At 40.5% G+C, this 60,948-nt stretch overlaps 1 protein-coding gene and 1 non-coding gene across 5 annotated transcripts; one reads left to right on the forward strand and one right to left on the reverse strand.

Annotated features, from left to right (window-relative positions):
* The first annotated feature begins 21,522 nt into the window (after positions 1 to 21,522).
* On the forward strand, positions 21,523 to 21,628 carry LOC146397765 (U6 spliceosomal RNA). The gene has a single exon (XR_014825343.1). It is a non-coding gene; the product is annotated as a U6 spliceosomal RNA (small nuclear RNA).
* Positions 21,629 to 29,943: 8,315 nt separating this feature from the next.
* NFKBIZ (NFKB inhibitor zeta) lies at positions 29,944 to 41,199 on the reverse strand. 4 transcript variants are annotated; one of them, XM_084986834.1, is made up of 12 exons: positions 40,517 to 41,199; positions 38,492 to 38,631; positions 37,944 to 37,974; positions 37,718 to 37,821; positions 36,833 to 37,620; positions 35,755 to 35,860; positions 35,177 to 35,323; positions 34,921 to 34,984; positions 34,461 to 34,630; positions 33,470 to 33,580; positions 33,173 to 33,340; positions 29,944 to 31,350 (listed from the first exon to the last, which is right to left on the reverse strand). In XM_084986834.1, the coding sequence occupies exons 2-12, from the start codon at positions 38,618 to 38,620 to the stop codon at positions 31,297 to 31,299; spliced, it is 1,872 nt and encodes a 623-aa protein (XP_084842960.1). In that variant the 5' UTR covers positions 38,621 to 38,631; positions 40,517 to 41,199; the 3' UTR covers positions 29,944 to 31,296.
* Positions 41,200 to 60,948: the final 19,749 nt, after the last annotated feature.

Consider the following 60,948-nt stretch of genomic DNA (forward strand, 5'->3'; position numbering starts at 1 on the left):
ATATGTAGATAGTTTTTTATGTTCTTGCTCATTAATAAGGCCTTAACACAGAGTAGGCTAAGGACATGTACAGGTAAATAAGACTTTTCTTAAACATGCAGCTTTGGGCTGGTCGCTAAGACACTAAAACGTACAGCAAAGCCCTGAACTTCTGTATCTACAGCACTTAGCAGATATCTTGGGACTGGAAGATGTTTAGGAGAGAAGCTAGCAACCAACGATACATGCCACTTATGAACTTGAATGTGGCTCATGGGGAGTCATTAATTTGGAGCAGAATTAAATCTTCTAGGTTCCAGTAGGTGTTGTTGATCCCAAAACACATACCACCACCCTAGCACCTCTGAAACAGGACTGCACTTATCTCTTCAATAGAGCTGTGTAGCTCTCCCTCCCAGGAACACATTCTAAAGCTGGCATACTTGACACTGAGCTGTTCATCCTGATAAAAATCAACCATTCAGTATCGGTCCATGTTGTCAGCACAGAGAATAATGGATATCCTCCCTTTTGCCATGTCAAGAGACATAGCATCTGGCTTGTCTAAAAAAAATCTTTAGTTCTCATTATTGTTCAGTGGGTTGAAAACCCAACATAGTGTCTGCAAGGATGCAGGTTCAATCCCTGGTCTCACTCAGTGGTTTAAGGATCTGGCATTGCCACAAGCTATGGCATAGTTTACAGATACAGCTCAGATCTGACATTGCTATGGCTGTGGTGCAGGCTGGCATTTTCAGCTCCAATATGACTCCTAACCCAGAAAGTTCTCCATGCTTCTGGTACAGCCCTAAAAAGGAAAAAAAAAAATCTGACCCAAATTATCATAAATTAAAATTAAAAATTGGGCACAGCCATATTAAATGCTACCTAAACTTCGAGTTTACCTCAAGGAGCCCATTATGTTTCACCACAGGAACTATGACAGTGTCACTGGAGGAAAATGAAAAGCCTTGGACTTAAATAAACCCTGCAATGTGTCTCTAGATACACATCGCAAAAATCTTTAAATGTTCTTGATCTCAGAGAAAAAAAAAGCTGATTAAATAATGAACCCAGGACTTGACATCTCTCCAAAGAAGACATACAAGTGGCCAATGAGCACATGAAGAAATACTCGACACTACTAACCATCAGGGAAATGCAAATTAAACCCAAAATGAGCCACCACCTCACACTCACTAGATAGGCTTCTATCAAAGTAAATAAATAAAATAACAAATGCTTGTGTGGATGTAGAGAAATTGAAATCTTTGTGCATTATTGCTGGGAATGTAAAATGGCACAGTCTCTATGAAACATAGTATGATGGGTCCTCAAAAAATTAGAAGTGAAGTTATTACATGATCCAGCAATTCTACTTCTGGGTATGTACTCAAAAGAAATGAAAATAGAGACTCAGACAGATACTTGTAAACACACGTACATAACAGCCTTATTTATAATAGCCAAAAAATATAAGAAGGCAAGTGTCCAACAATGGGTTTGAACAAATATAGTATATACAGACAATGAAATTTATTCAGCCTTAAAAAAGAGGGGAATTCAGATACATGCTATATAACATGGATGAACCTTGAGGACATTATGCTCAATGAAATACGCCAGTCACAAAAGACAAGTATAGTCGATTCCACTGATAGGAGGTACCTAGAGTCATATTTTATAGAGACAGAAAGAAGAATGGCAGTTGTCAGGGCTGGGGGCAGGCTTGATTTTCTGCTGTACAACAAAGTGGCTCAGTCATACATATATATCCATTAGAATTTCACTGTTGCAAGGTGAGAAAGTTCTGGAGATTGTTGTATATTCATTGTTGTGAAACCAAACACTAATGAAGTGGCACACTTAAAATGGTTAAGATCGTAAATTTTACGTCAGGTGTGTTTTACCACAATTTAAGAATTCTTTTAATTTTTTTTGGTTTTTTTTTTTCTTTTTAGGGCCGCACCCACAGCATATGTAAAGTTCCAGATCAGAGTTGCAGCTGCCAGCGTATGCCACAACCACAGCAATATCAAATCTGAGCTCCATCTGCAGCCTATTCCTCAGCCTGTGGCAACACCAGATCCTCAATCCACTGAGCAAGGCCAGGGATTGAACCCTCATCCTCAATGATACTAGTTCAATTCTTTACCTGCTGAACCATAATGGGAACTCCTCTTTTAATGTTCTTAATGCATGTTCTTAATCAATTTCTCCATTAAGTGAATCATTATGCCAAAAACCATAGATGAATCCAAAATTCTGATTCAAGTAGGATATTAAACCAAGTGAACCAGACCTGTGGTTTCATAAAGAAAGCTGATACCAAGTTGTCCTCTGGAAGCTGTTGCATGTTATATTTCGAGCCCATCATTCAGGGCCTTCACCACCTCTTTCTCAGGCTTAAGCTTTGAGAAGTGAAGACAGAAACAATAAGATGAAGATGAGACATCACTGGCCCAAAAACCTGGCTCCTCATAATGGCTTTGTTTCTGCTTGCCATTTAATTTGAGTCTCTGTTCTTAAGAAGGCAGTGTTTCATGCCTTCCAACACATTGCATTGACTGGCTAGCCTCATGGAAAGGCAAGAACTAGTGATGTTGATAAGGTATTAGATTTTTAGCATTCACACAGAAAGACAAAAGGAGACTTAACCAAAGCAGCAGTGGTGGCTAACTCAAGACAGATATTCTGACCCAGTGGAAGAAAAGAAGGAACAGTGAAGAGACAGAATGGTTCTATAGGAGACAGGGTCAGTGGTGATGTGGAGGTAAGGGAGACATGGAGAGGGCCACACAGAGAGGACAAAGCGTCCCCACCACACTTACCCCAACTCAGCTCACTCCAGACACAGTGCACACACACATCTATATGACAGGAGAGAGTGAGGAAGCATGAAATGAGATGTGCTTGACACTGGCTGTCACGCAATCTCAATAGGCCAGAGGCCTCCCAGGGGAATGGCTAACTGAGAAGCCCTGCCCCAACCTCACCTCCACATCACAGACATGAGAGGCTATCAGGTAAACATCTCACATCCCCACCAGTGCCTGAGCCTAAGCATTTATCTGCATGCACACCAGCAACTTCATCCCCCCCATCATTACAATGACAGAAGAGTCTTTATTCTCTTTCTATCCAAGGCTGAACACTTTGACCCATGCTCTGGATCCCATCCCTCCTGTATTCTTAGGAACCATGGTTCATCCATTATTCCCTCTCTCCCCTATGTCTCCATCATTCCCCTGACTTTAGTACATACATCTACTCAGGGATCTAGCCCATTCTTTACCAAAATTTCTTAAAAATTCAAAATATGTTGTGTGTGCATGTGTATATGCTTAAACATACACACACACACATATATATAGTATATATGGAATATTAGCCATAAAGTATATATATGGTATATGTATGTGTATATATACATGGGTGTGTGCCATAGAATATTAGCCATAGAAAAGAAGGAAATCCTGCCATTTGCTGCAACACTGACAGACCTTGAGGACATTATACTAAATGAAAAAAGTCAGAAAGGCATATAATATATGATCTCACGTATATACGAGGTGTTTAAAAAAAGCCCAAACTCATAGAAACAGAGAACAGATTGGTGGCTGCCAAAGGTGGAGAGTGGGAGCTGGGGAAAATGAGTGAAGGCAGTCAAAAAGGTACAAACTTCTAGGTTTAAGATAAATAAGTTCTAGGGATACACCATACAGGATGGGGACTACAGTTAACAGTACTGTATTGTATATTTGAAAGTAGCTAAAAGAGAAGCTCTCAAAAGTGCTCTTCTTAGGAATAATATTAACTATGTGAGGTGTCACAGGTTAAAACTTATTGTGGTGATCACTTCACAGTTCATGCACATATCAAATCATTATATTATATACCTCAAAGTATAATGTCATAGGTCAATTATATCTCAATAAAACTCAAACCAATTCCTAGACCCTGTATTTCCGTTTAAGACTCTGTCAGTTCCTAACCAGAATTCTTAATGCTTCGGTCCATGTTTATGCTCATTTCCTTACCTCCTCAGCCAACTCAAATCTCAGTGCAACTGACCTCACTAAAGTCACCAACAATCTACCTGTCATCCAGTATTAAGAGACGTCTCAAATTATCATATTAGGAACGGCTCTGCTGACTCTATTGATGAGGCTGAACTTGAAACATCCTCCTTTACCCTCCCAGTCACTCTTCTCTCCTGGTTCTCCTCCTTCCTCAGACTGAGCTCTCCTCACACTGTGATAGCTCTTGTCTGTTTCTCTCACCTCGGGCCCATGTCACCTCATTATCTCTAGTCCCAGAATGCAGCACAATGTTAACATTGAGTAAACATTGACAAACTCCGGTTAGTAGGTTGCAGTGGCTCTCAAGCCTGGTCGCTCCTTAAATCCATCAGAAACTTTCACAGTGCTATCAATACCCCAACTAGTCATATTTCTGATGTAAGTGGCTTAGGTGATCACCAAGAAACAGCATTTTCTAAAAGCTTCCCAATCGAGTTTTAGTGCTGATTAGTAACTTTGTTATCCCATGCTAGGGCTGTAAGGAGAGAAAATTTGCAAAATGCCTGATTATCATTTTAGAACTTAAACCTCTAGTCAAATTGTAAGTGGTGCTTTAGAATTCTGAGGGAGTAAATCACAAGTTTGCATTAGAAAGTTGTTTGAAATTGGCTCATCCACCATTATGCCAGATTTGCAGTCCCAGGAGACCTCTCTCCCTTTCATTCAACCAGGAGCCCAAGGGACCAACCAGGTCACAGATTTTGTCAAATGAACAAGTGGCCACGAACATGCAAAATTTTTCTTCCTCTCTTCTGAATCTGCCAGATTCTTGAGAGTGCCTTTGACCCACCCTCCCCCTAGTTTCCAAGAACCAGCAGGTCCAGACCCTTCCAGAAGCTCTGGCTGTCCCTCTCCCTGCTGCCTTGAGGGTGCAGAGTCTGCTGAGTACCTGGCTCAGTTAAGAAACTCTTTCTATTACTGTTGATGAGGGAGGCATCTCCCATAGGGATGGCGTGACTAGAGAAGATATTCACATAGAGGCGGTTTTATTTGTTTTGTGCATTTAATTATTTGACTGTAGTTGTGGGTTTTGGGGTTTAGGTGAAGAGGCGGGGAAGCAGTTGGTCAAAAGGGGACTAGAAGGGTAGAGGCAAAACAACTATCAAAAGCTATGAGACCCAGCCACACTGAGAAACAATTCCATCCACCCAGCCCACTGCTTCCTCCATAATTTGTTATACACACATCCACCCACCCACCCACTTATTCGAGAGAAGGAGGAAGAGAGGTCATAGAGAGAGGTAATACTTCAAACCTCATCCTGAATTGTGACCAAGCTGTTATTTTAGGATAATTTCAAGTCACCTTAGTAGCAAGAGGCCTAAGTCTGATCCAGTGATTGTGGAAGATTCTGGTAATTTCACGTTGCCAGTATATTCAAGGGGTCTGGAGGTTCCCTCTCCACCAGATTCCTCTCAGCAAAACTACAGAGTTTCACCTTAAAAAGGGGGGAAAAATTTTGCCAAAGTTCATTTCATGGAAACTCAAGCCTTAATTGAGAACTCAGGATAGGACAGTGTGCGGTGCTCCATGTTGGGAATGGCTTAAGGTCCAAGAATTTAGCTGCTGTTGGTAAAGATCAGATTCTTCACATGTTACATACCCAAAGAGCAGACTAAAGGAAAGGGAAAGAGGGACAAAGGGAGGGAGACAGAACAAACTATTTGCAAAGGGCAGCAAATTCAGTCAAGGAGTGATTATTGTGAAACACATGGTCTTAGTGTTGCCGAGAGACAAAAGTTGCTGAGCTTATGATTTTAGCTGTGTTTGTCCCCTTTGGCCTGAGAAGGTATTGAGATCCCCCTGCTCTGCATATTCACAGGCAGGGTAACTGCCACTCAGCTGTAGCAGGAACCAAGATAGTTAGGGCTATTGGATTTTTTTTTTTTTTTGGTGGTTGCTCCAACAGCATACAGAAGTTCCCAGGCCAGGGATTGAACCCAAGCCACAGCAGTGAGTGACTCAAGCCACAGCAATTACAACACTGGGTCCTCAACTGCTACGCCACCAGAGAACTCTGAGCCACTGGGTCTCTAGGATGCCTTTGGACCAGAGAATCAGTGATGGCAGCACTGTAGATTATTGATATTGTCTTTCTACCTCCAGTAATCAACAAATCTACTACATCTAAATCTTTCTTCCTCATGCCAACTTAACATTTAAAACAATTTAAGTTCGTTGGCAAATTTTAAGGCTCTCTTAGGGACTCCACACAGTAAGAGTTTTGCTGAAGAAGAGGGAAAATTTATTAGGCTGAAGAACTAGATTGGAGAGAGAGCAAAAGACTGAAGCCATCTAAGTAGGGGTGAAAATAGTAAAAACACATAGAAAAATTAAAAAATCTAGAACTTCTAGAAATCTTCATTTCTCCCTAATAATGACTACAGGGCCTCCTTCTTTGTAAAGAACAAGACTGCTCCCACATTCGGCCTGGGTGCTCCCCTTGTTTGACTCATTTTTACCCAAGGGTAGGGAGGGCAAAATTAGAGTGAGGTGTTCGTTGGATTTCAGCCATGCTTACAGAGCTCACATTCTGTGTGGGTTTATAGCCAGCTGCTTCTCCTCGGTGATTAATGGAGCGCCACTTGAAACCTCCTGTTCCCTGCTCCTCCTCCCACCTGGGGCAAGAACCAATGATTCTTAGGCAAGGGCAATAGGATGAAGATTTATACATGATGAAAGATGACAGGGCAATAAAGACCTGACCCTTGCTTACAGTGGGACCCCTGAGTTCAGTTCTCCTGGACCCAAGAACAACATAATGCAAATGCCCTTAACAGATCTCACCCTCCTGGGGGTTGCTGCATGCCACAACCCATCCTCCACACAGCCTTCAGATCTTTCTAAATCACAACCCGATCCTGGTTCTTCTTTGACTAAGCTATTTCTAGGGTCCCTCTCCTCTCCATCCCAACATCTACGAATAGAATTAATTCAAGGTTCTCCAAGATCCAGCTCTCACCTCATTCTCCAAAATCTTATTCCCTACCATTCCAAGTCTCAAAACTCTTGCAAAGAGGTGGACACAAAATTCTGTGCCATATCTCTGCCTTTTGTGTTTATCTTCCTCTCTTTGCAATGTCTGACCACCTGATGAACTTACACTATCTCTAGGTGGTTAGCCATGGGTTTTTCCTAACTTAGAACAATGCCAATTCCCTGGGGCATTAAGTTAGAACAATGCCAATTCCCTAGGGCATTATGTAAGTGTAGTCAGGAGGAACTGGCAGGTTGGTATTTACTTTGATGTTGTCATATACAAACGATCCACATAGGCTCCTCCAGATCTCCCTTTTTGTGGGGAAATAGCAAAGCAACACCTCTCTCCAAGCCAAGTTGGTTGGCTCTCTTTTGTGTGGAAGGGAAATGATGGAGACTCAAGGCAGTGTTTTTCTTTAGTGTCCCTGAGGGGAAAGAAAAGGCCACTGTCTTCTCAGAAAATTCTAGGGAGCAAAGTCTCACACTCTATGGAAGACACTTAGAGGGCATGTGGGGCATAGAGCCATGAGACTCCTACACTGAAATGACCCACTTCCTCTCAGCCTTTATCCCCCACTTCTCTTCGTCTCACCACTTCCATTTCTACCATTTCATGGTCACTGGACCTGAATTAAAGACTTAGAAGAAAATATGGAGGATAATGTGAGAAAAAGAATGTGTGTGTGTGTGTGTGAGTGAGTGAGTGAGAGAGAGAGAGACTTGGTCACTTTGATGTACAGTAGAAAATTGACAGAACACTGTAAACCAATTATAATGGAAAAAATAAAAAATCATTTTAGGAGTTCCAGTCATGGCGCAGTGGTTAACAAATCCGACTAGGAACCATGAGGTTGCGGGTTCGGTCCCTGCCCTTGCTCAGTGGGTTAACGATCCGGCATTGCCGTGAGCTGTGGTGTAGGTTGCAGACGCGGCTCGGATCCCGCGTTGCTGTGGCTCTGGCATAGGCCGGTGGCTACAGCTCCGATTCAACCGCTTGCCTGGGAAACCTCCATATGCCACGGAAGCGGCCCAAGAAATAGCAGCAGCAGCAGCAGCAGCAGCAACAACAACAACAACAACAACAACAACAACAACAACAACAACAAATCATTTTAAAAATTTTAAAAAGATAAAGTAGAAAAAAAGATTTAGCAGAAAATAATCAAATTATTTAAATTTTAATTTCTTTAAATATTTCCATTTAAGTCATTTTTTTAAAAACACTGATATATCTTCTAGGAAATATGTAAAATGTTTTATATTAACCCTCCCATCACCACTTATTTGGTAATTCTTCATCTTTCTAGGGTCTATCATATTTGATTCTTGAGCATATATGATTACACTTGACCCTTGCATCTGTCCAAAATCATAGTCTATTTTGTCCCCTAAATAGCTCTTACACCTAACCCATCCCTACCTTTCCCTTCTGCCTCTGCCTTAGTTCAGGCTTTCATCGATCCTCACCTGAACTTTTGCATTAGCATCCTAACCAAAAAAGTAAATGGCCTGCCTCCTATTTTTCTTTTTCCTCCCTCTCCACCACCCTCCTCCCAAGTTCATTCTCCACTACCCCAGGACCTTTCTAAATTACAACACAATCCTGTTACCTCTGTGATTCAATTACTTTGACGGTTCCCATCCAACTACACAAAGTTCCAATCTCCTTTGCATACTACACAAGGCTCTCCAAAACCTGATCCTCTTCCCTCTCTAATCTCATTTCTTCCCCTCCAAATCTCAAATTTTTGCAGTTGACTGAAGACATGTGTTCTTATATAGTGATGCCTTTATATATTTTTCCCTTTCTGGAATGCTGTTTGCTTTGTCTACAAGGTGACACTTGTTTGTCCTTTGAGAAATAGACCTAGTGTCTTCTATTCCATGGAACCATCCCCCACACTCAAAGGCAGACTTGATTACACTGTCCTCTGGGCCACAACTTAACTCTGAACTTATTTCTGCAGTAGCACTTATTGCATTGTTTTGCAATAACTTCATTATATCACTGGCTCCCCTAGTAAGCTCTAAACTCCACTTAAAAAAGAAAATAATCCTATTGATTTTTATAAGCTCACTGCTTAACACAGTGCATTGTTATTGATCTAGAAATCTTTTTTTTTTTAAGGCCATAGCCAGAGCATATGGAAATTCCCAGGCCAGGGATTGAATCGGAGCAGCAGCTGCAGCAAAGCTGTATCTTTTTAAACCACTGCACTGGGCCAGAGATTGAACCCATGCCTCTGCAGAGACTTGAGCTGCTGCTGTAGGATTCTTAACCCACTATGCCATGACAGGAACTCCTAAATCATTTTTAAATAAGCAAATGAATTGCAGGGGGTAAGGAAAAAGAACGAACATAGGTCTGTAATTGTTATTCCCATCTCATAGAAGAAACTGAGCTAGATGCTAGTCTTAAAAACTGAAGGCACTTAAACAAAAAGCTTTGAATCTAATAGCTATACTACATAATAGAAGGCCATGTGGAATACTAGGGAAGCTCAGAGAGATAATTTCCAATTGGGAAGATATTGCAACTGTAATTATATAGATCCTTAAAAGATGAGTAGAATTCAGCAGGAATAAAGAGGGCCACATTAAGACTTTTCTGGAATGAAGGGTAATAAATATAAATCAGTAAGAGTAAGTAACAACATGGGCCAAAGCACAGTCAGTAAGGATTGTGGGCAGGTCATAGTTCACATAACCAGAATTTGTAGCAGTATCATGGCAAGTAAGTCTGTAAAGTTAGATCAAGTAAATCTGGCAGAACCTTGACATTTTGGCTCTGCAAAAGGCAGCCACTTTTTGTTACAAAACTCTTTTTATAAAACAAGCATCAAGAAACTACCAGTAGAAACTCCTCAGGCAGGATTGCTCATATTCTTGGCTCATGTCTTACCACAATATATGTTACTCAGCCCAGTCACTTACCTCACTTAGCTTCAAAGAACTCTCAGCCTTACCAAAAATCAACCCCATTCTTGGGAGCAAAACTTAAAACACCCTTGATATTACTTCTTTTTTTTAAAAAAAAAGCCCCCCCAAAAGTGAATTGTCTAGAAAAAGTGAAAATCTTGAAAATGTCAATCAAGTAGAAATAGGCTACCATTTTGAAGGAGATGGGCCACATTCAGATATATAAATTCAGGTGTGTTTGCCAAAAAGTCTTATTACTTTAGCATCAATGATGGTTATATATGAAGTATGTATAAAACTGTGCAGAAAGGCATATATATGTCAGATAGAAATACAGCAATAAAAGAGTAGAAAAATCAAGACACTGATTGCTAGATCTTTCATAGCTCTTGGTTGACAATCATAGCCTCTTACTCCTCAGATAAACGTGTCTATCTTTCAATCACTAACGAAAACCAAGGTAACAGTTTAACCTGCAAAATAATCCAGCACAACAGGACCTGCCTTTTCCCTTGATACCTCCCATTTATATTAATATAAAGAATGATTTTCAATTGTAATGAATACTATAGGGAAGGAAAAATTTATAAAATTATGAATTTATAAAAATAGCATAGTTTCATTTTAATTATCATTATTGTTGTTGTTATTGTAATTATCTGGGCCTCTTCTGTGACAAAAAGAGAAAAATATTTACCAATCTTTCAGGAATGTTATAGAATTTCAATAATTGATGTGGCTAAAGCTACAGCTCCCTAAGTTTCACAAGATCACTGTACAGTGATCTTTTTTTTAATTAAGTAAAATCAGCTGCCTAAAAGTATGAGTAGAGCTCATACTTTAAATAGCATTTTATTACATAAATTTATCTCAAAACCACAACAGGGAACTGGCAGAATAGCCTTTGTTTTTTGGTTTCCCCCCCCCCCCAACAAATTTTTTTCCGCTAGCTGTGCAGTAAGGTTACAGAACAGCCTTCAGGGAATCTCACTAGCAAGATTATAGACTCTTGTGGATTGTAGACTCATAATTATTCAAATCATTTTTTGTTTTAGTAACACCAGTGTTCTCTTTTTTGCATTAATAATATATTTCCTTCTCCATTTTTTTGATACTCAGCAGTTTCTTTCTACTAAGACAGTTTCCCTTTTCTGACCATCCTAACATAGACATACATGTAACAAGAGACTCCATAAGGTACTGTCCTAATTAAAACAATGCCTAAAATCAAGACTATGAGAATGCAGATGGCCAGTAAGTACAAGTTTTTTTCCTCTGGGAAGGAAGCAATAGGGTACAATGGATAAAGCAGAGGATTAGTAAAAGAGCAGATGAACCATGTCATGATCTGATATTTTCTCTGTCATCTCTCCTGACTTCAATTTCTTCATTCTCAGATTGAGATAACCTTCTACACAGGCTTATTAGGTAAACCAAACCTTGCCTATGAAGTTGGCTGGTAAAGAAGTTTATATAAATGTTACTGTTATTATTATGATAAGAAGTTACCGGAGTTCCCGTCGTGGCGCAGTGGTTAACAAATCCGACTAGGAACCATGAGGTTGCGGGTTCGGTCCCTGCCCTTGCTCAGCGGGTTAACGATCCGGCGTTGCCGTGAGCTGTGGTGTAGGTCGCAGACGCGGCTCGGATCCGCGTTGCTGTGCCTCTGGCGTGGGCCGGTGGCTACAGCTCCGATTCAACCCCTAGCCTGGGAACCTCCATATGCCGCGGGAGCGGCCCAAGAAATAGCAACAACAACAACAACAAAAAGACAAAAAGACAAAAGGACAAAAGACAAAAAAAAAAAAAAAAGAAAAAAAGTTACCAAGTCTGCATACCCTTCCCATGAAATGATCAGCGGGTGGGAGGTTGGGAGTTGGAGAGAGCAAGGGAGATACTGGCCAAACTGTGGAAAGGATTGGGACCAGAGAAGGAAGGGTGAATTCAGTTTGGTGGGGGGAGGGGTTGGGGTGATAGGAAGACAGTAATATTGGCCCACCAAAGAGAGGTGTGAAAGAAACAAAGCGAGTAAAATGTGCTTACTAAAAACTAATTTACACACAAAAAAGATTTGTGTTTCCATGTTTTAAATGAACTTATCCTTTTGAGAACGTTTGCCAGAGATGTAAGCGTTACCATTGGAGCTTCGCCTTGTTAGGACAATGTCAAATAAGGTAATTATTTGCCCACACGTACGTTTGCCAAAGTACAGAAAGACAGGATGCTATCTATGAAGAAAGATGCCTCAGCTTGTTTGCTTTTAAAAGACTTTTACCTACTCTGCCAAATCAGATTTGCTTTTCCTTCTTAGCGTCCTCTGTTAAATCTAGTCTCCTGTCTGCCCTACTTTGGAAGAGTGCAATCAGTAATGGAAAGTAAGTTTAACGTCATCATTTAAAAAAAAAGTTACTTGCTCAAGCAAAAGTGAATAATATATTGTCTCCTTGTACACCATCTTTTTACACTTGTATTATCATTCAATCCATGCAAGTGATAGGTGACAACATTTTATAGGGAGAACACAAAGTCTTGACAGATTGAGTGACAAACTCAAAGAGCCAGGAAATTCACACTCTCCTGGGAATGGATCCAATGTCAAAGCTGTTTGGCAGACAAGAGAGACTGTGCAGGACTTTCTGTTCTACTCAAGTGATTCTTTGGCCAAAAACTTGAGTAAACTTTCTGAGCTTGGTGATTATCAAGTATTGGTGTATTGCACCCTAGAGAGACAGAGGCAGCTCAGAGGTCCTCACCCACCTCCTTGACATTCAGTGACTTCTTAGGGAACATAGCACTTCATATTTTTACTAAGACAGTTTCCCTTTTCTGACCACCCTAACATAGACATACATGTAACAAGAGACTCCATAAGGTACTGTCCTAATTAAAACAATGCCTAAAATCAAGACTATGAGAATGCAGATGGCCAGTAAGTACAAGTTTTTTTCCTCTGGGAAGGAAGCAATAGGGTACAATGGATAAAGCAGAGGATGAAGCCAGACAGCCACTTGAAAGAGAGGCATAAAGTTGACTCTATGGTGTTGAACTCACCACTAAGATTCCTTCCTTCTTATCAGGGGTCCATGATTTTAGCACCCTTTTCTAATTTTTCAAACTTAAAGGTAATCATGTCTCATTATTTTAAGAACAGTACAATTTCTACTATTTCCTTCAGTCCAGAAAAAAAGAAATGGGTAGAGCAAAATTTGTTTATCAGTTGCACTCTTTTCTTCAAAAGGAAACCATGGCAAAGCCCTGCCCTTATAGCAAGTAACATCCAGGTTCTTGAGACATGCTGAAGCATTTCTACAGTCTGTCATAAGGCTTGGGTGTGCTGTCCCCATGCCCTGAACCTCCCAAGGTCAAAATAACACCATAAAGCAAGTGCTCAAAAGGTCTCTGTGAAAATTTCATGCTTATCAAGCATATTACTTAAGTTACTTACTATTCAGTGAAAATCTACAGATACCACCACTCCTCACCTCTCCACCAGAACACCTGTAATTCCAGAGCTTTTACAGCAGAAAGATGCCATACATGGCCTACCTTTCAGAGCCCCAGGCCAAACCTAGAGAACTCAACCTTTTGGAATTCAACACACAACAGAAAGCAGGTTAAGAGACAGCATGTCCACATCTGTTCCCTTCTCCAGGCAGACATGCATCTTTTATCTCTGCTCTGCCCCAATTCTGTTTGTGCGACCGCCACGTCAAACACGTCCAAACCTCAGGTTGGGCACTACCCACTTATAACCATGATGTAAGTTATAGCAGTAAAGTGCTGTGATGCACACTTAGTTCACCCCACAGCGCATCAGTGGTGCTCCACAAACTGTTCTAACGATGCTCATCCCAGCAGAATTTAAGTGGAGGTTTTCCAGTTCGCTTCTGATGCCTCTCCTCAGCCTCAATCCTTCTCAGGTGCCACTTTTGCCTTCTGCTCATGGGTCTTTTACACAAGATCAAATGGACTTCCAGACACTAGATGAGGTCTGGGACAGAAAGTCCCAGTTTTGGGGATCTGTTGTAATAAAAGTCTACCAACAAACTCGAAATGCTGAGGACTCCTTTGAGAAGGATCACGTTGTCCTATCCAGCTCCAACCATCCAAGAAAAGAAAGAGCTTTTCTTCATGCCTCGGAATCACCCAGAAAGATTATTTAAAATATAACTTATTTGGGTCTACCCCCAGCCTACTCAACCAGCATCTCCAGGGTTAGAAACCTGAGATATCTAACAAACTGCCTAGTTGATCTTAGTGAAAATGCAAATTTGAGAAATACTGTTGTGGCCTAAATGGGTAATATGAAAACATGAAACCATGATGCTAAACACCTTCTTTACAACTTGAATTTTTCATATAATATGCAACTGCCATAAGAGATAACAATTTCCTTTCTAGAGAGCTCCAAGCTCACACTTGCAGACATGCAAATGAGAAGAGGGAGATTCCCACCTAGACCCTAACCCTGGTCATAATCATTTGAAGATATAGAATGTTCCTTCTCTTATCTGCTCTCACTTCTGGCCAAGAACTACCTGGTCACACAGGTGGGTGCTTTATTAATAAGAAATATAGCTTACGTCAGTGTTTGTTTTTTCACAATGAAATGACAGGATTTGGTTGGACAGAATATGTTTAGAGGATTTAATGTCACTTGCACAAGAAAAAACTAAATCTCTACTTCCATGGCCAATATATTGAACCCAGACACCTTGGGACCAAGATCCCTGAAGTGGAAGTTTATAAATACATTGAATACAACAGATGAAGAGCTGCACAACAGTGCGACCTATAGCCAGTCCAGACCTGAGCTCAGCGATGGCTTGAATTTACTCTGAGCCTCAGTGGAGAGGAAGTTCAAAGCCAGTTAGCCACTAATGGGAAATTCATGTTCACTTTCGACATCCCCTGTTTTTCCCTTTTTTACTGCCACAGTTGTAAGCTGAGTTTCTATACGCAAGCAGACAGCCATGGGTAAGCCCAGTTGAAATAATGCCAACTGACCAGGTCACACGGAGATAGATGCATGGTGACTGAATGAAGGCTGGAGAGAACTTCAGATGGCCATGCAAATAGGATCAGTAGCTCCTCATGAAATGGGAGAGGACTTGAGCAAAAATATTCCAAAGCATCAAAAACTAGATAAGTTTAAAATAAATGTATGAACATTATTAAAGTGCAAGGTAATAATACAGTAAAAAATTGTATTCCTTGATGTGTTCAGCAAATGTTGGTTGAGCCCTGAATATGCTAGGCACCGAGGATTCAAAAGGGACTAAGACACAGACTTGACCTGAAAGAGCTCTGTTTCTAGAAGTGGGAGACAAATACGTGATCATAAGGATGCAATAAGGAACCTTGGGTGTTACGACAAGTGGGTGGACAGGTAACTGTGGGGATAAAAGAGGGAACAATTATGTGCTCTTTGAGAAGAAGCAGGAAAGAGCCTAGATGAGGGGATGTTCATTGAGCAAAGAAAGCAAGGAAAGGCTTTCAGGGCAGCGTGAACAAAAGCATAAAGACATAAAACCTATGGCACATTTGGACAATGTCGAATCATTTGGCACAGCTGGAACATCACAGAATGCAAGGAATAAGACCCATTGAGGATGATTCTGCAGAAGTAAGCAGAGGACCCCGTATGCAGCAGTGAATGACATGCTATGGTGCTGAGGCTCAGTGCCAAAAGTGGGTTTTAAGTCTTGGTATCAGAAAGTTCGCTCTGGGGAAATGTAGAGATTAAATATAAGCAAAACATTAAAGGTGTGGAAACCAGTACAGAGACCATTGCAATGATCTGGATAAGATCACCAAACCTGAATTAATGCAGGAGCAGCAAAATGGAGATGCACACAGATGTTGGAGCTGTTAAGAGAACAGAAATAGGCCACTAACAAAAACTCTATCAGCCTAGTGTCCCTCTTCTTACTCTCCTTAGTCAGGTTATTTGCTAAAATGATTTCATGTGAGGTGTAGTAAGGCAACTGTCTAGATGAAATGTCATTTCTCTGATAAAGTATCTAGGAGTGCTAAGGCACAGTAAGATAGTTGCAATTATACAAGGCAGGATGGAAAAGAAAAGAAGAGCCAGGATAACATAAAATAAAAAATTCTCAGTGGTTAAGAGCTGGGGGTGGGGTTTGACTACAAAAGGTTATTAAGAGGGAGTTTTTTGTGGGGAGGGGGATGAAATTGTTCTATACCTTGACTGTTGGAGAAGTTACATGACTCTTTTTCTTTTTTTTCAAAATTAAGGTGGAGTTGATTTAAAATGTTGTGTTAGGGGTTCCCACCGTGGCTCAGCGGAAACAAAACTGACTAGCATCCATGAGGAGGGAGGTTCTATCCCAGGCCTGGTTCAGTGGGTTAAGGATCTGGCATTGCTGTGGCTGTGGGACAGGCCAGTGGCTACAGCTCTAATTTGACCCCTAGCCTGGAAACCTCGGTATGCCACCAGTGCAGCCCTAAAAAACAAGTAAAATAAAATGTTGTGTTAATTTCTGGTATACAGCAAAGTAATTGAGTTTTTATTTTCCATATTCTTTTCCATCATAGCTTATTGTAGAATATTAAATATAGTTCCCTGTGCTCTACAGTAGGACCTTGTTGATTATCTGTTTGTATCTCTTAATCCCAAACTCCTACTTTTATCCTTCCCCACCCCCTTTCCCCTTTGGAAACTATAAATTTGTTTCGTAAGTAAGTTCATTTGTGTCATAGTTTAGATTCGACATGTAAGTGATATCATTCAGTATTTGTCTTTATCATACTAAATGAAGTCAGAAAGATAATCTCTAGGTCCGTCCATATTCCTGCAAATGGCATTACTTCATCTTTTTATCACTGAACAGTATTCCATTGTGTGTGTGTGTGTAACATCTTCATCCATTCATCTGTTTATAGACATTTTTTTTCGTCTCTCTCTCTCTCTCTTTTTTTTTTTTTAGCTATTTCTTGGGCCACTCCCGGGGCATATGGAGGTTCCCAGGCTAGGGGTCGAATCGGAGCCATTGCCACCGGCCTACGCCAGAGCCACAGCAACGCGGGATCCAAGCCACGTCTGCAACCTACACCACAGCTCACGGCAACGCCAGATTGTTAACCCACTGAGCAAGGGCAGGGACCGAACCCGCAACCTCATTGTTCCTAGTCGGATTTGTTAACCACTGCGCCACGACGGGAACTCCTGTTTATAGACATTTAGGTTGTTGCCATGTCTTGGTTATTGTAAACAATGCTGCTATGAACACTGGGGTGTGTGTATTTTTTGTTGTTGTGGTTGGGTTTTGGGTTTTTTGTTTTGTTTTTTTTTTTTTTTTGGTCTTTTGTCCTTCTAGATCCACACCCGTGGCATATGGAGTTTCCCAGGCTAGGAATTGAATGTGAGCAGTAGCTGCCGGCCTACACCACAGCCACAGTGACACAGGATCCAATCCACGTCTGTGACCTACACCACAGCTCACGGCAACACCAGACCCTTAATCCACTGAGCAAGGCCAGGGATCGAACCCATGTCCTCATGGATACTAGCCAGGTTCATTAACCACTGAGCCACAACAGGAACTCTATATTTTTTCAAATTATAGAGTTTTCTCCAGATATATGCCCAGGAGTGGGATTGCTGGCTCATATGGTAGTTCTATTTTTATTTTCTTAAGGAACTTCCACACTGTTCTCCATAATGGCTGCACCAATTTACACTCCCACCAACAGTGTAGGAGTGTTCCCTTTTCTCTACACCTTCTCCAGTATTTTTATTAGAAGACCCTCACAAACTCAGCTACGCACTTACACATTAGTATGTTTTCTATTTCTAAGATCCTTTATGCTGGGTAGCAATTCTATAATGGAAACTGACAAAAGCTTTCTACAGACTTCCTCTATCTTCCACTTACCAGATGTGTCACCCAAAAAAAAACTTTTTGTTTTTAAATTTTATTTATATAAGCCACATATCATAAAATTCACCACTTTAAAGTGTTTGATTCACTGGTTTTCAGCATATTCATAAAGTTGTATAACCATCAACATTAATTCTCCAACATCTTCATCCCTCCAAAAAGAAGCTCTGTACTCATTACTCATCAGTTCCCATTCCTTCCCTCCTCCACCCTCTGGCATTCACTTACCAACTTTCTCTTCAAGAAAGCTTTTTAACCTATTTGTGTCTCAATTTTCTCATCTCTAAAGAGGATATTAATGAATAATAATATTCAGGTACTAATTAGTAATTAGTGCTTGAAGACTGGGTTACCATAAAGAATAAATTCCTTAATGAAAAAAGTCCTCAGAAAAACACCTAGGGGAGTTCCCGTCGTGACGCAGTGGTTAACGAATCCGACTAGGAACCATGAGGTTGCGGGTTCGGTCCCTGCCCTTGCTCAGTGGGTTAAAGATCCGGCGTTGCCGTGAGCTGTGGTGTAGGTTGCAGACGCAGCTCGGATCCCGCGTTGCTGTGGCTCTGGCATAGGCCGGTGGCTACAGCTCCGTCCCGATTCAACCCCTAGCCTGGGAACCTCCATATGCCGCGGGAGCGGCCCAAGAAATAGCAACAACAACAACAACAAAAGACAAAAAGACAAAAGACAAAAAAAAAAAAAAAAAAGAAAGAAAGAAAAGAAGAAAAAAAGAAAAACACCTAGGATATTAGGTACTCAGTAATAGGTTATTATTATAACTTCTACTATACAATTATTTTTAGAGATCCTCCTATTTCTTAGAAGAGATGGCTCTTAGACTCAATTTTTGGAAACAACGCAGAAATAGAGAAACTACCCTCTACCCCACTATACTAACTTCCTAAAACTAGGGCCAGTGTCTTGAGCCATAGAATGGGATTCCTAAGTATTAAAAATGCTTTTTCCGTCCAAAAAGAAACTTTGGGGCCCCTTCTTGCTAAATTCATTCCTCTTTATCAAATTTAATCCTAAGAGTACATATTGTAAACTTTCACCTTCAGATGTTGAGCAGTGGGTATTGGACTAGCCCTTCTGCCACAAACAATAAAATTGGAGATAGTATATGAAGCAATTGTTTTTAAACACTGGACAGCAGGAAACTCAACACTGTAATCCCTGAGAGAAAAGAAATTCATCAACCCCATGATTCCCCTGGATCTTCACACCATATTATCCAACCATGACTGAGCAAAATAGAATCCAAGCAGAGCACAAGGGTCCTAATGGAGAGGCAGAAGTCAAAGAGTTCAGGGAAGGAGTTCCCGTCATAGCTCAGTGGTTAATGAATCCCAATAGGAACCATGAGGTTGCAGGTTTGATCCCTGGCCTAGCTCAGAGGGTTAAGGATCTGGCATTGCCATGAGCTGTGGTGTAGTTCACAGACGCAGCTCGGATCTGGCATTGCTGTGACTCTGGTGTAGGCTGGTGACTACAGATCCGATTGGACCCCTAGCTTGGGAACCTCCACATGTCGTGGGTTTGGCCCTAGAAAAGACAGAAAGACAAAAAAAAAAAAAGTTCAGCGAAGCTGAAGCAATCCAAATCTGTAGGGCAAGGCACCAGAAAGTAAAGGGGGTATGTTGGGGCTAGAGAGAAGGGAGAGACCCTGAAGTTGCACTGAAGTTTCTCTATGAATCCTTGGCTCAAAGCTAAGACGTACATGCCCATAGCAAGACTACCTAAGGCTTGTGTAACTATACAGAACAGTTGCCATAGAGGTAAGAGCAGAATGGAAATACTAGATATCAAACAGTGCTAGTAGACATGGAAGTTCTGGCCAAGCCAGAGTGGTAAGACCTTGTTATCAATTTATCAACACACAAGGCACCTACCTGAGATACCAGAAAAGATTAGAAACATGCTTTAGGGTAAGGTCCCTTCCAAGACACCTCACAAAGTCTAATACCAAGCCTTTAAAAAAACTACAGTGAAAACTGAATTTAAAATTTGAGGTCTGCCAAGAGAAGCTTGGGAAACATTGAGTTTTTCAACTGGCATTCCCTAGCAAAGCATAAAGACAAGCCTGCAGACTTGCAAGATCATCAAACAGCAAATGAGCTGCCTAGTAGAAAAAAAGTTTACACATTTTTTTCTTTTTTTCTCAGCCACACCTGCAGCATATGGAATCTCCTGGGCCAGGGGTTGAATCAGAGATGCAGCTGAGGCTTATGCCACAGGCAGCACACCTGATCCCAGCTGCATCTGCAATCTATGCAGCAGCCTGCGGCAACACAGGATCCTTAACCTACTGAGGCCAGGAATCAAACCCGCATCTTCACAGAGACAACATTGGGTCCCTAACCAGTTGAGCCACAACAGGAACTCCAGCAGTTCTTGAAGGAAGATAAAATAAAGTTCAGAGCCTATACATTGCACCACCAACAATGTCCACTACACAATAAAAAATATATATATTAGACATGTAAAAGCCAAAAAAAAAAAAAAAAAGGCAAAGTGACATAAGGGAAAAGCACCAGTTCCAACATTACAGAGATGATGTATTTAGAAGATGAGGGCTTTAAAAAAAACAGCTGCTACAAATATGTTCAAAGAATCAAGAACGTTTGGACACTGAGTTAAAAGATAGCAACTCTCAGTAGAGAAATGTAAACTATAAAAAAGAGCTAAATGGAAATTTTAGAACTGAAAAATTATAGTGACAAAAAAAAATCATAGTAGATCACAGATGAGAGAAAAAAAAAAGTCACTGGTGAACTTGAATATAAAAAGGCAGCTACTTCCTGGAGCGGTAAATGGAAGGAGAGACTGACTGCAAAGGGTAATTATGAGGCTGATTTCTGATGTGAAAAAACATGCTCTATCTAAATTGTGTTGATGGTCATGTGGGTGCATACATTTACTGAGCTATATACTTACAATGTATACATTTTATGGTACTTAAATTATACCTCACAAAGTTGACTTTTAAAAGAATACTTGCATAACTCTTTAAATTAGAAGGCTTCTCTTCATCATCATCCTGTAATGAGTCATCATTCAGCAATAAATTTTATAAGGAACAAGTTCTTCTGAATCACACACAGGCACCCCGAGTGAGTGTCTGACCATGTGTTTTTGTTCTGTGTGAATGAGTGGAGAAACAGAAGCCCGTTAAACTAATAAAGCTCCTGCCCATCATCTCTGATTCTAGGCTGCAGGGGAAACTGCAACTTCAGTGGTCATCTTTCTAAGCACTCTCAGTAACTATCTGTTGACCAGTACCTGAAGTGTCTGTATTTATTTTATAAGCAAGTTATCCCATCTAAAATCATGACTGCTGCAGAGTTTAGGAGAACATTCCCTACAAAATCTGCCCCAGTTTCATAGCAGAGGTACATGGTCAGGGTCCACATAGTGAACTGATACCAGTGCTGGTCAGATAGGCTGTCCTATCCACTCTCCCCTGCTCAAGGAGCTGCTTACAGACTTTTGAAAACATAAGCAATAGGGAAGCTGGATTTTCCCTTTCCTTGAAATATTCCTACTTGCAGTAGGAAACTGATGGATCAAAAAGAGGTGTCATAAATAAGGTCACTGCTTGCCTGTGCAGTGACCATGTTGAGTGCCTCAATTTACTGATTTGGAGCCTTAATAAAAATAAGATGCTCACTTTGGCAGCACATATACTAAAACTGGAACAATACAGAGAAGATGCACATAGCCCTTCACAAGGATGACGCACAAATTCATGCAGCATTCTGTATTTTTATGTGAAATCTAAAAAAACCAAACACATAGAAAAAGAGAACAAAACAAATCTGCGAGAGGTAGGGGAATTGAGTCAAAGTGGTCAAAAGGTACAAAATTCCAGTTATAAGATAAACACTAAGCATGTAGTGTACCACATGATGACTACAGTTAATACTGCTATATGATATATTTGAAAGTTGCTAAGAGCATAGTTCCCAAAAGTTCGTATCTGAGAAAACCAAAAAAATTTTGTAACTGCATAAGATGGCAGATGTCATCTTACTGTAATAATCATTTCACAATATATGTATGTCAAGGCACTATGTTGTACACCTTAAACTTATACAGTGCTGTATACCAATTATACCTCAATAAAACTCAAACAAAAAAAATTGCAGGAAATGTGTAAAATTCTTCCACAAGCTTGAACCTTGTGTTACCTATTGTGTTCATTTTCTATTGCTGCGTAACTAATTACCACAAACTTAGCAGCTTAGCACACAACCCATTTATTATCTCACAGTTCTGCAGGTCAGAAGTCTGAGTGGACTTGGCTGTATTTTCCACATGGAGTAGCACAAGGACAAACTCAAGTGTCAGCTGGGCTAAACTCTTATCTGAAGGCTCTGAGGAAGAACTTGCTTCCCAGTTTATTCAGGTTGGTGGCAGAATTCATTTCCTTGGGCATATAAAACTGAGAAGCTATTTTCTTTCTGGCTCATAGAAAGTACCTGGGGCGGGGGGAGATTAGGAGTTCCCGTCCTGGCTCAGTTGTTAATGAATCCGACTAGGAATCATAGCTTGCGGGTTCCATCCCTGGTCTTGCTCGGTTGGTTAAGGATCCCGAGTTGCCGTGGCTGTGGTGTAGGCCAGAGGCTACAGCTCCAATTAGACCCCTAGGCTGAGAACCTCCATATGCCATGGGTGTAGCCCTAGAAAAAGACACACACACACAAAAAAGAAGTACCTGGATTTCTTGGCTCATGGGTGCCTTCCTCCATCTTCAAAGCCAGTCATTGTGGGTTGGCTCCTCCTTGGGCTCAGAATATGACTTCCTCTGCTATGTCCTGCCAGAGCCCACTCACTGCTTTTAAAGGGCTTGAGTGACTAGATCAGGTACACCTGGCTAGTCCCCAGCTTAAGATCAATTGATTAGCAGCCTTAATTACAACCTTAATTACTTGCCATGTAACGTAATATCACAGGAGTAAAACCAGGGGCGGAGGTCATGGGTCATCTAGAATTCTATCTACAACTGAAGCTTCATCTTCCAGTATGACTGAACCTCTTTGTATCCCTAGTATACAATTCATCCAAACATTTTAAAGTTGTCTTTAAAAACAAATGCTGCTAGTCAGTGATTCAGAACCTATTTTTCAGGTTACAATAATTAAAGCTAGGAACTGAGTTTAAATTCTAAGAGTTCAGGGAAGAGAGAAAGTATGAGTTGGGAAAACTTCATAAAGGAAGTGGCACCAAGCAGAGCGTTCAAGGTTGCACAGAATTTGGGTAGGCAAGAGCATGACTAGAGATGGGCATCTGCTGAGCAGTGAGGAGACCCAGCTGATACTTTTGAGGAATAATGACAGGTAAGGCTAAACAGATGCAGGAAGCAAAAATAAGATGGCTTTGTGAACCAAGACAGGAGTTTGCATTTGACTGAATGAGCAAAACTAAGCCTTTGAAAAACTTTTTACATTTTTGTAGGAGTATGCCAAGTGGTTGGACATTTTTGGATTGGTGAGAAAAATGATATTAGAGAAAGAATAATTAGAAAGGTATGGGGGCACAAATTGCTTATCAGAGATACATACTGGCTTTGTATAAGTGGGGAGGGTTTTAACATATTCCAGAAAAAAATCAAGGGGAAAAAATGGCAAAATGTTATAATTGACAAAGTTTTATGGCAGGTACATGAGGGTTCAATATAATATTCTCTCTACTTTTGAGTATGGTTGAATTTTTCCATAATTAAATAGATTTTTAAGCCTATTAGAGTAATCCGGGAATGAAGTAGTAAATACCTAGACATGGGTGGTGGCAGGGAAAATAGAAAAAAAAAAAAAGATTGATTAATTCAACATACATTTTAACCTTGACAACAGACTGGTTATAACAACTTCAGCTGAGGAAGAAACAATTGATTCATTGTTATAGCCTTGGAGACAGAATGATAAAAAAAAGAACCTGTCAGGAGTTCCCGTCGTGGCTCAGTGTTTAACGAATCCTACTAGGAACCATGAGGTTGTGGGTTTGATCCCTGGCCTTGCTCAGTAGGTTAAAGATCTGGCGTTGCCCTGAGCTGTGGTGTAGGTCGCAGACACGGCTCAGATCCCGTGTTGCTGTGGCTCTGGCGTAGGCGGGTGGCTACAGCTCTGATTAGACCCCTAGCCCTGGGAACCTCCATGTGCCGAGGGTGCAGCCCTAGGAAAAAAAAAAAAAAAAAAGAGCCTGTCAACTATTTATAAATCCCTGAACATTAAACAATGTACCTCATCAGTCGGAATGATTGGAATGTATATGAAAATTAATAAACTATGTAAGCTAAATTTCTCTATAGATCTCTTTCTCTGTCTACTGCACCACATTAAAAAAACTCGACAGATTTTCAACAAATTTAGAGGGTCTTTTTGGAAAAATCTACCTGGCAAAACAGCCCTATTTGCTCTACACACACACACAAAAAAATTATCTTGTGGGACCCTAGTGATAGGTCATTCATTTATTTTTATTCTTAAAATACTACATTGTTTTTTCAATTTTCTAGAAGTCAAGTCCCTAAATTTAACTTTTTTGGCCACGCCCATGGCATTTGGAAGTTCCAGGCCCAGGGAGCAAACCCGTCCCACAGCCGCAGCCCAAGCCAGGGCAGTGACAATGCCAGATCTTTAACCCATTGCGCCACAAGAAAACTCCCAGAAATTTACCTTTTTAAAAAGTTTTCCAAGAATCTTTTGAGTAGAAGAAGCACCGAAAGTGTTCAGATGTTTGCTCGTTTTCTCAAGTGATAGATTTTAAGTTTTCTTTAGACAAGTTACACCAGACAAACTATTGTCCTGACGATTAATAATCCTCATTTCCATATATGCCAGATCTTAAAAAGGATAATATTTGAAATTTTTAAAGAAATTCTGGAAAGAATATTTCTTGGGGACAGAAAGGGAGAGATGGGCTTTTTAAAAATTAATGAAAGCAGGAGTTCCTGTCATGGCTCAGTGGAAACGAATCTGACTAGAATCCATGAGGATGCAGGTTCGATCCCTGGCCTCGTTCAGTGGGTTAAGGATCTGGTGTTGCTGTGACCTGTGGTGTACATCGCAGATGTGCCTTGGATCCTGAGTTGCTGTGGGTGTGGGGTAGACTGGAGGCGTAAGCTCAGATTCTACACCTAGCCTGGGAACCTCCACATGCCGTGGGTGTGGCCCTAAAAAGACAAAAAAAGAAAAGAATGAAAGGGATATCTAATGAAAAAAACATTGGGGGCCAATTCCGAGAGACAGATCTTCATGGGCGGGCTTCCACCAAGATGAATGCCCAAACTGAAAAACCCAAAGTCCATGGAGAGGGGAACAGTTCACCTGCAGAGCAGTGAAGCACCTGGAGGCTTCCAGGAGAGCCAGTCAGGGGGGACCCAACACTCTTATACAAGTACTTAAAATTAAAATCCTGCCTGAGAGACATTGGCTGAAAATACAGAGAGAAGACCATGTGAGTTAAGACACCACGAACTGAGAATATAAACAGCAATTAGAAAACTTAAGCCCCAAATCAGTTAAGCTAAGGAATCTAGCAGTGTTTCACAATCTGAAATTTGTTCCTACTGTCAAGCCCAAAGGTACAAAGCTGTTCTAACAGGAAATACATGCTGAATCTAATTACCAAGCCCACAGAAATTTATTCAGATAAAGAGCCAGAATCCTTTTCACTTAAATAATACCTAAGCCTAAAATAGTATATTTCAATGGGACTTGGCAAAATAGATCAATATTTATTGTCTGAAACCATGGATTTCCTTAAGTTGACTCTTCGCTTTCAAATGTCTGCAATTTCCAGTAAGTACCTATCCTGGTGTTATCATTACAAGGTCAGATGGTCTAAAATGCAGGCACTTAACTTGTGATCATGTTACTTCCCATGTGGGTGAGCTCTAGACAGCATGATCCAAGGTGAAGACTAGCAGGTTTATTCACACGTTTACCAGAGAAAAGAATGACTAATGATCATCAAAGAAGTTTTGCTGTTAAGTTTCAAACCATTAAAGCTCTTTAAATCATCATAATTTTTAAAATTATATCTCAATAATTATTTTATTGTTTCCATTAAAGTTTATCAATGGTAAATGAGTCTCCTGGTCAGGGCCAGGTATTCCAGGTACTAAATGAGACGGAGATGATGTATTGTACATTAAATCAGTAATTACTAAATAATTACATGTAAGAGATACTCGTAAATTCTGAAGACAGACTGCTCCAAAAGAAGTATTCATCTTAACCATTTTGAGAGAAATAATGATAAGAGAAAAGATTATAAAGCCTCTTTCCCTAGGAGTTAAATGGTGGGCCCCTCAAAAGATAGTCACAAAAGAGAATGGATGTGTGTACATATAAAGCTGAATCACTTTGTTATACAGCAGACATTATCACAGCATTGTGAAACAACTATACTTCCATAAAACTTTTAAAGACGGGGGGTGGGGGGGGGGAAGATCAGACACAGCCTAATCCTCAGAACCATGAATGTACCCTCAATTGGGGAAAGTGTCTCTGCACATGGAGTTAATCTTAAAATGAGATCATCCTGGATTGTCTGGGTGGGCCCTAAACCCAATGACAAGTGTCTCTATAAGAGACGCACAGAGGGGAAGGTCCTATGAAGATGGAGGTAGAGCCTGGAATAACATTGCCACGAGCCAGGAAACACACTGGGCTGCTGGAAACTGGAGGAATTCTCCCCTAGAGCTGTTGGAGGCAGCGAGTTCCTGACACACCTTGACTTCAAATGCCTGGCCTCTAGAACTGGAAGAGAACAACTTTTTCTGTTTTAAGCCACCAAGTTTGTGGTCATTTGTTACATGGAAACTAATACACCTGAGGATTAAAAGCCAGATGACCCTCAGAAGTGTTTTCTGAGAGTTCAAAAACAAAACAAAACAAAACAAAACAAAACAAAAAAACACCATTTAGGTGACTCCTGATCTCTCCTGCAAATCTAGTTTTTCTAACACAGGATCCAACATGCCTGGCACATAGCAGGCATTCATCAATTTGCTGCCTCATCCTCATGGGCTTTCCGGCAACCCATTCTCTTCTCACCATAGAGCTACTGCCCAGCCACAGCTACTCTCCGAAGTCTGCTTTTCCAAATTAATACAGACTAATCTGTCCACCAGAATTATCTTCACATGTATCCTTCCAGAAGCCCTAAAAATCCTGGAGATTCTGATTCAGAATGTCTCGGGTGGGGCTGAGGTATTTGCATATTTACTAAGCCTCACAAAAGATGCTGATGCCCACCAGGGGCTGAGAGTTTGAACCCAGGGCATTTAGCAGTTGGACTAGCTGTCTTGCTACTCTTATCCCCAAATCTTGGGCTGACAAGCAAGTGAAATCATTTGGTGGAGGGAGCAGGCAGCATGGCGTTGGAGGATAAACACACATAAGAGACTAGACACACTTTGAGAGCAATCTGCACTTAGTCCTCGGGGAAACGTGCCATTCATGTGACATTTCTGAGTCGACACAGACTCCAAGAGTGGAGTGAGGGGACTGAGAAGATAAAGTGAAACCAGACTTGGTGTATAGCTAAAGATGAAGTCTTTTGGGTTTAAGTTATAAACTCCATGTGAATGATAAAATGTTTACACATTGAGGTATAAAATATACTGAGAAAATATAAATTAAAAAGGAAGCTATGGGAGTTCGCGTCATGGCACAGCAGAAACAAATCCAACTAGGAGCCATGAGGTTGCAGGTTCGATCCCCGGCCTTGCTTAGTGGGTTAAGGATCCGGCATTGCCATGAGCTGTGGTGTAGGTCACAGACACGACTCGGATCCTGCGTTGCTGTGGCTGTGGTGTATGTCAGCAGCTGTAGCTCTAATTGGACCCCTGGCCTGGGAACCTCCATGTGCCGTGGGTGCGGCCCTAAAAGGACAAAAGACAAAAAAAAAATTTTTTTTAAAAGGAAGCTATGAATTAAATTCAGGTATTTATTGAACATTTACTATGTGTCAGACACTGTGCTAGGTGAGGAGCCTCTGATGAAGAAAAACATGGTCACTCCTCTCCTCTCAAGGACAAATCCAGGGCACTAGCAGGACAACCAAAAACCCGAGTGTCTGGTTATAATGAATGTAAGATCTTGTCCCTTAGCCTGACCTCAGAACGATCAACAAGAACTTAGCCAGTGGCTGAAGTTGATTTCTCCCTGGAGTCACGTTCAATACGGAACTGGTATTATCAAAAGATGAGAAAGTCAGTGGTACTGAGTTTAAGAAGGTGACATTTACTAAAGGTTAGAAGAATTTGAGGAAATTCTCCACTCCTGATTAAGTAAAAATTTAGAAATGATATTGTTACTTATTTGATTAACAAATGGAGCTGGAAGATATGGTCTCTGACACTTGAGGAAATTCCTTAGTGAAACATCACACTACAGGTATTAGAATTAATCCTTTCCACAGGATTAACTCTAATTTTTTTTAAGAGTGCAACAATGCCATTTTTCATTAACATATCATTGACATCATTGTTAAATTACATAGCTGAGTTAAGTTCAGAATTATGATCATTAACTCATTAGTACTTTACAGTATATCTCTGGCTCAAAACATCACTTCCACACAAAACCAATGGCCCCAACCAGGACTGACATACATTCATCCACTCAGTATCCTCTAAGTTGCTACTGCATGCCAAGCACTCTGCTTGGCCCTTGAGCCCATAGTCTTGGCTTCTGGGCGGTCATTCTTTAGGAAATATTCCAACAATAACCACCTCTCTGCCCATATGGCAGATATTCACCAATTACAGCACCCTCTTCTGCCAAAGCCCCTAAACTGCCTGAAGATCTTTCCCAATACACCACTCATGAGAATATTTCCAGTTATAGGTAGAACACAAGATGAAACTTATTGGCCATCCAAATATTAACCAAGCTACAGTGAGTCACTTGTGGTTCCCCCAAAATACTATTGCCTTGATTCATGTTTTCTGTTTCATTCACCTCCCTCTCCCCTTGTAGGAACATTCAAATCAGCTCTTCTGAAGATACAACTCAAAATGCTCCACCTTGAAGTCTCCTTAGTTCTCCACATTCAGATGTAAAGTCTTCTTCTCCATCTTTATGTTTCTTCCTCTTTTTTCTAATCAAATACATGCCATGCTTCCCATGTATGTAACTTAAGGGTAAGAAATATGCCTTTCATGTCTTTAAATGCCACATATTATCTATCAGAAAGCTTTGCGTGCACGAACCCGCAATCACATGCTTACTAAGCACTGGTCCAGTTAATTAATTATGAGAGAACTTGGGATGAAGAATATGTAAGTTCACTCGGGAAAAAGCTCATAGTATAGATACATTTAATGGAGGTTCATTATTTCTACTGTTCTGGTTATCAGGTTGCATTTGCAATATGTTACTCTTGAGACTTCATTTATACGAAAGAAGAAAAATGATGTACAGAAATAGAGCTACAGTAGATTCTTAACCTGTTAGTCATGGGCCCCTGGTGGCAGTGTAGCCCCTGACATTGTAAACAGCATTTGTGTGTATGTGCATAGGTGCAATTTTGCCAGGGAGAAGATTTACAGCTTTCATCAGATTCCCAAAAGGGGTTACAAGAACTAGAATATACGTGCTGTAAATGACTAATGTTGACAGATGTTTATGTGTTTGTTCTAACTCATCAAAATGGCATGTTGGGGAAAGAAGGGACCCCATTTACTGATGTTCCCAGGTTTACATCTCTCAGGATGTTCCTGGGAATCCCAAACTATTTTTCCTATGTTCACTGCTCCCACAAGAGAAAGTATGAAAAATACAGTCATAAACATAATGACTTAGCTTTTTTGGCACATAAACATCTAAATGATCAACAATGTATTTTAAACTTCCATATTTTCAGAATCTAATAAATCTCTAATGAACTTGGCAAACGAGTTTTTTGATGGTAGGTCTTACATAACTTCAGGAAATATGTTCTCAAAAGAATCCCTAATAAATAAATAATGGCTAATTGCAAGGTTTTAAATTAGTAACTAATAGGGCTTTTCAACCTTGGGAAATATAAATAAGGGACTAGGAAAAGAAAATGCACATCCTTAAGAAGAATAGCATCATTGAATTAATGTTTATTTAAAACGATTCGTGAGTTTTTCCATGAGTGTCAATGGACAGATTCACATCACAAACATACTTTCAGATACCAAATAACTATAACTTTTGTCCACAAGACATACTAGGTCAAACAATGTGATCAATCCAAAGGTTATCTTTTGTTAAAGGATTTAAGGGCTTAGCTACAAAGATGATTAGTCAATCAACTGCTTATGAGACATTTAAAAAAAATAGAAAGCTTTTCCATGAATCAAATTTATTACAAAGAATTAATGTGTAATCAAAACCAAATACATTCCTTGGGACATGCCAGAGGCAAGCAAAATATTATTAACAGAAATAAAGTTAACAAAAAATAAGGCATTTTTTTCTGAATGGTAATATAAAACATCATGGTGCATTATCATTACTTGACAACAGAAAACCAGCAAAGCATGTTTCCGTATTAACTTTTTGTTGTTCCTATAAAGGTAAAGCAAAAATTCCAACACAGCAAGTTAAATCATAAATTCTAGAAAGTGAGTCATAAAGAGGTGTTTTCTTTAACAGCATGTGATTCCCTACAAATAATGCGTCTTGTCTCAAAGCATGAGAAAAAGCATATTTACAATTTAAACAGAGCTCTGCCAGCCACAACGGGAACAACTCTCCCTCCATCTGTTTTGTTGACAGCGATGGTAGCTGGATGATTACGCAGCCCCTCTAATGCATATAACACTTTAAAATAGTGAAAATCCACTTGTTCTTTTCTATTTTATTGATTTACACACTTCGAATGTGGCCATGTCAATGACCATATATGTACAAATATTTTAAAAGACAAAAATAACAATTATATACAATTTGCAAAGATTATGGTACCTTTCACCCAACCCAATGACTACAGACTTTCCAACACCCAATAACTATCAGGTACCACCTGTCCAAACAAAGCCTCAATACTACATCTAGTTTTACTTTCTCTCAAATTTTTTCATTTTTCTTTTTAAAAAAAGTTTATAATTCACCTCCTTTTAAACTGGCAATAGCTACAAGAGCAATGCCTTATGCCACAAATCAAACCTTTTCCTACCCAAAATCTACTGTTAATTGAAGTCAATTTAACATTCAGATTAAATTCAGATGTCTAGATCCCAGATACCTGGGTATGAAATATTAAAATCTGCCAAGAGGAATTAGATATTTTTCTCCTTTTCTTTTAACATAACCCACTATATAATAGTGAACTAAATATGTTTGTTTCATAGAAACAACTTACATTTGCCAATACAGAGCAAATGGTCTATGTACAGATACATTAGGACTGCCTAACTGACAGTGAGTATTGCCAGCTCCAAGTCAATGGAGCTAATACGGTGGAGCTCTCTGCTGAATGGACTTTCCCTTCAGGATACGTCGGATCTGGAAAGGAAACCAACAGGATTTGTCAGGTTTCTTTTTGACAATCAAAGCATCACATCTTCAGAGTTTCTTTCCTTTCTTACACACACTACCACCATTCCTGTCTACCTATAAATAAGTATATGAAGAAAATATGCAATAATATGAGTCAAGATTTTTAGGTGACAAAAAATACAATTCTTTTAAAGTTTATTACAGATCTCCTATAATGATCATTGAGTATAAGAAAGTAAAGCATCTCCATTAAAAATGATCTGAAGTTGAAACTCTCCAGCCATTTAACTAAGACCTATATTCTTTTCCTAATCTTTAGTCCTGCTATTTGTGAGAACATTTAATACAAGGCAGTAATTATGGTTATTATAATATCTCACCTCAAAGTCAGCCTCAACCAAGAATCCTAAGCCCACCTTATACACACAAGTAAATCTACAGTGTCCTTTGTGTCAAGATAGTCGTCATGATCTCCAAGAACTGAAACAGCTGTGCTATATTGTATGGGTCACAGGAAAGTCCCCAGGCTCATTCAGAGTCTAGTAATTGATTTTATACCCCAGTCTGACAAACTGTATGATCTGTCTCTCAGCCCACAGCAGATTAGAAGCAACAAATTTGAAGAAAGAATTTGGATGCAACTGACAGCTGCTAGAAGAAGGAGACACAGTGACCACAGTCTGACAATACAGACAAAGGAAACGCGCCCCCCCACACACACCCAAGCGCGCATGCGCGCGCAGAGACATGAAAATAGAAAGAATATTTAGTAGGAGTTAAACAGCTCTCCACACTCAACAATCCCTGGGAACATGGCTCTATGATAGCACACCACACACAGTGGAGCAGAAGTGAACACTGGGCATGGGACTCTGCCATTTACTATTTAATAATGGTTCCTAACCCTGCAACCACTCTGAGTCTCAATCTTCCCAGCTGAACCTTTACACTGCAAAGTTCTCATAACTATCAGGTGGCGTAATACATAGGAACATTCTACAAAAGTATCAAGAGATTCATTTTAAGCTAAGAAGAGCTCTACCGATAATGAGTTACTGTAACGCTATGGTCATAATGAGGGCTGAAAATCAGAGGAAAGGTTAACTTGCATTCCATATATTTTATTTTGTGATTATTAAAGTATGTAATGACTCACAGCCATAATCACCCTCATTTCCTCCAGGGAAAGAGTCTCATCAAAAATATTTTATGTTCTTAAAAGATTCCATTCTTATCATCAAGAAATGTTTAGTCACATGAACTGTTCAACCCCAGCGTATATAACTATATATCTTGAGTAGAGCAGAATTTTATTTAAAGTATAAAATGTTTCCAGGTTCAACATTACATAATTAATCTTCCCATTTTTTATTTAGGATCACTAATAGATATCATTGTTAACAGCTGATACGTATTGCGCACTCACTATGTGCCTGGGATTATTCCGAACACAGATACTGACTCATTTAACACCCACAATAGTTGAAGGCTCACCACTTACTCAAAAAACTAAGATTCTCTTTCCTTGCAGGAGACTTACTATCTCCTCTTTCATCAGTTTCCAAACTTCAACCCATTCTGACTTACCCCAAACTCCAATATGTGTCATGGAGGAAAAGGAAAGACTACCTGACTTTTGACTATTTGGATAAACCCTCAAATTTCTTACTCTTCCTCTGGAAATAAAGCAATCAACTCCAAAGGACTACAGTGACCACTGTGAGATCCAGGCACTGATGGAGCCCACCTGAAAGGCACCCGCTGGCCTCGGCCCCTTACGCCCAGACCAGTGCCTGACAGTATCTCTCCTCACATCTGCGGCTCTCACCTGTTCTCCCACAGGGCCATCAGGAACCAAATGCACTGGCTGCTCATTCTCCAGGTTCCGAGTACTTGGGTCTGCTCCCTTCCTCATCAACAGGCGGACTGCATCCAACTGTGTCACCCGATACTGCAGGCTGGCAGCAACATGGAGGGCGGTGTTTCCATTGTAAGCCTGAAGACAAAGAGATGAAATGACGCGATCAGGAAGGGAGACTTTCACAAAAGCAGCTCAAAAGCTTGAAGAGAGTATAAAGAAGGTCATTCCAATGCCTGTGCAGTTTTTAAATCTTTCTAAAAGTACCTTTGCATTCACAAAAGACAGGCAACTGGGCAGTTCCAAAAAGAGGCGAATGAGTTCCAGATTTGCTTCTTCAGCTGCCAAATGCAGGGCTGTGCGGCCACTTTTACGATCCTTGTCAAAGGCAAGAAAGAGGAAAAAATGAACATGCAGATACCATGCCCTAGTCTCTCATGTGTCTGACTCACTTTCAGAGCTCCCTTCTCCACAAAGCCTTCTTTCACCCCAAGCTCCATGGAATCTCTCATTCCTCTTAGGTTCCCTATTAATTTGCCTACATCCTCTCATCACACCTACCCTTGTACACAGGGTGGCCATAAAATGTAGAAACAGAGGATACCGTTTTATCATGTGCAGTGATACAGCATAAGAAGTCATGTATTATGCATTTGCCTCTGTTTCCAGGCTTGATGGCTGCTCTGTAGACTTATCAGCTATATCTTCCACCACTGGTATTAGTAACTTCCCAAGGGCCCAAGAGGCTTATGAATTTAGGCATCTTCTCCCACAGCCCCTAACTTGCTGCCTCGTACATAGGGGACACTCAATAAAGAAACTTCAAATTTAAAGATCATAAAATATTTTCCAGTTTAAAAAACAGAAGATTTAAGTCCAGATTCCACAATGATGAAGAAACCCCTACAAAAACCACTAACTTTATTATCTGTGTATGACAATGGAAGCCAAAATAAAAATATCAGTTTCAAGCATTTTCTTTTCCTTCCAAATAAAAACTAATTTCTTTCACAGCTAAATAATCTTTTGCATAATAATCCATATTATCAAAAAGATTATATTTAAAAGCAAATCAAGAAAGCGTTTAAAATCTAAACCTCTTAACTAACTGTACATTACTATTCACTCCATGAATTTAAAAAGAGGGAAAAATTAAATAACAAAGAGGGAAAAGTTTTCACCTATACTTGAGAACAAGGTCTTCTGCTATAACTACTTCCCTCTCACATCCCATTTCCAAACTCCTCTGTGAATTTACCTTAGCTTCCACTGCAGCTCCCATTTGAATCAAACCCTTAATTGTATCAACTAGACTCTTATTTTTCAGTAAAAGCTCCTGAACTTCAGGTGAATGGGGCTGTTGATTTCTCTGGAGTTCATGCACCACAGCGTTGTGTGCCATAACTGCACAGTGTAGAGGAGTCAGGCCTAGAAAAAAGTATAATAAAGCAGTGCTCAAGCATCCCATCAATTCTTTTAGTTCTATAATTACAAACCTAAAGGATGCCCTGTCACATGACCTATATATGGGCGCCACAAGAACGAGTAAGGCAAAGTGAGTAATCTTTCCACTGAGTCTTAGTGCTAATTTTACCTATAGGATATTCTCACTTTTTTTACTACCTCCCTTCCCTCTTGGTGTTGAACTTCATACCCTTAGAACTAATGGGCCCCTCTCTCTGAATGTTTCTTCACAAGATAATGTATCAATTGCTCACCATCATAGTTAGTTGCCTCAAGATCCACGAACTGATTGCTCCTCACGGCTCCCTTCTGAATTGCCTGCAGAATTTAAAAACAAGCCACTATCAGCAAAAGACAAGCGACACAAATACTTATCTCTTAATAATCCAAGAAAGGAATGAGTCTACTTGAAAGAGATTATTGCAACAGGCAATCTACATTCAACTTCTAATATCCAAGCCCTGGCCCTTGAGCCCTGTGATAATGGGAGTGTGGCTCGCTGTCTCTTACCTGAAGCACCTGGGAGTGGCCCTTCTCTGCACAAACATGCAGAGGGGTTCTTCCCCAGCAGTCAGTGGTATTCACCTGGGCCCCGAGGTTCACCAGATCCTGCACAATGAGGTGCTGATTGGCAGCCACTGCCACCTGAAAGGCACTCTGAGGGCATTCAGAGTAAAAAACAAACAAAAAAAATTCTTTAAAACATGTAACATTATCATAACAAGCAATATGAACCTAAACTAAGACTGAAGGGAAAAACCCACATAGAGAAAATAAATCCTATCAATAAGCAATAAGATACTGCAAGGAACAACACAAGGAAACTAAACTGAGCTTGGGGTGTGGCTTTATTATACCCAGTTAGTCTTTGGTCAAATAACCACAAAGTTAACGTTAATAACTTCAAGGTTGGTGGTGACAAAGTCAACATCCCAAAGTTAATATTAACTAACTCTCTTGGTCTGAAGCAATCTACACATAAATATGAGACTAGAACTCTGAAAATGACCCACACATAAGTATGAGACTGGCCGTCATCTTCTTCCCTTTGCCACACCTTTGCCATCTCCCTCTGTTAAGAGCCTCACCTGTCCATTATGCTCTTTAATATCCAGCATGTGAAGCGCATTCATCTTTCTTGCAAGGACATAGGAAAGTGCCCTTCTCCCTTGGGCAACGGCAATATGGAGGAACCTAGGCAAAAAGGAAAGGAAAAGAGGTGAATTAGTTTTTATTTCACTATGTTCATTCTTTAAAAAAAAAAAAAAAATTTCTTCCTTTAGCCTCTTTCTTGATATGTTGGTGCATACAAATGAAAAGGTACAGAGCAGGATTTGTCTGCTAGGTTGGTAATACACCTGAGTGGCAGCAAGGTGAGCTAGGTTACCAGAAAGAAGTATGTTGAGCATCACACTGATTGCCTCAAGTCTACTTTTTTTTTTTTTCTTTTTTTTTTTGTCTTTTTGCCATTTCTTGGGCCGTTCCTGTGGCATATGGAGGTTCCCAGGCTAGGGGTCGAATCAGAGCTAGCTGCTGGCCTACACCAGAGCCACAGCAACGCGGGATCCGAGCCGCGTCTGCGACCCACACCACAGCTCATGGCAATGCCAGATTCTTAACCCACTGAGCAAGGCCAGGGATCGAACCTGCAACCTCACGGTTCCTAATCAGATTCGTTAACCACTGAGCCACGACGGGAACTCCTCAAATCTATTCTTTTTAATGTTCATAGACACACTAGGAAGGAGTATCCCAAAACTGAGGCAGAAAGAGGTTAAAAAACTTGCCCAAGGCCACAAAGATGTCAGGTCATGTTAGCGTACAATCTGTAAGTCTACTCACAGTTGATCATGATGGACCAACCATGATCTAACTGATTTTGCTCTATAGTCACAATCTACTCTGATCTTCAAAACTAAATATTCAAAGAAGACACACAGACTTTTACTCATTTAAAACAGGTAATTTTTTTTTAGCCAGAAAGAAAAAATAAGGAAAAGTTTTACATGAAATATGAGCTATCACTGGACAGCATTTTCTACCTCCACTGGTCACCTTGACTAGCCAAGCACTTACTAATATAACTTGGCATGCCCTAGAGAAATCCACTAGGTCCAACAAGCTTAGCTTACCAAATTAGGTCAATGAGAATAAAGGGATACTCACGTGTCACCATCTGCATCCTTTGAGAGAAACTGGTCTTGGGAGATATTTGCCAATTTGCTTTCTTCCTGCTCTACTTGCCACTGAAAAAATGACTTCCCTAACTGTGTGGTGCTCATTTCATTTCCGACAATATCCTGCAACTGCCGTGAGGTGCTTAGAGGGGCAGGGCCTGCGTCATGCACCAGGGCCTCACATGCCTGGTGTGACATCAGGTTGAAGTTTTGCACGTGGGCATCAGTTTGTTGCTGAACACTGGGAGAAGTCTGAGGGGGAACAGCAGTATTCTCAGATTCTCTGGGATCATTTAGAAGGGATGCAAAACTTTGGTTCAGGCAGTACTGTGATTCCTGACTGTCAAAGATGTTTGGTTCATAGGTGGGGGACAGGGAAGTTCTGGAATAAGGACTGTATTCCAGAGCTGAGTTGTGGGTGTAGTGTGGAGGCGGCGGCAGCGGCTGCGGCTGCACATTCTGGTTCTGTGGAGAATACTGGTACATGGAAGCCTGATCCATCATGTGTGGGGAGCCACTGACTTGGAAGGGCTGGTATTTCTGAGGTGGAGAGAAGACCTGCCCTCCGTGGAAGTCCTGACACTGCTCGTGGGGGGAGCCCTGAGGGACCCCCACAGGGCTCATCCAGCTAACTTGGACAGTGTTCAGGGAAACCGGGCTGCATTCATTCTTAATGTTGATGATGTTCTGAAGCAGGTCAGCACTGCTGTCCTGTTTGGATTCATTGTGATGAACATCTTCCATGCTCTCTGCAGGTGTGGGTGTTTGAGGTGGTGTCTGGAAAGGAAGAAAAAGTAAGTGGCACACTCCCTTCCAAAATTATCCCAGGAATCATTTCTGAAGGGCATCTGGAGGAAAACTGTAAGATACATACCAAAAATTGGGTATGTAACAACGCTGATCTTTTACAAGCTGGTCCATCGGACAATGAATCAGGACCTTTCCTTTTCCCAGTATACGATACTGTGTTCTTCAATTCTATACCCAAGAAAGGAATACGGAATCTGTGATGATTTTATTTTACAAATTTTTACCCATGATCACACTACATTATTTTACCCTAGAGACCCCATAATATTATAAATAGAGGTAACTCTTACCTGTGAATTGCTCTCTGTTCACACCTTGTGTCTATAAGGAAAAAAAAGTTTCTAATTTAGTGTGTAATAAATGGTTTCCTGATTAACAGACATCAATAAACTTATCTCTAGCAGTCTTTACAGCTCACCATAAACCTTTGATATAGCTATGCTAGCAATATTTATTTTCTATGTTAATTTCCATCCTATCTTGCAACTTCCCCCATTTTCACTTTCACATTAATTCAATTCAGGTCAGGATAATAATTAATAAGGCCACTTGAATTTTCCCTTTCTAGCCAAAATGTTCCATTTTAATTGAACCCCATTAATTTCCTTGTGCCTTGCTTGCCTTCGTTTACTTATTCATTAAATTTCTCTTGCACACTTGCCAATGCCTAGCCCTGGGCTAAGTGGCAGGAATACAGCAGACAGCAGGACAAACAAGCTCTCTGTCCTTTGGACTTTGTGGTCTACAAAAGACTTACTGAACTTAGGCTAGCAGAGAGTAATACCCTGACAACTAGTCTCCCTGTTCCCCAACCCAAAGCAAAAAAATCAGGTGCCACCTTAAAATCATCAATGGTTTGTCCGGAAGCCTTTTGTTTATGACTTCGGATGTGCAGCAGGAGTTCCTTCACTGAGTTCTTCACACGAACACCTTGAAAGGGTCCTCTCTGCTGCCTTCCAACCCCCATATGGGGCTCAGCTGTTCAATAGAAAACAAAACATATTTAAATTAAGTCTCTTCATAACATGAATATTATTAACATTAAAAGCATAGCTGTCCAATATAATTAATTAAGTCCCCAAACAAGAGACCGCAAAGTCTCTCCAACTTGCTCTGGTCAATGACTTTGCACATCAGTCCCCAGCCAAATACCATTTCCCACCAGGCACCCTAAGGAATTAAAGCTCATAAAAACGACGTTTCAAGGGTCCCAAGAGCCAAGAGATAAACCCAAATTGAGCCTCTCTCTGTCTCTCAGCCCTACCCACCCATGAAACAGAATCACCAATTTTGCCATCCTAACTCTCATAATCTATAATTATTCTAGACTTTTGAAAAACCTTGGCGAGCAAGAAATAAATGATGAATTTTGAGCTTTTCAAGCCAAAGGCTTTAGTCCACACAAAAATTTTTAAGTTTATCAATTCCACTCTCCTAAAAAGGCACAAAACAAACCTCTTCGGAAGATCTCAATGTACAAAACCTAACAATCAACAATGTCTCAGTTTCTTATTTCCTTTAGTTCAGCTATGCCAAGAAAGCTGCTTAAATTCACTGAGCTTAAACACATTTCCACATCACACACAGGATTTCCCCTCACCGACTGTTTTTGTAATTGCTCACACAGGCCTTCTAAGTAAAAAGGAAATCATCTCATTTCATATTTAAGCCTGAAAATACACTGTAAATGTAGGTCTGTGAGTACAGCATTCCACTCTGACCACTACTATGTCACAACCTCTAGAGATGAGCTGAACACCAAGTAAACACACAAAGAGTCAGGAAATGAATAATTCAGCAGCTCTGTTAAGAGTAGAAAAAAAATAAGACGGGAACAAAAACAAGGCGTAATTTGAACACATACATATCATTACATCTATGAAAGAAACAACTCCTGGATAGGGCCAATTAAACAACTAGTTAGTTTTATGTTTAAGTTTAGGTCTATCTTGCCAGACTCAAACACAGCATTTCCCAGGAATGACAACAGTTAGTAATTCAACGTCACGGGGAGAAATATTCAGTTTCAGAAATCCCCTACGGTGAACCAAAGAACTAGTAAGTTAGTTTCAGCCAGATAAAGGCCAAATGTGAAGGGAAAAAAGGTTCTAAATGTACAATTTTTGCATTTGCTACACACAACATAGAGGGGGCATGTTATGCAACGGAACAGCTTAAATCACTTTTTAAACTTTAAAATGAAAAATCTCATTTTAAAACAAAACACAACCAAAACAGGAGTGGCTGGCAGTGGGGAACACCTGACAGAAAATGTTCTTTAAAATCATGCTGATTAAATTTTCCAACATTTGAGATTATCTAGAAGTTCTTTGGTTTATTTACAGTGGCATTCTGTTTTCCCCCAAATTATACAACTAGGTTCATTAAGAAAAAGAAACTAACAATTCTCAGCCCAAGAAAGAAAACACTACGCCTTTCTTTGCCAGATACAGCTAAACCATTCAAAGGCACTCTTGTTTAGAGTGCAGAAATTCTGGGCAGACTTCAGAAAAATCACAAACTCAAGGTATAAATTGGATTTCGGCCAGTTTCATCTCATATCTTGATAATATTGGTTTCTTTTTTTTTATAAAGTTCCTTTATTTAAAAATCCCACAAATACGTACTTCGGAAGAAATAAATCACGACCTTCGATACTGTGCTCAAACCCTTATCACCAGCTACAGCCTTTCACCAAAACAGTCAGAAGAAAAAGTTACAACTGCATCAGATCCAAAACCTCACCACAGAATGTGAATTAGAGCTTAATAAAGGTGCTTTTGGTTTTGTTTTGTTTTTAAGAAAAAACGAGAAAATCTAACGTCATCCCCTCCCCAAGTTAGAGCTGTAGGTTTCAAGCTACCGGGTCAGCTGGACGGCGCCCAGATTTCACAGACGGTCAAACGACATCGAACGGCATGAAACACCCAACGCAGGGCAAGGCATCCAGTAGTCGCCTAATAATGGCGGCTAGCGTGATTTTGAAAGCCGCTAAGGTAGACGCAGAGGCCACCCAACATCTGGCCTTGGTACTTGCATCTGGGCGGCTCAGACTCCCCTCCCTGCCGGTGGGCCGCGCGCAGGCTGGCATCCAGGGGCCTCCCCTACCCGGGCCGGTGGGTACCTTGCAGCCGCTCAGCACGCGCGCCGCCTCTCGGCCGGGACTCCACCGCCCCGCAGGAGGACACCGATGAGGCAGAGGAGAAGTCGGAGGAGTCGGAGCCAGGTGAGCCGGGCGCCGAGGGCCCAGACGACGAGCAGCTCGCGTCGCAGGCGCCGGGGGCGGCGGCGGCGGGCGGCGACGCGCTGTAGAAGTAGGCCAGGTTGAGCGGGCTGGTCATGAGACCGCAGTCGCCGGCCGCGTCCAGCAGCCCCTCTCCGCCGCGGCTGTCGTCCAGCAGCTTGTCCACGATCATGCTCCCGGGCTCGGCGCTCGGGGACCCCAGACACCTGTGCCACCGGCTCGCTGAGCGCGGCTACCTCCCGGCTCTGGCTGTGGCTGTGGCTGTGGCCGTGAAGAGCTCGGAGACCGACGCGGGTACGGGCGCGGCCCCGGGCTGCTCGACTATTTAACCGGCCTTCGCGGCCAGGGGCGGGGAGAAGGGGCCGTCGCGTCGCCAGCCTCCCCCGTCCGCGATCGGGCCATTGGCAGCGTCCCGGCCGCCTCCCGGCCCCTCCTCCGGATGCGCCCTGTTTCCAGTAAAATGTACAGGATGAAGCAATGTGTCCTCCGCCCTCACCCCGCCCGCCAGGCTCCGCCCAGACCGAAGGGCTGTTTTCTTGCCCTTCACCTGGAAACCCAGACCCCGGACCACCGAGCCCCGCCCCAGCCGCCCGCCGCCGCGAGATGCCCCGGCCCGCCTGGCCTAGGCGCCCAGAAAGGGGGCGCGCAGCACGGGCCTCATCCGCAGAGGGCGGCGCGGAGGCGGGGAGGCAACGATGGGAACAGGTCGGCCTGGTTCCACGGAGTAGGAAGTGCTAGAAGGTGCGCGCCACGCAGCGCTCCTGCCGCCCTGCCCCAAGCTTCTTGCGAGCCCAGCCAAAGTGTCTCTGGAAGGTTCTTAAAGGCCCGTCTTCCCTCAACTTAGCGTTTGGCAACGTTCCTTTTGGCCACGTCCCAGAGAGATGTTGAAGTCATTTTTCTATACTCAGTTAACGTCTGGGCAATGATTTTTTTTTTCTTTTTTGGTGCAGCCGGGAATAAAATGCGATGCCCTGTATCCCTGTCTCCTTCAATATGGGGGGGAAGCACCTTAGCAAAATGATAAGTATACATGTATGTGTCAGTATTTATATAGATGTAATTTCTTCATTTCTGCATGACTTTGTGTTGGATAAACACAGGAATTTTGCTCTTTCCTTCCTTAAACATTTTAATGAAGTTAACACTTTTTTTTTTTAATTGAATCCCTGTTACTTGTTAAAAACTTGCCTAGTAGTTAGCAGGAACAAAAGATAAATGAGTTATATCTGCCCTTTCAAGTATATTTTAATCCTCTGAGAATAAATACATACATGCTATATTAAAAGAAACTGAGTATGATTAAATATCATGAGTGATTCAAAGTTCAGCGAGTGTCCTAAAAAGAAAGACAACCTCTGGGAGAGGGAAAGATGAAGTCATGAGGAAAATCTTTGCAAAGAAGGTGTCATTGGAGATAAGACGCCACCCAAAAAGAGGGGTGGGGTTTCAGCCCAAAACATTTATAGGAGGAGGGAACAGTATTAGCAAAGAATTAAGCAAAGGGGTCAGATAAAAGCTTACAGCCCCTTTTAGGATAGTCAAAGGGAAACTGACAACATTAAAGGTAAAAAGGTAACTTGGTGCCCTTGGGTGGAGCACCTCCAGTGACAGGCTGAGACTGAGTCTCTAATAAACATTGAGTGAATGTGAAAGAATTTGAGACAGGCAAAACAATCTGGAAACAGCTCAGAGAGGTGAGACTGAGGGGCCCAGAGGCCATCAGAAACCACTGTAATATCCCAAAAGAGAACTGCCCTGACCCTGGGGCAGAGGCAGAGGCAGTGGGAAAGAGGAAAGCAAATGGAAAGAGGGCTGGGCAGCATTGCTAGGGCAGAATGCACAAGTCTGACCTGGTTGGAGGTGGGCACCAATGAAGGGGTACCCACTTATGCTATGGTTTGAGGCAGGATGACCATGTGAATAGTGATGCCAGCTTCAGATCACAGGGAAATTAGTGCAAGTAGATTGTTAGGGTCCCAGGAGAAAAAAGCAGGGAGGAAGAGAAGAGGGAGGCAGTGAGTTTGAATTGTTACTCAGTATTAATAGGTGGTATAACACCCCTGTGGGATTCCAAAGGAAACATTTCCTTGTTTCCTACAAGCGTGGTATTGCCATAGGAACTTCATGCTGCCTTTCCCGCCTGCCATTTTTTGGGATTTGGTCATTTTTTTTTTTTTAATAAAAAGGGGAGTTCCTATCATGGCTCAGTGGAAACGAATCTGACTAGTATCCATGAGGACGCAGCTTCCATCCCTGGCCTCACTCAGTGGGTTAAGGATTGCCCTGAGCTGTAGTATAGGTGCCAGACGCAGCTCAGATCTCACATTGCTATGGCTGTGGCATAGGCCAGCAGCTACAGCTCTGATTTGACCCTTAGCCTGGGAACTTTCAGATGCCTCAGGTGTGGCCCTAAAAAGACCAAAAAAAAAAAAAAAAAAAAAAAAGTTCCAAATGAGATATTAGGCTTTCTCAATAAAATCTATTTGAATTTTTTTCCTCCCCACTAATATATTTTACGTATAATGAAGACCTTAAATTGCCATCCAAATAAACTCATGGCCAATTTTTTTTTTACAAAATTAATTCTCTCCCTAAAATTATTTCCTGTTTCACTTGGTATATAAAAATTCAAACTTCAAGATCATGGCCTCTGGAGAACTTAATATAGATTAATATTGTCAGGATGTTTCAAAATAAACATTCAAAGGTTTCTATGAAATGTCAAAGCAATCACACTGTTTAAAAAGACCACCAACCCCAGCAGAAGTCAAGAATGGTTGTTTGCTAATATCACTATGAAATTTAAATACACTTTTCTCATTTAAAGTGCTGAAATAAAAACCCAGTTTAGCGTATTAGGCTGAGTGATATGACACTGTCACTGCTTTAATCAAATATGGTAGATCATTCACCCTGTGGAGACAACCAACAGTGTTATGAGGACTCTCTGGAAAAGTCCACTGAGGCCAACAGCCTGCACCAACTTTCCAGCCACATGAGTGAGCTGTTCTGAAAGCTGATCCTCCAGCTCCATGTCTGGCTTTCAGATGACTGTGGCACTGACCAGCATCTTAAAGGCAGTCATAGGAGTAACCCTGAGTTAGAAACCCCCTCTCCAAAGCCACTGTCAAATTCGTGACCCACAGAGACAGTACATGAAAACTGAGCTCTTAAGAATTTGCCCAATTTACACTGTTCATCATAGGTAGAGAAGAGATTAAAATCCTTATCTGAGTCTGGAGCCTGATCTTTTGCTTTAAAAAGGGAAATCAGAAAACTTATTTCCTCAAGGCTCAGATGTAGTGTCTATATCTAAAAATACAGAAAAAGATGAAAATGACATGTCAGACAGTTACTTGACTCATGGAAAGAAGAAATCTCTTCCAAAGCAATTGGAATGAACTGTAATTAAAAACTGAAAATATGACAATGCTATCATTCACTTGGCTTTCTAGATGTTAATAATTTACCTTATGGCATGTCATACAATAGAACATTTCTGCATAATATCATGGTGCCAGTTAGGTTGTAATACCATTTTGAGACCAATCATTCAGAGTTTTAAAAAAGGAACTGCATAGTTCCTATGTGGCACAAAGGTATTGGCAGTGTCTCTGCAGTATCAGGTCATGGGTTCAATACCCAGTCTGGAGCAGAGGGTTAAAAGATCTGTGCTGAGGTCAAAACTGCAGCTTGGATCTGATTCCTGGCCTGGGAACTCCGTATGCCCGAGGGGTAGCCAAAAAATAAAAATATAAAAAAGGAACTGCGGTGTTCCCACATTGCTCAGTGTGTTAAGGATCCAGCATTGTCACTGCAGCAATTCCATCCATGACCCAGGAACTTCCACATGCCACAGACGAGGCCACAAAAAAAAGGAACTGATGGAACTGACTTTTTTAATGTAGATGCAATGAGCTTATGAGAAGCCAAAATTTATTTTGTGCAGCTTTTCAAACTTTAGGAGAAAAAGCCAAAGAGAACAATAAAGCCTGCTAGAGCTTCTCTTGCTGAATCCTTCTAGATAAAAAGTCACCAAAAGAAACCATGGCACTTTCCAATGTTATAGTAACTCATCAAATTAAAGATTCAACTACAAACATTAAAACTGACCTTTTCTGCATAACTGCATGTTTGTCTTTGAAATGGACAGATCCACAGACTATCTGGACTTGATATTTTGGTTATTTTCATCAGGAATCAGCACCAGCTAATCATCAAAGATCTTTTATATGAATGCTTGACAACAAATATAAGGACTGCCAAATCATTTGAATTATACAATAAATTTTTCTGAATTTCTCTTTTATCCTAGAACAGTTATGTTGCCATTTGAACCATTTGCCATTTGGTACAAAAGCTATGTTGGGTAAAACTGCCTATGCCTTGCAACAAAGCAAGACAATGGCAACAAAATGAACTAGTTACCATTATATTCTTCACCACTAGCCATTTGCAGAAAAAGGAAAAAGAAAAAAAGAGAAGCTAGTTTCACAGAAGAAAAGTCATAGATGAAACAGAAACAATTATTAACTTTATTAAAACTTGACCCTTGAGGAGTTCCTACAGTGGTACAGCGGAAACAAATATGACTAGGAACAAAGATCGAGAGTTCGATCCCTTGCCTCGCTCAGTAGGTTAAGGATCTGGCATTTCCGTGATCTGTGGTGTAGGTCGCAGATGCAGCTCGGATCTGACATTGCTATGGCTCTGGCGTAGGCTGGCAGCAACAGCTCTGATTTGACCCCTAGCCTGGGAAACTCCATATGACCCGGGTGCAGCCCTAAAAAGAAAAAGAAAAAAGAAAAAAAATATTGACCCTTGAAATACACATATCTTTAATATTCTATGATGACTGTCTGGAAGGGCATTTGGTCTATTAGATTGAATGATATGATATGACATTGTCATTTGTTCTAATCAAATACTGTTTGAGTTGTGAGCTGAACTAGTCACTAAATTTTACTTGACTGACAAACTGGTAATTTAAACTTGGGGGTTTATTTATATATATATCTAGGGAACAAAGTAAGCCTGTTATGTCAAGAAACAACTGACAGTATTTGTTCCCAAAGATAAAATTCAAGCCTTCAAGTGGAAATTAGAATTGGGGAAACTTCTATCTGACACCCTGAGTTTCAGAGCTTCCCAATATTTGAAGACATTTTTGATGAAGTCAGTTGTGATACATTATTAATAAATGTGATTTTTTCTACATTATACAGTGATAGGTGGCTACATTTAGAAAATTTGCATAACTCAACTAACATTTTCCAAATGAACAATGCAAGACCTTACACAAATCACCCATGGATAAAAGATCCATTCAAGGTGCAAGAGCTATCAATGCATATTAATGTTTCAGAGTACAAAAGATTCACTGATATGGTTTCAAATTCCACTTTAAGAACTTACCACTTCTATTTGGTATAATATTTTTTAAATATCCACAATAATCTGAAATGCTTATTAAAACATTTCTTCCTTCCAACTACATATTTGAAAGAGGACAGATTTTTCTTCATATACTTCAACAAAAGCAACACACTGTACCAAATTAAATGCAGAAACAGATATGAGACTCTGTTTTCTATAAAGATAGATCTAAAGAGATGTGCAAAAATGTAAAACAATACTAATCTTCTCACTAAATACTTTTTACAGTTTTAAAACTAGTTTGTAAAATATATTACTAAGTAGAGATTTTTTATTGGTAGAATACAGGCAATATATTATTCAAACTTATAGTTCCATATTGGACCAATAATTGTTGAACACCTCTCTAGAGCCTTCTTCTCTTCTCCATCTCTATTAAAACTGCTGAAGACAAGCCTTCATCTCTCACCTGAGCCCAAGGATTGCCCATCCAGACTTGCTCACCTAAAATCTATATACTCAACTAGACATGCTATATACTCTACTAGATCTAAGAATTCCTCTACTCAAGGATCTTTTGAATAGGTCCCTATCATCTTTAACATAAAGTTCAATCTTCTTAGTATGGCAAGTATCCAAGCCTGCCTTCCTCAGAAACCTCATTTTCCTCATTACCTGCCATAAAACCAAACTGACTATAGTTTTACACAGATCTGAGACCTCACTTCTGTTGTTTCCTCTGCACAGAATGTTCTACCCTTCCTCACCCCACCATCTCATGCTCATCTTCCCCAAGACTCAGATTAATTATCTAACATCCCTGGAGCCTTCCTTGACCCCCCTCCTCCCCACCATCGCTCTCATCCCCAGTCTGGCATAAGTCCCCTATTATGTGTCCCCACACAGACTTCCATCACAAGTCATAAACTGTGATGCAGTTATCCATGTGGGTGAGTCTGTCTCCTCTATTCCACTATAAATTATCAGAATGTGTATCCCTTGTAAGTAGCCAACTAACTTCCCATTACTTAGTACACATTTAGTTGGCTATAGAAACAAATGTAACTGCTTCCAAAACTACTTTATGTACAACACAGAAATCAAAATAGACCCTTTGGCCCATTGAATTAGAATCTCTTCATTCTCAGCAGTTTACTGAGATTACTATAAAACTATTTTCATATATTTTATAAATATAAAAATCCCAGTTGTCTTTTCCCAGAATTCATTGATTCAGATCAACTTTGTAAAGAATGCAAAATACTTTCAGGAGCTTTCAAAACAGACATCATATGATGTAATACATTGGTTTTTTGGATGCTTTCTTTGAAAAATAATTTATTATCTCCATAGCAATATAAAACACTTTTTAACATCTCAAGAAACATTTACACTTCTGGGTATTCTAATAGTTTTTTTTAACACAGAGGAATAAATTAGACCATGTATTTTTAAATCTCATTTACTCTTCAATATGATAGTGCCTTCTAAATAGCAGGTACTTTTCTAGGCACTGGGGCACAGTAGTGTATCAGACAAAAATTCCTGTCTTCGTGGAGCTTATATCCAGAAGTATGAACATTCTGGTCATATAGTCAAATATTACTATTAATGAGATACACAGATTCAGATCTACTGAGACTCATATATTTTCCAACAGAACACCTACAACATCTGACCTCCCAGGATACAGCACAGACAGCTGTAGTCGGTAAGAGTCATAAACTGCTTCCGTACAAATGGTATAAGACATTATTTTGTGGGTTTTTCCTGGAAAGATGAGAAAATTTATCTCTGCAAATAGTTTCTAGGACCTGTTTGTAGCAAATTATTAATATTGATATCAAAGCACAGTGTGCCCTTAGATTTCTGTTGAGGAAATTTCTCAAAGCAGGTAGATATACCTGTCTAGTAACCTAATCATTATACAGATGATTTAGCAAAAGATTTGCAAATCTTGGAACACTCCTCTGTGCTGACACAATGAACTTGAAACGCCTCCAAGTACTGTATGTATGGTATGTACAACTTTGCATATTATGGACTGATTGTGTCAAGACAAAATTAATGCTGGAGTGTCCCTGGAGACATCTCTCCGGCGGTTTCTATTGTCTAAAGTATCTATAAAGAGTTGCCATGCACCACTTTGTTCCACAAATATTTTCTGAGCACATATAATGTCCACTATGTAAAGTGACTTCTTCACTGATTTGAAGTAGGTATCGAGGACTGTTCTCTGAGGAGTGGGCAGAAGAGGCTCATTGTTCGAAGTCAGGTCACAGAGCTAATTATATGCCCTGAAAACAGAGGCTGAATCACAGCATTGCTATAGCACCCCAAAATACCTTCCAGTCCAGCAAGGTATTGAAATCCCAGGATATGAAGTGGAAAGCAAAAAAATTTGTCTTCCCCTTTAACATTTCATTTCCAAAGACATGAAATTTTTCCATTGGATTTGAGGAAATATTCACATACTACAAATGTGTATCTGAGTCATGCAAAATTATAGATATGATGGAGTAACATTCAGTGTACTAGAGCCTCTAATAAGTAATGATCAAAACTCACACAAAACATCCACATGAACCAAGTGCACTACCCTAAAATTCACCCTTATATTGTTCTGGTTTCTATTTATAATAACAAACACACATAGAAATGATGAAGGTGAGCTTTGTCTAAAAGGCAGAGAATTACAAGTTCTGTGGTTGCTTAGGCTTTCTCTGCCTTGTGGACAATTTAGATATATAATTTCCACACATATGGAAGAAACCACTGTTATATATACTGCATGTGGTAATGTTGTCAATTCTCGCCTGCTTGAAAAGTTACTAAAATCTAAACTGCCTGAAACAGAATGGTGAAGAAAGTAGAATATCTTCTTCCAACCCCCCTTCTTCTTCCCCGCCCTCCGCATTTTCTATTTTGCCACTCTTCCAGTTCTACAGACTCTAGACAGTAACGCATAGTCCAGAATTATCCTTCCCTATATATCCTTCTACCGTAAAGAAACCTCCATCCTCTGGGAATTCAGCTTTAAGAAAGAAGACCAATAAACTGATTCACATTGTAATATATTATATATAATATATGTAAATATAAATAACTTTGTTACCTATCATGGGAAAATTACTTTTTTTATATATATATAGCTGCACCCGCAGTATATGGGAGTTCCCAGGCCCGGGGTCAAATCAGAGCTGCAGTTGCAGCCTATGTCACAGTCACAGTAGTACCGGATCTGAGCCACATCTGTGACCTACACCCCAGCTTGCAGCAATGCTGGGTCCTTAACCTACCGAGCAAGAACAGGGACGGAATTCACATCCTCATATAGAGACAATGTCGGGTCCTTAACCTGCTGAGCCACAATGGAAACTCCAGAAAATTACTTTTTAAAAAGAAAAGAATCTGAAGACAATTAATTAAGTCCAATGTTTACAGTTGAATTCGGGGATCTGAAGTAATTAAGCAAAGAAGATTTTTGAGAGAAAGACCCCAGCCATAGCAACTTGGGATCCAAGCCATGTTTGCTACCTATGCTGCACCTTATAGCAACGCCAGATCCTTAACCTATTGAGCAAGCCCAGGGATCAAACCTGCTTCCAAATGGATACTAGTCTGGTTCGTAACCCACTGAGCCACAGTGGGAACTCCACTTCTACAACTTTTAATTCAGAATTTAAAACTTGAAGTTTGGGGGTGGGGGGATTTTTTTCACATAAGTCTACAGAGGTTTATTTTGAATTTCTATAAACAGGACAGTATGTACCAGACAGAAAGACTAATTATAAAAATGTTTCCAAAAAAAAATGTTTCAGAGCTGAGAAGGAGAAATCAATCTAGATCATGTGTGGAATAGAGATCGTTAACACACCCCCCCCAGAATAATAAAAAATTATTGACCCACAGTATAATAATACTTTCACATGCTGATAAGGTTAATACTAACTACTATTATTGAATGTACACCATGTGCTGAATACTATGTTAGGTAATTTATATATATACATTATCTCTCATATAATTAAAGCCTGGGAGAATGTCAAAGATTAAGGTGAAATACACAGTTATGAAATTTTCCCAACCATATTCCATATTAACAGATAAAATACAACAAACATGGACTGCTATGAATAGATTGAAAGGATAATTTGACATTGGAATTAATAAGGAAATCTAAACTCTCAGTTACTAAAAGACTATGCAGATTTCATACAATATTAAATAGTTACATTTTAAATGGTTATATAAGTACCTACATAATATCCTCTACCTTGTCTCTTAGTCCACAAAGCATAAAATATTTACTGCTTGGCATATTACAGAAAAAGTTTCTGAACACTAGCTTTAGGCAAAAGTTCTCAGTGTCACCATAGTGCCATGGATTTGAAGCCTGCGAACTCACCGGCTAAGTGATTTGGGGCAAATCCCTTCATCTCTGAGCCTCAGTTTTCTCACATATAAACTGGGATACTAGTATTTAAATGAAATTGATAAGATCACAGAGATAATGTACAATGTACGTAAAGTATCTGACACAACCTAGATACTTCATAAATGTTAGTTCCCTTCCAGTTACCACAAATCATTATAACCATTACTAAATCCCATCCTGCTTGTACATGTGTGGCTGGGAGGAGCAGGGAGACTAGATTATATATCAGACAAAAAACTTGTCATGACTTGTGTCTGCATAGCATTTTCCCCCAGAGCACTTACCCACTTGTTCAGTCAAACAGGTTAGGAAGGAGTCCAATATAGTTTTTAAAATGTCATAGTTGTAGAATATATAGCCAGAAAGCTATTAGAATGAACTATTTCTAAAGATGTGCTAAATTAGACATGAGGTTCAACAAACTGATTCTCCTGTTAACATCCCTCCATTTTCCTCTGTTTCCAGCAAGCATGTTCATTCATCTCTTAACCTCATTTTGGATTTTACACACTTGTCATACTGCCCTGTAGAGTTTCCTCTACCCATCAACCTACGACATCACATACAGATTAAAATGCTCCATAAAATGCTAGCAAACAGGGTCGAGGGACCAAAAGACCATCCTGAGATGACAAATAGAGGAGAGGCAGAAACAAAGCTGTCTTTTAGTTTCATGTGTTCTGTTTAACTCTCAGAACCTTTGACCCGTGATTCTCAACCTCTTTCTTCCCCGAGCACACCTCGGAGCTATGATACGCTCCCACCAGCCAGGTGTTGTCTGGCCACTGTGATCTTCAAAATGGGATTATGGGGCCCTTGAAAACTTCCCCAGTGATTCTTACAGACCATGAAGGAGGAATTCCTGATCTGCTGGAGAACTATTGCTTTACATTACTTTACCCAATAATTCCAGTGACATTTTTACAACTCAGACTACCTGAAAAAAGAGGGACTGGATTTAAAAAGAGTCTTTACCTAAATGAAACACAAGCAGCTTCAGATTTACCTTTGATTGTGATTCCTTAGGAAACAGAAGGTTATTTTGGTTTAAATGGCTATCCTACCTATAGTTGTATTTTGAGAGATGCCATACCATAGCCAGCAGTCTTCCCAGGGAAGTTATAGAGAAAGGTGACAAGCTGATGTTTGTATGGACTGTTAGCACCCACATAGGTGCAATGAAGATGTGAATCTTTAAATGCTGGTATGATGAGTAAAAGGAAAAGAGATCTGACAAAACAAGGACTCCACAAGTACTCTTATATGAAAATTACAACAAAAAGAGTAGATGCAAACAGAAAATCTGATAAGAGTAACCAGATTGCCAAAACACCTGGATTTTTAAAGAAAATCACACCTACTTTCTCATAAAGAAATGCTATTGCAAAGAAGGGACTATGTGATCATGATTTGGGGAAACTACAATTTAAGGAAAAACAAACAGAAACAAAACTAAATTTTTAGGTTATACATTTCAAGATTCTCAAATATATGTCTGTGTGTTCATTAATATAAAGGCATTTGTTAAAAACAAAATTTTATTTTAAGAAAAGACAAAAAGGCAATATCCAGCAATCTATTATCAGTCTAAGTTCTATTGGACATAAAATTCAATCTATTCAAAAAAAATTTTAACCCATTCATAGATTCATTCAGCTAATAGACATTGAGCACCTACACTGTTCTGGACCCTCTTCCAGGTACTAGGAGTACGGCACTGAACAAAAACTGTCTGTGCCCTCAGGGAGCTTACATTTTACTAGGAAAGACAGACAATAATCAAATAGCTATACAAATATAAAGCCACGTTGGGATAATGAGCTATGAAGAAAAACAAGCAAGGCAAAGGGAGAGAGCCAGAGATGCCATTTTAGCTAAAGAGGTCCTGGAAAATTTCCACATTAACTTCCAAACCTATGTGACAGCAAAGCAGTTTGAGACCTGAGAATTCATCTCCTGTCTTTTCTGATCTCTGTGCACTTCCCCACTCCCACAGGTTCAACTTGACCTGTTTAAAAATTCCAGATTCCCAGAGTTCCGGCCGTGGCTCAGTGGTTAACGAATCCGACTAGGAACCATGAGGTTGTGGGTTCGATCCCTGGCCTTGCTCAGTGGGTTAAGGATCCAGCGTTGCCATGAGCTGTGGTGTAGGTTGAAGACGTGGCTTAGATCCTGAGTTGCTGTGGCTCTGGTGTGGGCCGGTGGCTACAGCTCCGATTCGACCCCTAGCCTGGGAACCTCCATATGCCGCGGGAGTGGGCCAAGAAAATGGCAAAAAGACAAAAAAAAAAATCCAGATTCCCAGTCATCAAAACCGTATGGTACTGGCATAAAGACAGAAATATGGATCAGTGGAACAGGATAGAAAGCCCGAATTAAACCCACTCACCTATAGTCAAGTAATCTATGACAAAGGAGGCAAGAATATACAATGGAGAAAAGACAGCCCCTTCAATAAGTGGTGCTGGGAAAACTGAACAGCCACATGGAAAAGAATGAAATTAGAACACTCCCTAACACCAGACACAAAAATAAACTCCAAATGGATTAAAGACCTAGATATAAGACCAGACACTATAAAACTCTTAGAGGAAAACATAGGCCAAACACTCTCTGACATAAACAACAGCAACATCTTCTCAGATCCACCTCATAGACTCATGACAGTAAAAACAAAAATAAACAAATGGGACCTAATCAAACTTAAAAGTTTCTGCACAGCAAAGGAAACCCTAAACAAAATGAAAAGACAACCCACAGAGTGGAAGAAAATCTTTGCAAATGAATCAACTCACAAGGGATTCATCTCCAAAATTTGTAAACACCTCCTACAGCTCAATACCAAAAAAACAAACAACCCCATCAAAAAAATGGGCAGAAGATCTAAACAGACAATTCTCCAAAGAAGATATACGGATGGCCAAAAAACACATGAAAAGATGTTCAATAGCACTCATAATTAGAGAAATCCAAATCAAAACCACTCTGAGGTACCACCTTACACCAGCCAGAATGGCCAGCATCAAAAAGTCAACAACCAATAAGTGCTGGAGAGGGTGTGGAGAAAAAGGAACCCTAGTACACTGTTGGTGGGAATGTACATTGGTGCAACCACTGTGGAAAACAGTATGGAGATTCCTCAGAAAACTAAAAATTAGAACAACCATTTGATCCAGCATCCAGCAATCCCACTCCTGGGCATCTATCCAGAGAAAACCACGACTCGCAAAGAGACATGTACTCCAATGTTCATTGCAGCACTATTTGCGATAGCCGAGACATGGAAACAACCTAAACGTCCATCGACAGAGGAGTGGATCAAGAAGAGGTGGTACATATACACAATTGAATATTACTCAGCCATTACAAAGAATGAAATACTGGTATTTTTAGCAACATGGACCTAGAAATTATCATGCTGAGCAAAGTCAGACAATGAGACACCAACATCAAATGCTTTCACGGACATGTGGAATTTGAAAAAAGGACAGACTGAACTTCTTTGCCGAACAGATACTAATTCACAGACTTTGAAAAAATGGTTTCCAAAAGAGACAGTTCGGGGGGTGGGCGGATGCACTGGGGTTGTGGGATAGAAATCCTATAAAATTGGATTGTGATGGTCATTATACAACTATAAATGTAATAAATTCATTGAGTAATAAAAAATTAAAATTAAAAAAACAGAAAAGAAAAAAATGTTTAATAAAAACTCCAGATTCCTATCTCCAGCTCATACCTTTTCTCTGAGTTCTAATTCCATGATGCTAAGAATAAAACCAACATATCTAAAACCAAACTTGCTCCCCTTTTACCCCCACCACCACAAGACTATCTTCATTTTTCTGGAAATATCTAGAGGACTTAATGATTTGAATCTTTCTGCTACTTCATTCCACTGTAAAAGAGTATCAACATCCATATAATTGAATTACTTTATTGTACAGCAGAAATTACCACAACCTTGTAAATCAACTATATTTCAATAAAACTTTTTAAAAAGTACTAGGAGTTGCTTCTTCAAAATGCTCCCCACATATCCCATAGTCCTCATTCTCACTAGCATCACATTCAAGAGCAGCTGGAAGTTTGCTGGGAAAGCCACCCATAGTCATGTTTCCACAATTGGACCCTATGACCTCCCATATCAACACTAAATCCCTGTGCCTGGTTTTCACATCCTTCAAAATCCAGCTGCATCAAGATCTATCTGATTTAGTCTTAATTATGGACCCCACCCCACCCAAATTCATACCCTGAAGCCCTAATCTGGAGCACCTTCAGAGTATGACTATATTTAGAGATAAGGGCCGTCAAAGAGACAACTGAGTTAAAATGAGGCCATCAGGACGAGCCCTAATCCAGTCTGACTGATATCCTTATTAGAGGAGAAAGAGGAATTCCTGATGTGGCTCATCGGGTTACAAACCCAACTAGTATCCATGAGCATTCCGGTTTGATTCCTGGCCTCATTCAGTGGGTTAAGGATCTGGTGTTGCTGTGAGCTGTGGTGTAGGTCACAGACATGGCTCAGATCTGGTATTGCTGTGGCTGTGGCGTAGGCCGGCAGCCGTAGCTCCAATTCAACCCCTAGCCTGGGAACTTTCATATGCCACAGGTGCAACCCTACCAAAAAAAAAAAAAGAAGAAGAAGAAGAAGAAGAAGAGAAAGAGACATGAGGGATGCCTGTGCAGAGAACAGGCCATGTGTATGTGTGGATTCATGAGAACGCAGCCATCCGCCAAGCAAGGACAGAGGCTCCAGGAGAAACCAACCCTGCTGGCACATTGAACTTGGACTTCCAGCCTCCACAACTGTGAGAAAATAAATTTCTGTTATTGACGCTGTCTGATCTGCAATATTGTTATGGTAGCCTTAGCAAACTCATGCACTATCCCTTCATACTTTTGTCTGCTACTCAACATGCAGTCCTTACGAACAATCGTGGAAGATGGAACACTAAATTCTTGCCCCAAACTTTTATCCAAGCTAGAATTCTTGCCTGTGATAGTCTTCATCTCTTGCTTGAAAGCATGGGGTTTTGAAGCCAAACAAACCTGGGTTCAAAGCCCAGCTTCATTCACTTAATAGCCATGTAGCTTTAACTAATTTCTCTAAGACTCTCTTTTCTCATCCCTAAGATGGGTATGTCACTGGAATTCAGTCAATATGTAGGTTAAATGAGGTACTGCACATGATATGCCCAGCCCAACACACATACACCCAACAGTGATAGTTGTAGTTATCCATTTTTCAAAGCTCCATTTAATACTTGATTGTTAAGCATTCTATCCTCTCTGGACCATCAACACAACTTGAGGAGACGACAGAAAAGGTGAATCATGGAGTCAAGCTTAGAGCCCTACTCCACAGGACCTCGATGTCACCTGAGAACAGTGGAGTTAATGTGATAAGCCATGGGGAGTGATTCAGGGATATTAAACTGAGGAAAAGCATGATCAAAGTCATGGTTTAGAAAGGATAGAGTGCTGCATGTAGGTGATTGGGAAAGACACCATGCAGTAGTCGAGGTGACAGGCTATGAAGAAGTGAACTAGAGTGGTGCCCATGGAAACAGAAAGAGGGTGATTATTTAGAGAAACTTTTCAGACAGAGAGTCTATAGGACTGACAACTGACACTCAAAAGACAACAGAGTCAGAGGTCACCCACCAAGGCCTTGAGATTGATAGAGTGGTAGCATCATGAACAGAATCTGGAGGCCAGGTGAAGGTACACAGGCATGGGGGAAGCATCAAATTTGATTTTCACCTTCTCACCCCATTCCCCACGCTGCTCCTGCCACAGCATCTCACCCCATATCTGCAGTCTGATCTGGGTGGTCTCTGTGCCCGTCTCATCTAGTAAAACTTCAAGCAGGGAAGTTTTCAAACTTAATTTACACCAAGACATAAACGGTAAACTTTTTAAAATCCTATCTTCATTTTAAGAAAAGACACCTCCCCACACACACCCCGCAAATGAAGCACCATGAAACCTGGATAACTGAAGAACATAAATAATGTATGGGATGGGGAGTTCCCATCATGGCTCAGCACAAATGAATCTGACTAGTATCCATGATCCCTGGCCCTGCTCAGTGGGTTAAGGATACAGTGTTGCCATGAGATGTGGTGTAGTTCGCAGACTCGGCTTGGTTTCCGCATTGCTGTGGCTGTGGTTCAGGCCAGCACCTGCAGCTCAAATTCGACCCCTCGCCTGGGAACTTCCATATGCCGCGGGTGCGGCCCCAAAAAGCAAAAAATAAAAAATAAATAAATAAAATAAGGTATATGATGGAGAAAGCACATCCTTTACATTATTATCCTCACACGTTCCACCTCCTCCTGCTACAAACATTTTGGCTGCAATGTGGTGCCTTCCCTAGAAACTACTGTTGTGTTTATGAACCCCTGTCTTATTTTAATGCTGGATGCTGTTCAACACCAGAGAAAAACAAACAAAATTGTTTTCACTGGCTTTTTTAAAACTATGAAACATCAGCACAGAACAGCAAGGCTGGGAAGGTGCCTGATACATCAGCCCAGTGCTCACTTTACTCCAACCCTTGTCTTCCACCCCTCATTAAACCCACCTCCTTTACCCTTGTCAGAGATATAAAATAGAAAGCCCTTACTGTCTTCAAAATAGTTTTTCATAGATTAGAAAACAATTAAAGAGTGCTTTCACTTTTTTTTCCATTCTGAGTTATTTGTTCAACCAAAATCCATGGAGTGACTATGTACTTACACTGCAGAGGGGAGAAAAGGAGATAGAGAAAAGAAAAGGAGAGTGAAAATCCAGACCCCCACAATTCCTACCCTCAAGAGGTTCTCAGTTCAGATTGTCTTCATTCACATCTGTGGATCACCTTTGCAGCTCTGACCCTTTTAAATATCCCACAGGCTTTTCTAGGTTTCTTTTAAATGTGGGATTCCGGTGGCATTCTGTACACATTTTCCACAGGATCTAACCCATGAGTTCTAAATTCCCATACATACTGTAGTATGTGGATACACAAGACTTGTGTGTGTGTGTGTGTGTGTGTGTAGGAGAGGTTGACTTAATAGTTGTGGTGCTGAATCAGTGAGCAGATTACTCTGAACTTCACTTTCTGTCATATATTCACTGCAATGTGCCAAACACTGCACAAAATGAGTTAAGAATATGTGAGGGAACAGTGGTTCCCACAGAATGTAGTTCCACTTTCTTCATCTCCCAAGCCAATCTTTTTTTGTTTGTTTGTTTTCTATTTCAAGGTTTTATAGAACTTATTTGTAACACATTTTGATGAAATATCAATAAAAATTGATGACATGACTTCGGAAAAAAAAAAGAAATCATCATGGTACTGCTGCTATAGAAAACAATATAGTAGGTCCTCAAAATATTAAATAGAGAATTACCATATGCCAGAAATTCCACCTCTGGATATACACCTGAAGGAACTGAAAGCAAGGACTAAAAACAGATTATTTATACACCTATGTTCACTGCAGCAGTATTTGCAATAGCCAAAAGGTGTCCATGGACAGATGGATGGATCAACAAAGCAGGGCATATACATAAAATACAACATCATTCCGCTTTAGAAAGAATTTCTGACACATGCTACAACTTGGATGAACCTTGAGGATGTTAGACTAAGCGAAACAAGCAAATCACAAAAGGAAAAATATTGTATGATTCCATTTACATGAAGTACTTAGAATTGTCAAATTCATAAAGACAGAAAGTAGAACAGTGGTTGCCAAGGGCTAGGGAAGGGATGAATGGGGTGTCATTGTTTGATGGATGTGGAGTTTCAGTTTGAGAAGAGGAAAAATTTCTAAAGATAAATAGTTGTGATGACTGCACAACAATATGATTTTACTTAATGCCATTGAGCTGTACACTTAAAAATGGTTATGATGGTAAATTTTACATCATAATATTTTAATGACAGTTTCTTAAAATATTAAAAAATGTTTAAGGATATAATAGAAGAAAATGTTCCTAAAATAAAGAACTATGAAAAAAAATTTAAAAAAGGAATCATCCCTCTTCTGGAAACAGATGCTCCAAAAGTCTATGGCCATGATGCAGACACAAAGGAAACACAAATAGACAATAGGACAGGGGGAAATCTTTTTGGCGTCATTTAAACAAGTATGTGTAAAAGCATTTACAGCTGTGTCTCAACCTTGCTTTCATTATCATAACCACTAAGGAATCTTTGTAGATATATTTTCCCTGATTATCTTCTGATAAAAATTTAAAACCACAGGGAGTTCCCTTGTGGCACAGCAGCTTAAAGATCTGGTGTTGTCATTGAAGAATTGTTGTCACTGCTGGCCTGGGAACTTCTACAGGCCATGGGTGTGGCAAAAAAAAAGTTTAAAACCACAGATGCATTATCTATCTGTTTATGTACAATGGTCCTTTAAAGGACCACAAACCATGGTAATATCTGAGATATCTCCCCCCAAGAATCAATTTTGCCCCTTTGTGGACAATATCACCCTCTCTGAGAAGGCATGACTTATAATATTAGCCCCTTTAAAAAATGTGTGCCATGACAAATAGCAAATTTGGTTGAAATAATTAGAGGACTGGAGATGCACACATGCTAACACTAAAATGTGTCCAAAAGTCTATTACCTTGGAGTTCTTGTTGTGGCCCAGCTGCAATGAACCCAGGTAGTATCCATGAGGATGCGAGTTTGATCCCTGGCCTCGCTCAGTGGGTTAAGGATCAGCGTTGCCATGAGCTGGGGTATAGGTCGCAGAGGCAGCTCGGATCTGGTGTTGCTGTGGCTATGGCATAGGCCAGCAGCTGCAGCTGATTTGACCCCTAGCCTGGGAACTTCCACATGCCCCACGTGTGGCTATAAAAAGACAAAAAAAAAAAAAGTCATCACCAATATTAAAAGTATCTGCACACTACTAAACATCTGAACAAAAAATGAGAAATTTTCAGTGTCTCCAAATATCTAAAAATTGTCACTGTATAGATGATACAACATCCAACTGGTGAACAGAATTTTGAAAAATTTAATTCAGATATTTGGTATCATGTATAGAGAATGTAGCATTACCATTATTGTTTAATAGAACTATGACAGATTTTATTTTCCTACATGGTAAAAAATGCAGATTTTAGAGGGAAACTCCATAATTTTTCTTACTACCTGGAATTTATGGAGCCTTATAATTTTTCTACTCAGAGTGTGGACCTTGTACCAGCAAGATCAGCATCACATGGAAGTTTTTTAAAAATGCAGAATCATTTCCACCCCAGACCCACTGAAACAGAATCTGTAGTTAAGTGAGATCTCCACGTAACTCTTCTGCATATTAAAGTTTAAGGAACACTGCCTTAAAAGACAAATATCAAAATTCTTCCTTAATTCATCAGAGGATTTTATTTTTTAACTATCCAAGTAGATTTATTACTCCATGCGTTCTATTCTACAGAGCCTATAGGAAATGTAAACTACAGAAAATCATACAATTTTTTAAAAAAATCACCAGAAACAAAACTTGCGCATTTCTATCCTGGGGGCCACACTCTCAAAGAAGTTAGTCCAGGTGGACAACTCACCCCGCAATGGCAGGGATGGAGGAGAGCAGGTGGATGGGTTTGCCAGGTGTCCTTGGCTCCTCTCCCCAGGAACAGGAGCAGAGGCCCCATCACCAGAGGTGTGACCAGAGTGCTCTTCCAAGCCTTAGTTTTGAGCACGGAAAGAAATATCCTAAGTGGAGCAACGTGAACAAGCAGCAAGATCCTCCTTATGATCCTAGCTGTTGTGTCCCAAAATGGCTCAATAAGTAAGAGGCTGCCTTCCCCAAACACTAGCCCAACCCTCCCCCATCAATTTCACCACATAGCTTCACTCTTTGGGGTCTGAAAGATCTTCCTATGGTCTTCTTAAAATAGGAAGGGCTATGGTGGTTATCAGTTACCAAACCAACAACCAGTGAAAGCACAATAGGGAGTATATGGTAGCTGGGTGTGAGCGAAAGAAATCAGAGCCCTGGAAAGATGTTGACCTCTCCCCATTGTACCTCTGCTAATACCCCAGGGGCCTGGTGGCCAGGACACCAGCTATGGAGACAAGCCCCCTCAGATTCAGATCCAAGCTCTGCCACTTACTATCTGGGGGACCATTAGCCAATTGCTTAATTCCTCTGAGCCTCAACTTCCTCACCTATAAAGCTAATTATGCCTACCTCCAATGCCATTATGAGGGCTGAA

Source organism: Sus scrofa, chromosome 13, assembly GCF_054392235.1.
Source record: "Sus scrofa isolate SSC_HxYL_T2T_F1_AM1 chromosome 13, Sscrofa_HxYL_maternal_Yorkshire_Landrace_v2.0, whole genome shotgun sequence".
NCBI classification, from domain to species: Eukaryota; Metazoa; Chordata; class Mammalia; order Artiodactyla; family Suidae; genus Sus; species Sus scrofa.

What these genes read in the sequence shown, in the direction of transcription:
- NFKBIZ (XM_021068448.2), bottom strand. Translation starts at nt 41,069, where the DNA reads ATGATCGTGGACAAGCTGCTGGACGACAGCCGCGGCGGAGAGGGGCTG. An exon ending in GAACAGAGAGCAATTCACAG is followed by an intron (nt 37,822 to 37,943) that starts GTAAGAGTTACC and finishes TCTTGGGTATAG; the next exon opens with AATTGAAGAACACAGTATCG. An exon ending in TGTTACATACCCAATTTTTG is followed by an intron (nt 37,621 to 37,717) that starts GTATGTATCTTA and finishes CTTCCTTTCCAG; the next exon opens with ACACCACCTCAAACACCCAC.